General features: G+C 38.3%; 1 protein-coding gene across 1 annotated transcript; it reads right to left on the bottom strand.

Moving 5' to 3' along the window:
- Positions 1-8,919: 8,919 nt before the first annotated feature.
- LOC149077189 (uncharacterized) lies at positions 8,920-35,905 on the bottom strand. Its single transcript, XM_089244933.1, has 2 exons — positions 35,603-35,905; positions 8,920-12,038 (listed from the first exon to the last, which is right to left on the bottom strand). The coding sequence occupies exon 2, from the start codon at positions 12,028-12,030 to the stop codon at positions 9,433-9,435; it is 2,598 nt and encodes an 865-aa protein (XP_089101059.1). The 5' UTR covers positions 12,031-12,038; positions 35,603-35,905; the 3' UTR covers positions 8,920-9,432.
- Positions 35,906-54,277: the final 18,372 nt, after the last annotated feature.

Below are 54,277 nucleotides of genomic sequence, written 5' to 3' on the forward strand. Positions count from 1 at the left end.
CTTTTTGTCCCTCGTTCACCAGATCATTCTTTTGGTAACTTACATAATTGCACACTCTCTAGGTTAGTCATCAAACTAGTATAGATTTTTTTAATATGACACCATCTGGTTAAAATAAAAATAAAAAACAAAGAATAACAGTATAGTTTCGAGTATCAGTAACAAGGAAGTTTTCTTCTTTGAAAGCTCTCCGGGTTCCGGCATTTTTAAAGGTTCCGTGGCGTTTGATCATACGGAAAAAGCTGTCACGGAACACCAGTTGGGAACCCGTGACTTAGAGGTCATGGCCTCCACATCCTGAAACGGGTTCCCCTAAGCCAGATTTTTGACAGTCCCTTCCGTAGTGAAAGTACTGTGTGAAAAATAGTAAAATGATAAGAAGGGGGGTGGGGGCACACTAGAGGTCTTGGAGGATTTATTTTTTAACAATGCTATCGAAGATTTTTTTTAAGCTTCATATACAAACTTATCGTACGAATTACAAACTAAAAATTCAAAATATTTAATTTTATCTGATCAAAAACTCATATAAAGTTTCAACCATGTAACCAGCTGAACGTGAATAGTGTTTTAATGAGTGGGGGCCAACGGGGGCGTGGATCAAATAGGAACCCCCAAATTATTGAGCTTTTATTAATTTCGAAATTGTTATTTCTTTTATTATATAATCCGGTTTTTTAAATTCTGAGAAATAATCTCTCTCATCACCAATGAATTTTGATTAATTCTGAAATTATTAATTTCATAAATTTTAAGCTTTTATTAATTTCATAAATTTTAAGTTTTTATTAATTTCATAAATTTTAAGTTTTTATTAATTATGCATCTAATCAATTCAGAAATTATTTTTCCTATCAAATTTGAATTTCATCAATTCTGAAATTATTTTTACACCTAAATTTCATAAATTTTTTCTGAAATTATCTTTATTCATTAAATCTGAATTTCGTTATTCTCAAGTTATTTTTTCAGTGCAGCGATCCTGAAATGATCTTTTTCCCCACTACTGAATTTTCAACTATTTTGAAATTCCCTTTTCATCGCTGCTAAATTTTCATCAATGTTCTAAAATTACTTTATTAATTATTTTTCATCCCTACTAAATTTTCACAAATGCTGAAATTATTTTATTCGTAAATTCTAAATTTTCGTTAATTCTGGAATCATTTTTCCATCAATTCTGAGATTATTTCTTTCATTAAAATTATCATAGTAGTAGTTTAATTTTAATCAAGTTATTTCTCATAAATTTCTGAATTTCATTAATTCTGAAATTGTTCCTTTCATTATTTCTAAAATTTATTAATTTTTGTTCAGTCGTTCATTTTTCGATTTTGGTATTTTTCAAAATTTCTGTAAATCTTGTAATAATAAGTGCAAGTCTTTTTTGATGCTCACTCCCCACGTCCATGTTCTTTTTTCAAATTGGGGGCTCCCAAAGTGCCCCCAAACTCGTCGATTGGGCTGCCCTGTTGAACACGTACTGCATACAAGACGGGGGGACGGGGAGACTATTATATTTTTTGTATTGAATAGATCCTATCCTTTTCCTGTGGATATAAGAAAACCTAGGCCTCGCCCATTGAAGAGCCTAGCTGACCTATTTTTTAACCCACTGCGAATGATGTACAGTACGTAAAAAAAAAAAAGCAAGGTGATATTCCCCGTTTTTTGCTGTATCTTCCAAGAGATCTCCATTATCCTATTATTCCCGTTACCCATTCAAAAAGAAAAAACCCTGATCGTAAAGAGAAATAAAGAAAAATGGAAGGAAAAATCGCATAAATCTAAAATTTATCTTGTATCGTTTAGATTTGGTTTAGATTTTTTTACTGACTCTTATTACTTCCCCTGCTATAATAGTGGATTTACACACCCTTATAGCAGTAATAGTACACACTTGCATAACGGGTGTGATAATAAAGCCTCCCGTTTTCCTGGTTTTTAAGACTTCCGGGTTCCGGTAATAAAAGCGAAACAACATTGAAAAGAATTTTGATGAAATGTTTTAATTTTAGATGAAATAAAATCCATGTGTATAAGACTATGCTTTTTATACCTCTGTACTTCAGTTATCACGGCTAGGTCGTTGAACCAAGTCTTATAACTCCCCTCCTAATTTCATGGTTTTCAAATATTGGGGCATTTTACGGGGTTTTTTTCTGTAGGAACCCCACATATTATCAAAGAGTCGTTTTATTCCTGATTTTTAACCGTTCAAATTTAACTGTTAGAGGTACAATATATTGTAGGCTGGGAATTTATGATTCGGGAAAAAATACTGATCTCACATACACAAAATTTTCTATGGAAGTATTTATGAAATAATATTTTTTTTTTTGAAAGTCTTTTCGTTGAATTTCTACACTGTAAATCTGCCATGAGTTGTGTTATCTTCCAAACCGAGCGCAACTGCGATTTGTCGCTGTGGGCAATTTGCTACCGCATGTGTTGCGCCGGAAGTGTACATGCGTACCTAACATTTTCACTGAGTATCTAGTGTTGTTCTTGAATTTTAGTGCTGTCATATATTTTTCAAACTATGAGTGAATTGTAATGATTGATTAATACCTAAAGCTGTGCAGATTTGGATTTGAATTCCGAAAAAAAATTCTAAAGTGCAATCAGGGTTGACTATAACGCATGGCCGAGAGGTTCCAGACGTATTTGCACGCCCAAAACTGAGGAGATAAACACTATGATTCTTGGAAGTACTGAATGTAAATTTGTATGAGAGCACAGGGGCGTAGCCAGAAATTTCGTTCGGGGGGGGGACCACTTTCATTTCGGGGGGGGGGGACCAAAGTGACAGAACAATAGATTTGGCCATCTTTTTCCCTTTTTTCGGTCATTTTCTCACATTTCGGGGGGGGGGGGACCAGACCCCCAAGTCCCCCCCCCCCCGGCTACGCCCTTGATGAGAACACTTCATGATGCTACTGTAATGGCTCTGATGGTAGCAGTTTGTCTTTACCTTCTGTCCGAGCTTCACTGATATAAATTGATATACATATAGCTAGAGGGTGGGGAGCTAGTGGGAAAAGGCTGAATTTAAAAGTATATGTTTAATTTTTATCAAATAATTCTTTCACATCTGAATGATAACAATCAAGCAGCAGTCATTAATTTCAAAAAAGTGAACCATTCCTGATTATTAAAAAAAAGAAAGGTAAAAAAACAGTTTTTTCACACCCTAAAAAGTAAGTTTGGTGTTTATTTTGTTTGAATGATTTTGAATTATTATTTTTGCATTGGTGAAGATACTGCTAATTTATATATACTTCACGCGTATTTCAAATAAATCTCAGTGAAGTCTTCTTGCTATAAACATGTGTACTGTATAGATTTCAAAAATATAAACTTTCATCCTGTGGGAACTAACGGGACATTTCTGATTTATTTGATGCGTTATTTTTCAGATTTTCAACAAGTTAGGCTGTACAATGGAAAAATATACTCTCAACTGGGATGTGTTTAATTGTATAATTAATTGAAATAACTCTTATATAGAAAAATGACGTAGATAAAACTCAAAATAGTTATGTCTGTGTAATTAAATTGAACTGTAAGAAAATCAAAATTTGAAATGCTGCCCTATTGCAATACCGCATAATTATAAACCTATTCGAAAGAAATTTTGTTTTAAAACAAAAAGTTGCATTCAGTATAGTTTATTATGCTTATGTGAGACCAAAGACAGTAATTTTTCATAGTTTATATCCGGTTTATTGTGGATTTGCCTTTCTTGTCCCCGGAAGTTGTTTGCGGTCTAAAGAGTATTTGTATAAAATTGTTCATCACTAAAAGCTACTAAAATTATTTGTTTTGAATATTTTATCATATAACATAAATGTGCTTGTCAATAAAACAAACAAACAAAAAAAAAAGAAATTTAAATTTGTTTATTTCACTATGAAATAATCAAAACTAAATTTTTCCCACTTGCCCCCCACCTTTCTCCTATAAAGATAAATCACCCGTTCCTAAATTTTAATATGCATTGGAGTCTCTGCAACCCATGGTACTGCATTAGCCAGAAGTAGAACGATAAGAAACGGGAGAACAACTCTTACTTTTTCTATAAACACAACTTTTTAACCGATCTTTTTGCTCACAATTTTGAAGGCATTCCTGTTTTGTGAAAATCTGAAGCAGGCCTCAGTCATTGTTGCCCGAAATGTCAAGGTACCTGACTCATTATAGCCTCGCTCTTTGGCCATACACAATGCATTCGATTTTTTACTCTCATTTTAAAACCTAATTTTTCGTCCGATGGGGGATATAGACGTATAAATAAAAGAAATTATGAGGGAACACCCCTCCCCCCCCCCCAAATCAGTGAAATTTATTATTCATTCTTGAATAACTTTATTTTTTAAATTTATTACTTCAATACATAGGCGGAGATTGACTTGGAAGTCTGGGGGGCAAGGTCATTATTGCTAGTGGGGGGCGGGCACGATGATGATGTCAGCTCATATATACATTAGATCAGTCGACTCCACCTTTGACGCTGCCCCCCCCCCCCCCCGTATCTCCGCCCATGCTTCAATATTCCAATTGATGTTGCTATCTGTGATTTTTGTTTTGGTGTTTTACTACTAAAGACATGTTTTGCAGAAGTTTGATAGGTGGGTATCTTATATATTTTTAATTTTTGCATTATAATTTTAAAAGAAAATCGATATAATAAGCCTGCCAAAACTCCAGCCCTAGGGGTGGTCCGCGGTCAAAGATTTTTGCTATACTTCTGAAGAGTATAAATACGTGAAGGAGCTTCACACAAGGAAGAGCTTTAGGAAGCAAAGATTAAAAAAAAAAAACTCAAGACACGTACAATAAAGAAAAGGATTTATGGCAAGGAAGGGCCCCAATACCCGGAAGAAATATAAAGGAAAAATCGGGATAGCGGAAAGTTTGGAGTAAATCACCATCGAAACGGGGGGGGGGGAAGGGGAATGAATACACTTAATGCAGCGTAACTACGCATTTGCCTGAAAATTCTCATAACCCCGTTAAAACTCTTGAAAAAACACCTCGTATATCCGATGCATTTCCTTACCCTATTTGCTCTGTTTAGGGTGAATTCGAGTCGAGAGAGAGGAAACTGTCATATAAAAACCTTTTTTTTTTCAATATAGATGGGGGTCCTAGGATGATTTTTTTATTGGACGGGGCACTCAAAAGGTAAATGCGGTAAGGACTTCAGGGACCTCCTCTCTCCCATAAAAATTGGAAGAGGTGGGATGGTTTCGAATGATATACGCGTATCTTCTCAGTTTTTGTGTCTAGTTTTGAAGGAGTTGACTTTTTTTATGCAGCTGTATCCTCTCTTGAAGAGTCCACCTGCTGTGACAGACTTCTCAACGGATATAAAGATACCTATTGGATGTGTACTGATCAAACCCAGCTGTATTCAGGGTATTGATTCTTTCGTAATTCTTAGTATTATCTAGTCATAATACTAGAAGATGACTTTGAATGAAAGCCACATGATATGATGACATTCAGCTGCCGAAATTCAGATGACCGAACTTCCGGTTTAAACCAACTCGTGTATCATGTACATGGGTTCATGTCTCGGTAAATGTCATTCACCTTTTGTAATGGATTCGGCGGTTTCTTGCATCATATCATTTCTCGCGAATAACACCTCCCCGGAATGGAAAAAAGTGACCCTTTCAACATCCCGAAACGATACATTGGATACGATTCGAGTTAGATAACGAAAATCTCTCTATATATATATATAGGCTCCATTATCTAGTTCTAGATACTATACATCGAAGAAAAACCATAAAATTTCTATTCGCTTTAGTCACGGAATAAGGGTCATTATTGAAAAGTCGTCTAGAAATTTTTGAGCATTTTTTATATGCTCATGTTTTGGTCGCTGACGTGTATTTTTATCACATCAAAATATAATTTAGCGGCAAACACGGGGAAGTTGTAAAAAAGCTGGAGATTTTTTCTAGTCTTTCTTCAAACGTAATCGGCGGATTTTGAATATTTTATTCACGTCATTATGGCTGAATTAAAGTTGCATTTTAAGTGTTTTTTTTTAAAGAGGCATGTATAAGTAGACGCTCGTTATAATGACCATGTGTTATTGTAACTATTACATTACGATCGGCACGATAAAATTGCAAAATTTTTTTCCCATTCATCCCGTATAATTTTTCCTCTAAATAAAATGAACTACAAATACCATCCAATACAACGTCCTTCAAGCTGTCTCGTCTTTTTTTGCAATGAAATGCATAAAATCCTTCGTTTCAGTTTGCGAAATGTCTGTTTGACTTGGACCATTAAAATTGAAGGAGTCGGTTTAGATTAGATTTTGGTTTTATTGGCGCAAGGACCAATTAGGTCATACTGCGCTGAAACAAATGATCGTATAAGATAGGACTTGTTCCTGTCAAAAAAGTAAAAACAATGTTACATTACACGTAAAACAATGTCGCAGGTTGTAAAAAATCACTTGTATCATGGAAATCAATGGCTTTGATGAATTTAAAGATGCGAGATGCATCGCAATGGGTCAGATAAAATGTCACGAAGTGAAAGCTGACTAACCAAAAGCGGTCGTAAAATGACGATGTGTACAATTGAAAATATGAGGTATGACTGTGTGAGGCGATTGTGTCCTATGTGCGAGCAGGACTTTGGTCCTGCACCTCAAATGCCAATGGTCGACTGTGAGCTTAATGGCATGTAGTTTATTATTTGGTTATTACAATGATCTTGCCAGCGGGGAGGCATCACTTCTCGGAGGATTGAAAAGGGGTCACTGGCAGGGACCAAAAGGCTTTTGTCAATGTCAGATGCCGTTCGAGCTGCGGTGTCCGCTTTCTCATTGCCCGGGGTATTCCGACATGACCTGGTACCCAGTAAAACTTTACTGTGGTACCGTGATGGAGCCGGTGCAAAGGCGCGTGTAGGTAAATTTAAATTACAATTTTATGTGTGATGCCTTTTTCACTGAAATTGCTTACATTATATAACAAAATGAATAATTTTTCCATTTCGTTGTAAACATGGAATTCTCTCAAGCTATTTTTTCTCAAAATTTCGACACAACGACCGCTATTTTTTAGTTTACTGTATTTGTTACTATACTCATCTATATAACGCTTTTTGTCCATCAAAAACAAGTTCCATGAGGTAGGTTGGAATGTTTCATCACATACACCAAAGGCGGCAAACTTCTCTCTATTAGAGGGCCAACATAGGCAGACACAGCGTCACACTAGGGACAAAAACAAAACTCATGTATACAAGCCCCATATACAAAGGTAGAGAACTCCGACGTATAAGCCGTACCCAGTACGATTACTTGCTATGGCAATGCCACCCAAGAACATTTTGACGGGTTTACTCTTCATTTAATTATACTAATTACGAATACTAATTAAATTGTTGAGAAAACTTGAGTGGAGAATGCCTACTTCATAAAACGTGCGTTTAAGGTTTATCAAACGAAAAAAATTTGATATTTTGAAATTTGTTACTATGAAAAAAAAATGCTTTTTTTTCCTTCTAAATACATGACTGAATATTTTTACCAGCAGACGGCAGCACATTGGTTTTTTTTTTAATTGAAAAACTTGGAAGCCCGTGTTTTAAAGGTGCGTTTGTGTTAAATGCCAATTGTTTTTATCAAATAAGAAATATATATTTGTTTACATTAACCACAATTTCAACAATCGAAACTAATACAAAAGTATAATAGTTTTACATCTTGTCGCGGGTCAGCTGGCCAACCGATATACACCATTCAGTGATACCTCAGCTAACGAACATTTTCGTGATTTTTCTGCCTCAGCTAACTAATATTTCCGTTGATACGGATGTGCGCGATATGAAAAAGCCGCGTCGTGAGCTGAATATTCTCTCGCACCAAGAATTACTATCACCTGAACCCGATCAACTCGCATCCATCTCGGAATTTTTTTCACATGTACCTACACATTTCTGAATTTTTTTTTGAATCATTTCATGTAAAATGAAAGATTTCGCCAATAGAAAATGCATTGAAAAAACTGTTTTCAGAGCACACGTTCTTTCAATGCAAGACTGAATATCAAATTGAACAATTCGGACATTCTAGGAGCTTATCTGTTCTATCTGCAAATATCAGACACAGAAATGAACTCTACTGGGTTGCGCAAATTAGTGCAAAATAAAAAGATCGATATCTCTCACCTTCCTGTAGATTCTCATTTATTCAATTTTGAAGCTCGTTTTAGCCTCAAGTCATTTTCTCTTTTTTATAACGTTCCTCGGCGTTTAAAAAAACTTATTTTCGAGTTTTGGACAGTACCTGGAACGAATCAAATTATTTTCCAGAGAAACCTATTGGAAATCACGTTTCGGCTAACGAACGTGATTCCGGAACGATCCATCTTCGTTAGCCGAGGTATCACTATTTATCAATAATCATTCCATCAAACTTTCATTTGTTTAGCTTTCCTCAGAGTTCTTTGAGGAAAAAATGCTGTATCATAAAATGCTATCATAAGTTACTTGGATAACTTTTTCTTCTGCCTCAATAGACCAGTCGAATTTTACTTGAACGGAATTTTCAAAATATGTGCGGAAAAGTAGCGTAAAGTTTGGAGGGGTGAAATTTCTGAATGCTTTTCTCCAAGATTATTGAGCGAAATTTTTTTTTAAGACTTTCAACATAGCATTTTCCCCCTCCAAACTTTACGCTACTTTTCCGGACATATTTTGAAAATTCCGTGCAAGTAAAATTCGACTGGTCTATTGAGGCAGAAGAAAATGTTATGTTGAAAGTCTTAAAATCTTTTTTCGCTCAATAATCTTAGAGAAAAGCATTCAGAAATTTTGTTCGACTCAGTAGTTATATTGTATTGATATAAGCTGACACGGCTGAAGCATGTTCAGACCACGAATAGATGCTTGAAAATTTTAATTCTTTCTTGGTGACAATACAAAACTGACAATGAAGAAAACATTTAATGCATAGTAAAAGCAATTTTCTTTTATTTCCATGAACTAGCAAAATCTGTATAAATGACTCTAAAGCACACATACATATACATGACTAATATGCAAAATTATCAAGCATTTACACATACATATTCACAAATATACAACAACGGACATCAAAGGAATAAAAAAAATTCAGATCGTTTAATACAATTTGGTAAATGCATTTTATGTAAATGTAGTCAGTTAAGTAGGCAGTACGCAGGGGTATACAATCAATTATACAAAATATATACACATACCACATAAAAATCAAGTATCACTAAAGAGGAACGTTATATACGAACGGATTTTGCACTGAGAAAACTTGGAGTTACGAGCAGTTAAATGATCGCAAATGGCGTAACCGAGCCTTATAAAATAAACTACCCTAAAATTCAAGGAGGAATAGGGCATGTCATGAGAAGAAAAAAAAAATCAGTGATATGCGTTGCTTCCATTTCGAGAGAAATTCGAAGCGCAAGAGTTAGTCGGTGAAGCGGAGTTCTTGGACATCAATAGCCTGGTGGAGTTCTTCGACGAAGACATGACACTTGCGAGAGCAGTGGTACTGTTCGTCTGAGAACCTGCGTGAGACGTCGAATGTATAGCCGAGGATCTGAAGTCTGAATCTTTCGTAAACCTGAACACTTTACTCCTCACGTAACCGAGAACTTTGGCTGTGCAGGAGAAAGCCACAAAGATGAACAAACCTTGGAGCGTGTTCAGTACCACAAACACGTACCATAGGAATTCTACGTCGGCGTATCCAGCTATTACCCCAACTGTCCAAGTGAGGCCCATTAGGATAAAGAGTCGGAGATACAGAGTGAAATTTCTCTTCTGGGTCGACGTTTGTTGCTTGGCCGTGGTCTTGGTTGTCATAATGATCATCTTCGCACTGGAGGCGAACAGTATCATGTTCGTAATTATAACCGTGAACAGTGGGACAGCGAAAAGTACCAAAAGGGACCGACGGTGTTTGAACCAGCACCTCGGCTGACCGAAACGTGGTCTGTACTCTTCCGGAAACATATCCGTGTACTCCGCCAGGACGGCGAGACACACGACTAGCATGGGAACCACCCACGAGTACACGGAATACAGGAAGAACCTCTTCGTTTGCTTACCGCTGGTCACGCGGAGCTCCGTGGTGGCCATCCTGAGAGTTCGCCAAACATCGAAGGCCATCGCGTTCATCCAGAAAAATGAGGATTGGAAGAAGTAAAATGTGAGGAATGCGACGACGACGCACGAAGTCGAATTCGAAAGTGTCACGCCAGCGATGTAGAATGAATATGCGCAGAAGAGTGAGACGCATTGGGACATGAGGTTCTTACCCGAAAGATTTTGGAGATCAGGTACTAGGAAAAATAGCACGGTATGCATCAAGAGACACATCATCGATATGCCCAGGCCTACGACTGTAACGTAACCCAGCACAGGAGAGAATTTAGCCTGAAGTTCCGTTTCTAAATGGGAACACACCAGCAAAGAATCTTCATGCGTGAAGTACGAATTTGGTTCATACAGCTTGTCATATCTGGGGACGTAAACTGTTTTATTTTCGAACATGATATATTCTTCTTCTTCAAGGGGTATGAGTAAATTTTTGGAGCAGTTCATAAAGCTCCCAACATTGCTCTCGACGGTGGACTTCGTGGAATTAACTTTCGGATCAATGAACGGATGTTCGGACACATTGACATTCGCAGAAACTTCATCTGTCAGATTGAAGTTTTGTTCGGAAACCACGATGTACGAAGCGTTTCGCTCACTGCTATCATTTTCCAAGACATTTGTGTCGTTACGGAGAGAGATAATAGGGTCCTGATAGATAACAGTGGACGTTTCCGAATCGTCGTCTTTCAAAGGAGTTGTCAGAGTTTCAACGGGAAAACACTCGCCATTCCTCATCAAAAATCCAGGTAGACACCTTAAGCTGCGGCACCTTTTAAAGAAGGGATCGAATACTTTCCCGCGTTCGCACCTCTCGACAAATCCGACGCTGCCACCTTTCCGTTCACTGATATCGAGTAGCAAAGAAAATGCATTATGTTCAAAAGTTCTGAATTCGAGATCAGTTGCATATTCCCTGAACCTGGCAGATTGACACGTCAATAAAGACACGTTCACTCTGTTGCAGAGAGCACAGTGAACGTTCCGAAAGCTGTCACTGTGGAAGTACCTCAGACCAGTGTAAGCTCTGCATTTGTCCCTCACTTCGTCATTGTCCCAGTCGGAAGGACAACTTGCCACCGATTGAGTTCGACATAGCCTAATCTTGCTCTCCAGAAGCGGCGGAATTACCGGATCAATCACGCAGTCGTGAAAGATCGGTTGCCCGTTGTCGTCATCCAAATAGACTCCCCAACTGGTGTTTTCGTATACTAAGTGATTGAAGACGTATTCGTGAGTCAGATTCATCCTGGATCTGTTGTAAAAACTCAAAGTGGCACATTCCAATCTGGGAGTCCACAGCGAGAGACTATCACTTTTGCCATTGCACAAACCACAGTAATAATTTTTGTAAGTGAAACCCGTGAGCGAATCGGTCACCGGCATCGAAGCCAACGGATCAGAAAAATCATCTTTGGGACGATGGCAAAAACTTTCGATGTCTTGACTCACTTGTGGGAGATCACAAGTGTCCTTGATGTAAATGCTGCCAAACTGACGAAGCTCACGGCACTTCCATCCGGAATCGAGTGGATCATCTTCGGAATTGCCGAAGTTCGGAGCATCTATGCAGCAATCTCCGTATTCTTCACAGAGGTAGTCGCAGGCGCAGTTTCTGTCGGACAAGCTGTCCAGCTCCCTGTTTCCCGAGCGCCGCTTGTAAGTGCAGCTGTCTCGTTCAGGACAGCTGTTACCGAACTGCTGAACTTCGGAATAGTTCATAGTGTATCGATTGATTGCTGAGACAGCGGTAAGACTAAGGCAGAGAAGTAACACGAAACACAGCAACTTATCCATGATTCGCGAGAGTCTTTTGCTCAGGAGAGTCGCGTGTGAGGGATCTTTTTTCCTGTCCATCCCAGTACCTAAAAAAAGAGGAAACAAAGTATTTCAATTAGCTCAACAAATTTCACAAAAATGTTTTCATACAATTTCAACGCACGATATGAAAAAAAACCGAATTCGACCGAAACAGCCACAAAAAGGTGCTTTAATACAACCCCTTGCAACAGGAATGACGTGTCCGAGTTCATGCTATTTGGATAATTTTTCTATAACTGGAAGGATTAAAAGTTTACCAATAAAATGCCTTGCGTGCTGTTGCCTATGCACCCTGTATATGATATGAAGAAATAAGTAGCAACAGGAACGATAGTAGATAGAAAAAAAATATCTGCATTTAGCGACTTATGCAAGATGAAAAATGATTACATTGCACAATGTCAAATAGATAATTTAAATTTTCTTGAGTTAACAACCCCGATTTTAAATTCACGTACATCTAGTAAAAAAAAGATGTACATGAAGATTGTTCAATTAAAATAACTGAGGAAGTTAATATTTTGAGAGCTACGTAAAGGAAAAATTTTTGGAAACTAGTTTTATTTGGCCTTGGTATCTGCACAGTATTCCAGATTTATGTACTGAGAGATGGCTACTTCTTTTATAAAACATTTTTAAACATACTAATGTTGTACAGGGACTATGATTAATTTAAAAGGGGAAATGCATGTGCGAGTCTATTTTTTACTCATATATATATATAATTCAGCGTTTCTCAACACGTGGTCCGTGCCGATGGCATAGGTGGTCCGCAGACAGACTTGATAAAATTATTCACCCTTTGTAATTGATATTCGTGTAATATCCATATGGGTTCAAATAAAGTTATACCTTCATACCGAGGTTCACCTCACATGATGGAGGAGAATGCAGGAAAATTGCCACCTACCTTAAATACAGGATATCGCAAAAAAAATCTGCCAAAAAACTGGAATTTAATGCTTTAAATGCAATTTGCTAATTACTGCTAAAATTTTTGAAGAGTTTGGAAATGAGGAATAGAACTGCAAATCATAGTTAACAAAAATGTACAGTATTTCTAGAAAAGAAAAAAATTCAAATCTGACTGATGACCATAATCTATTGAGAAAAATACGGTAATATCTTGGATCTTAAATAATAACCCGTAAAATATGGGACATCACCAATTGTCATCAAAAACCATTGACAAAAGTAGGCACAATCACCGATCATAATTAAAATTGCGGAAAAAAACGTTAAACCTGACAAATACGTGAGATGAATATTTATAATTTTTGCCATATATATAATTATCATTATGAAAACGCTGTGTGTATATTTTGACTTTGGTAATTGTTACAAATTCCAATAAGTATCGTTGAAAAAGCGGGCGGGACAGATTTATAAAAGAAAAAAATCAGAACGGAAATTACAAGTATGCCCCGCAATACGGAAAACGAAGTGGTCCTACAAATTGTTTCGGATATTTTACTGGCCCTTGTTTTCAGAGAGGTTGAGAAAACACTGGCGTAATTCAATCTTGATTCTATTAACGTAAAATAGTTTTGAAATGGATTGGAAACATTTTTTTTATTCCCCTCCTAAAATAAAATTACCTCTAATGTGATTTAATTCTACTCTCAAATAGTATGTATTTTATGTGTTTTACAAGATCATCATTCTTTGGTGTCCCACGTGGAGAAAAGCTTGGCAAATTTTGACCATTACTCCAACACCAAGTAGTGTATAACATGAGTGGTGGATGATGTAAATATGAAGATAGTTTTACATTAAAAAATCCCCAAATAATTAAATGCGTCTTATGTGTTAATGACATTATTATTAACGTTTAATTATTAAGATAATAATAATGTTAATAACATTAAAAAAAACATTTTTTCCTTCATATTTATGCATTAGGCTGCTTAATGTTAAAAAGGGTACCATCTTGAAATCGGATGATTCTTTCTGAATCACCCTATCAATGAGCTTGGTGGCAATATTGGTAAAACTTCCGTTTCTAAGATGTATCAGATATAAGCACATGGTTGAGGTCGAACAGGACACTAGTAATTATTGTTATCGGGGGGGGGGGGGTATATACGTTTTCTACACGCAATGAAACCCCGTTAAAACAAACTAAGAGATCGGTGGCTCGTTATAAACCAAGTTCAACTGCATGAGTAAAAGTCCGTTGCAAGGACGGTTCACAATCATGAGGAAGATTATTGTCAAAAGCGAATTTTCATTTTTTGCTTTCTCAGGTTATAAAATCGTAGAAAATTGCTCTTTCATCTGTAATTAAACTTTTCAATATTAAGGCTATCTGTTACTGAATGCTTACATTTTTTTGAATTGCTCATATTTTTGCGATATAGCCAAATCCCGGAAAACGTTAATTCTTAGTTATAGCGAATGCTGGTTAATTTCCAACACGCTGTAACCGAATATTTTTGTTGTTTTCAACATTAGCTATTTAAAAGTCACTCGTTATAGCGAGGTTCCCGTTATAAGCCGAACTCGTTATATCGGACGTGCACTATATTTACTTTCACGGTGGGTAAAATTTTGACGTGAATGCACTGTATAATATTCATGAAGCTGCGAATGTTCTCTCGGGAACGGGATAACAAACGCTTTTTAAAAAGGCAACGCACATGATTCAAGTGCGCATCAAGTTCAAGTCGAAGGCAATAGCGAAAACTTAGACTATGCAAATAACGTATAAAAAAAAAAAATAGAGGAAGGTTATCGACCTACATCGCATATAGAAGCACAAGAATCGGAGAGGAGAATCTTATATACGTATTATGTATACGTACTACTATAATATATTCCGTGCTTTCTTCCTGTGAGAACAGGCAGTAAAGAGGTCAACTGTGTGTACGGAAGAGAACTTTGACAGAGAAAACAGTTTTTTTATCATCTTTCCATAAAAAAAGGGGTTTTCTTACAAATGGCGGAAGACAAGTATTCTGCGGAAACACGTAAAAAAATATGGGGTACGAAGGACAAAAAGCAACCCTACCCAGACTCATCGATTCTTCTTTTTTTTTTTTTTACACCTGGTATCCTAGATATTGACTTTCCAAATCGGTTTCTGGGTTTTTTTAGCACATATAGATATGTTTTATTTCAAAACAGTCTGTTGTAACGGCATTCAAGAGACCGCTGAAAAATGTGGTTGTAGCGAAGTTTGAGGTTTTTCACACGCTGGCTTAAAATATTATTTTAGATGCCACCACGAAGTTATGGTGACGCGTGTGCTGGTGGATGTCTCGTTGTTTTAGAAATGTATAGATATGGAGGAGAAATTTTTTGGTTACAAGTCGATCGAAGCCAGGCTGAACTCCGATGTAAGGAGATGCTAGATAATGCCTAGCTGTTGGGTGGAATAAAAAAACAAAATATGAAAACTGCATGAGACAAGTAGCATGGGTGGAAATACTGGGGGGGGGGGGGATGGGGGGGCCTAGCGTCAAAGGCGGAGCCGATAGATCTAATGTATATGCGTGTACATGAACTGACATCGTGCCCCCCCCCCCCCCAATTGACTTTCAAGTCTATCTCAGCCTATGACAAGCAGTGTCACAAAGTGTGATTATTTCATCCTCAAATAATGAAGTAACCCAGTGTTTCCCATAGTGGGCAATAGCACCCTCTGGAGTAGGGGTTCTCAAACTTTTCGTACCCGGTAAGGTTTAGGAACCTTTCCCCCAATCGACGCTTATTCGCGGCTCTTCAGAGCAGTTTAACTAGAATTTCTTCGAAAAACCTTTGTCGAGGCCGCTACTCCACTTCGTTCCTTACAAAGGTTCGCAGCCCACCAGGGCACCGTGGCGTACAGCGTATATTCTCCTATTCTGGGGGATGCGGTAGAAACTTTTGTTTAGTATGCGATCCAGTCGTTGGTTTGAGTTGAGTCTCGGCGAGAAAAACAAATTTTTTTTAAAGAAGGGAGACGATGGAACAATAAGTTTGAGAAAGTATGAAGTAACCATACATGCTCGAGCTACGGGTCAAATATGTTCCTGATGTGGCCCATAATCTCAAACAATTTCATAAAAATTAACCCAGTGGCACATTTCTAGATAACTTACGTGGCACACGTAATATTTACAGATCGCTTGAGTGACCCGCGGCGCAGTCCTAGAGCACTTAAGCCTCCCGTGGCGCATTTACAGATTATTTTATCAGCCCGTCGAACATTTACAGATCATTTGAGGGACCTGCATCACATTCCACGATCATCTGAGTGAACTGTGTCACAGTTCCAGATCACGCAGGGTGAATTGCGGCACATTTACAGATCAATTAAGTAAGTAGTGGCACTATTTCACATGATTTATGCGGCCAGCAACAGATTTTCAAACCAATGAAATGGCCTGCACTCTCATAAAGGTTGAGCACCTTTGAAGTAACCAGGATTCTTCTCATACAGAGATGTTGAACACACCATGGAATTGTCTGGACTGATAAATATTAAGTAAGAGTTTTCAATGCTGATGTACTGCTTGAATTATAATCTAAGTAAAGGGTCTTCAACCTTTCAGACACAGCGGTCCCCACTGAAATTGCCCAAGAAGCCCGCGGGCCACCAACTCATACTGAAGTATTTATAATTGTAAGAAAAATCCTGATTTTACAAGGGCTTACTTATGTAATTTATACTGGCAGCTTAAGAGAAGGGACCAGTGGAGACCGAAGTCGTATTGGGGCTAAAATAATTAAGATTTTTTTAATTCCGAAATTATTTTTATAAATTATTAATTTTGATTAGTTCTGAAATCAATTTTTTCACTAATTCTGGAAAAATTACTGATTAAATTTATGATAATTAATTTTAGTATACAATCCACTTCAAATGATTCTTCAATCACTTATTTCATTAATTTTGAAATTATTTCCTTCTCCATGTATACAAGATTCATTGAAAGACTGGTTATTTGTGGAGATGATGATTACAAGGAAGAAAATTCATCTCTGCCTCCACGGGGACTCGAACCCATGCCTCTCGTTTGCCGGACGAGTGCTCTACCATCTAAGCCAGTGTTTCTCGAAGTGGGCGATGGAATGGTCCGGGGGGGGGGGGCGACAGAAGCTACGGATATAGCATAGGATTCTATGGGTTTGCTTGAGTTGGAGGCGATGAGGGAAAAAAATTTCCGAAGGAGGGGGCGATGGAACAAAAACTTTGGGAAACTGATCTAAGCTATGGAAGCAGAATATTTCAACCTTGGAGTGAATAATACGACGCTCAAAGGTTGAAATATTCTATCTGCTTCTATAGCTTAGACGGTAGAGCACTCGTCCAGCAAGCGAGACCGGGGTTCGAGCCCCGTAGTGGGGGGGGGGGGCAGAGATGAATTTTCTTCCTTGTAATCTTCACACACACACACATCTCCACAAATAACCAGTCTTTCAATGAATCTTGTATTAACAAGTGGAGAGGACATTTCTATGTATTCTCAAAATATCTTAAAATATTTTTTTTCCGAATAACTGAAAGGTTCGGACGAATTAAGGTCGAATTATGTTTGTGAAATCGGATTTTGACTGAATAATGTTACATATGGCTTCCGTTACAGGTTTTTTAAGTTAGTTTCTGCAGAAACCCACGTATTTCGTTGCTATGCCACACCTGAAATCGTGAGTTCTATAATTGAAACAACGGTGTATGTTTTACTGCGTCTCAGTTACCTTCCCAAATGGAAAATGTTTGTATACATACTAGCAGAAAAAATTTCCCTTCAGCGATAACTTTAATCGCGTCTCCTGTGCAAAGTTTGAAAAACGACATAGACCGTTATTTGTCCAAACCAGATTTCATTGAGTAGTGAAAATAATTCTTCACATTTTTTTTAATAGTGTTTTCTCACTGATTAAAAGAAAGCGCCCTTAAAATTTTGAAGAGTGAAATTACTCAACAAAAATATATTTTCGGAAAACACTAGTCCGAACCCTTCATTTATGCAATTGTCCATTCATATTTTCTGGAATTGTTTGTTCTATTAATTCTAAAATTATTTGTTCTATTAATTCTAGAATTATTTGTTCTATTAATTCTAGAATTATTTGTTCTATTAATTCTAGAATTATTTGTTCTATTAATTCTAGAATTATTTGTTCTATTAATTCTAGAATTATTTGTTCTATTAATTCTAGAATTATTTGTTTCGTTAATTCCAAAACTATTTCGTTACTTCTAGAATTAACCTCTCTCTCTCTCTCTCTGTTTTCTACCACTTCTCCGAGGGCAAAATGTGGCTCGCGAGCCATCCGTTCAACACCCGTGAACTAAGTAGTCTGGATTGAATTGAAATCCAAAAAACTCACTTCAAATAAAAGACGGCAAATTTTCTGAGATGACGAATGCATGGATTAAATCATACATGTCTCAACTCATGACCTGCGGGACAAATGCGGCTGTGGCCTACGATCTCAAACCTGATTTTGTAAAAATGCACTGGACGATTATTCATACTGGCGCATTGGTCTTTTTTCATGTAATGGTGATTAAACAGTGGTTATCCAACACAGGCTTTTTTCACTGCAGCTTCCACTATGGCCCCCACATCCTGGAGCAGGGCCCCTAGGCTGGGACCTATATCGGGCACCCAGATCAGATTTTCACTGGCCCCTTTATATTGAATTTATGGCGTGAAGAAATAAATGATGAGAATCGTCGCGGGCCCCAGGGCTGGAGCCCCGTGAACCCCACCCTTGTGGGGGCCATGGACTCGTGGTTAAAATTGCACCAACATCCAGCGTAGATTCCATGTGCAGGGACGTACGCAGGATTGTCCTTTGGAGGGGGCACAAAGAATGTTATCCCAACAAATTTCAGTCACTAACCTTCGAAAATTTTTGATATTTTCATTTTTTAAATAAAGATATTTAAAAATATTTTTGATTGTCTAGCAAGACGTGGCGAGGGGCGGAACTGTCGGAAAAATTGAATTTCGCCTAATTACTCGCAAGGTGCTTTTCAGTTAACGCTATGGTGGCAGGGCCGTCTTAAGAGCATCGTGGGCCCCGGGCCAAGTGGTTTTCTATGAGGCCTTACCTGGTAAATTCTAGAAGATTTCAACCGGATCTCATTTTTGTGAGGCCTCCGGGCCCATGCGTTAAGACGGCAATGTATGTTGGGCATCTTTTTATTCACAAATGATAATGGCAACTCCATTGAAAAAAATTAAAAAAGTCTTTTTTAAAATTAATAAAATAAAAGAATGAAATTTAAAACACGAATAGGAAAATCTGCAATTTCGTGAGAAAATAAAACGATAGGGAAAAAACACCACTCAACTTCGACAAAAGTAAATTTCACTATGAGTGATATTTCATAACTCATTGCGACCAATCACGAAATTTTAATTTGCGCAAAGTTCCTTATTATTTATCTAATGTAAGATTAGTTTATACGCATCCGAATGTATTCTAGATGGAGTGGGGGCGATGTCATAACGGGCCTATCTGACGAGATCGAGAATTTATAGCAAATATAAAATTAAATAGCAAATATGCGAGCTATTGACATATTACGGTACCATCATTTCAAAATGTGGAAGCAGATGGTAACACCAGCATAAACGCGAAACACAAGTACAACTCTGACTAGTTAGAAATTCCACCGAGGAATGTTGTGATTGAGGTGCACGTCTGGTTAAGTAGTTTTTTGGTACAGAAAAAAATTACTTTTTGTCGATAGAGGGCCAGGGAAACCAGTGAGAAAGGAGTGATGAGTGAACGTGTCCGAAACGTTCGTAAAGCTTCAGCCGGCGATTCGTGTGGCTGAGGTAAAACAACTTCACCATTACTGCTTTATTCACCGATATCAACATCACAACGAAAACCTTACGTAAGCGCCAGTAACAAGAAAATTCAGAAATGAGTACACCCTGCGTTTTATAGGAGACTGATATGCATATTTCCAGCGATTTGCTCTCGTGCATGCAGCACATTCTATCGACAAAAAATTGAACTAAATTCTTTTCTGTACCAGAAAAAAGCCATTTGTGAGAATAACTTTCGCAAACCACACTCAAATGCACCAATTCTTTCAATTTTAAAGAATTTTCAAACTATTTACGTCCTGTAAATTTGAATCCATTAAAAAAAGCTATTAATCCTGACAGGTTTTATAAGAGATTTCTACCATTAAATCTCTGGAATTACCGTGATGATCAATCTTACATGGATGTTCCGTTCTAATAATTTCGTATGCAGGCTGAGGCAATCCAAAATAGTTCTTGTCAAAAGGTGTGCCAGTCTATAAATGGATCTTTAATTCGAACGTATAATTCTTATAATAAGAAGCACAAACATTTTCCTAGTCCTAAATACTTCAATATACCTTTCCCCATCGACGTCCATTTAACAGACAGTTTATAGACAAAAGAAAAATAGACAATGAAAAAAGAAAAATAGACACTAAAGACTTTCTTCTCGCTTTCAGTCATGCGGATAGTATCACATATAAATAATATAAGAACACAGAGATTCTGGAAATTCCACTCTTGTTATGCTTCCACACAACCCTTATTTCTCCCCATATACATAAGGCTGGCACATTTGTGGGTCAGTGACGTCGAATCCAAAATGGAATCAAAACATCCGGGAGGTGGAGAAAAGCAACGATGCTGTTCCATTTTAGTTTTCGATCTTAAAGGTTTCTTATGGAAGAAGAGTTTGGTTTTTCGGCCATTAGCTTCGCTAGAGTTCATAGAAGGAAAAGAAGAAAAAAACCCACCTTCGAGGAACTTTCTTATGGTCTTACGTGTAAAGTGACCTTATTTTCGTTCGTTTTTGAGGTTTTCTTGGCTCTCATTTCTACGGGGGTAGAAAGGATCTACAGGTTTTTTTTTTTAAATAAGCCAACCAACGCCATGTGTATATTTCGGGAATGTATGTAACACATTAATTGGTTTCTCATGTCCGGTTCGAAAGCGGACATGCCCCGAGTCGTCTATTTTCACTTTTCTTCTCCCACCACCTCCTTTCATTTTGTTTTCACTGATTCACCTTTAATGATCTATCTGTTTTGGAGAAATATTACGTGGAAAATGCTTCCTAGCAATTCATGCAACGTCCCAAAAATGACATCAACTTAGTACTTACCCGCTTGCTCTCTTCATAAAATACAGGGTGTCCCATAAATTCGTAAATAGTTTGAAAATTCATAAAAAAACTGAAAGAATTGGTATGTTTGAATGAGTTTGCAAAAGAAACTTATTCCCACAAAGGGATTTTTTTTGGAACAGGACAAAAAGCATAGTTAAAATTTTTGTCGATAGAGGGCGATGCACGAAAGAAAATCACCGAATTCTGGACCTGAAATTTTCTTTAACCTTTCTTGTGCCCGAAACGTTTATAAAGCTTCGGTCGGAGATATGACCAGCTACAGCACTGTGAGGTAAAAGAACTCCAACAATAGCACTTTATCCACCTATGCCAACGTCAATGAAATACTTCTGTAAGTGCCACACAGGGCCGGACGAACATTTTGTGGCCCACTGTGAAAACGGTTTGGCGGCCCTCTAAAATATCTACATTGTGAGAGCTGTAGTGCACAGGTAAAGAGTTAATTTTTTTATTCTTCATTTTCGTTATACCTCTACCAAAAATTATTTTCTGAGGGCTCATCAGAACTTCGAAGCCCGTGAAAAGAATTCTTCTACAGCAGTGGTTCTCAACCTTTGGAAGCCCGCGGCCCGGTTGATTTCTTTTATGCGAGTGGAAGGCCTGGTCAACAAACACGACTGATGGGAAATAAATGGGTAAAAATGAAACGGTGAACCACTCACGGCCCGATTTGACTGATGTCAAGGCTCGGTTACCGGGCCGCGGACCGGGGGTTGAGAAACACTATTCCAGAGGATTTCGTGCATGTATGTCCGTTTAAACGCATGGGCATGTACCATATTTTACAAATTTGTGCCGTCATTTCGGGAATAAAAACTAAAGCAATGGTATTTATTTTCCGGAATGGTATTTGTAGGAATATTTTCCTCCCAAAAATAGGGACTTTTACAATCACGGTAGGTATTCTGGAGATCATTTTTCGGGAGTTCCAGGAGATAGAGTAGAAATTCGGGAGCCTCCGGGAGACTTGGCAGCTATGAAAAGGGTTTCGCGTCATTAACGAGACAAAGACTTGGCGTCATTAGTATCCAACCAAAATTTAGCCGTATTCGAATTGGACAGGGCCGGATTTTCAATCCTGCGAACTACGCGGCCGCAGAAGGCGCCAACTGAAGGGGAGAGGCGACGTTTTAGCACTAAAATATCATTCGCTTACACTTGATGAATGTCCAGAATCGCGGCTTTGTGTTTGAATATTCAAATATTCATTCCTCAAATATTTATGATTGAATTTCAGTCACTACCCATACCCGGGAATTGGTCACTCACTTTGACAGAATGGCTCACAGATTACCATCCGTTACATTAATCAACAATCTTCCATCCAATATATACCACTACATAGTACTTTCAATCTAATATGCCACTCTCCTGTCACATATGCTCCGAGATATCTCGCATAAGGGCGACTATACACATACACTATGGAGATGTATAGGTCTTTTAAAAAAAACACTTTCTACTTTTTGTTTATCAAATAGCTCCAGCGAAAACAGGGCCTTGTTATGAAATCATGTCCCGAATAGAGAGGAATGACAGGGATCATGACCACCCCCCCCCCCGTCAGAATCCAATACCGTTTTCTTCTTCCTTTTCTCATTGCGAAAGGGAGGCCCCCCCTCGGTGTGGGGGCGAGAAAAAGTTGGCCCCCTGAGGGCAGTTATCATTTGGAACCAGGGAAGAATTTTCTCTTTTCTTGCCTTTCATCCATTCATTCATTCCTCATCTGAAAGAAAAATTCTCTTTTTACTTACCTATCGATATACAACGTTGAAAGTATGCCAAGGACGAGGGGTCCCGAATGGGTTTAAAATAGACCATCCCATTATACCCTGATGACCTCCCGTTTTCTCTCAAGTGGGGAGTCCCCACTTTTACCGCTTTTAATGATTATATCAAGAATGTTTTATACGCGCAGGGGATAGAGGACCTGAATATAACATGCGTCGGCAAGGAACCCTTAATTAGTGAATTTTTTTACGAATATCAAACACTAGTCTTTACCAGTGTTTTTCAATTAGCACTTGTCAGCGTTTAGCGCATGTATGCTCAACTCATGGCCCGCGGGCCAAATGCGGCAATCGGAGTCATCTGATATGGCCAACGACGTCAAACCTTATTTTGTGAAAATGAACCAAGCGGCACATTAGAGTGAACCGCAGCGCAGGTACACATCACTTGATTGTCCGTCACATATTCTCAGAATATGACTTGAGTGACCCGCGGTGCATAACCTATATTTTTCCTGTTCTCTTCTATGCTGCCGAAATTTGGGACCCCTACACTGCTAGCAATATCGAGAAACTGGAATCAATACAAAATACATCCTCCCACTTTATCCACAACTGTTGGTCCTCTCGTCTGCGACGCATTGAAAGACGTTATACAAATGTCAATACAGTAAAACCCACCCTAATGGACACAGCTTCAGATGCGGTCATCTTTTTTTTGAGGCCAAACAATAATTTCCTCTTGTCTAATAAAAGTATGCATTTCAAACCCCTCATTACCAGTCAACCGTCTTTTACAGGGGAAATTTTTTGCCCAACTGGTGTCTGTAAAGAGGGGGTTTTAATGTACAGTAAAACCTCTCTTTAGCGGCGGACACCAGTGGGCCAAAAAAAATTCGTCCCATAAAAGAGGGGGGTAACTGCCTGGGCGGCAATTTTAGATGGGAACAAAGAACACCATTACAAAAAATTATCGAATTTTAAAGTCGTGGGGGCGGCAAAAATCCTAGTTACGGCCCCGATTAAGAGGGATTTCACAGTAGTAGCTATTTCAATTTATGGCCCAAAAATTCAGTGGTACACCCTTCATACTTGCCCACCGAGGTTAGAGATGCCAACTTTGAATAAAAAAAATTTATTATACATATATCTTCCAGAGACTATGGTCACAAAGGTACCGACATCCATTTTATAAAATATACCAAAAGAGTAAATGATCATTTATGTCCTCTCTTTCGTGGAATGGAAATCATCCCAACCACAGGATCCAGTCACCCATCCCTTTGTTCCTTTTCTAGGAAACGCACGGGAAGTGGAAGGGGGCTACCATAAATAAGAATCCAATCTAATAGTAGTAATCCTAGTAATGTATATAGAGTGTATTTCTCGGAGGGTTGACGAAGGTGATGAATGCCGTCCATGTCCGTAGGCGGCGTCACTGCAGGGTCGTGATAATGAGCATTTCCCCTCGCATGCAATAAAACCGGAAGACTGAAGATAAAAAGGCTGCTGGACGACCAATCAGATAAAAACATTTTCCAAGAACCAAAATGTTTAGTTCTAAAACTAATCATCATCTCATCAGTGGGAGGAAGTGATATCTACCGGAATTATCAGCATTTTAGAAAGATTGCACGCCATGTAAAAGTTACCAGCTGGTTTCACTCTAGAAGAGTCAGTCATCGGTCATTATTTACACGAGACGGATAGTCATTGGCTTCGGAAAACAATCTGAAACAGAAGGAAGACGATATACAGGCTGCCCCCCACACTGTCATTGTTTGCACAGCAGATATCTTTACAACCGTTGACTTCGGAACCTTACTTTAAATTACAAAAAATTTTTAAACATTAAACACAAAATAATTCATTCTAAAAACTTCAAAAATATAACCATTCCTGTAATCAACTTAAAAATGCACGTGAATACATGATTGTAAGTGAATTCTGTGTGTCAACTGGCCAATTACATATGTTTATATTTAAATATATGTTTTCTTTGTTCACTTTAAAAAAAATATCTAAATATATGCATGGCTTTATAAAATATTAACTCTCTAATTTATATTGACCCGCTGGAAGCACTTTCAGTCCCTTGGGGTCACAGTGTCTACTAGATGTCATTGTAATGTTATTCTTTGTGGAGTTTTATTTTTTTTGCGTTTTTCTCAGTTGTCTTGATTGTATGTTTTATTTATGACATGTATTAACAAGTGGAGAGCGACATTCAAGATATACAAAAGACTGGATGTTGTGAAGATATTTATTATTTGAGATGTTAATTTTTTAAGGAAGGAAAAAACTCATCTCTGCCTCTACCGGGAGTCGAATCCGGGTCCCTCGATTGCCGGACGAGTGCTCTGACCACTAAGCTACAGAGGAGATAGAGATTTTCCTTCGCTAGAGCGATTATACGCTGCAATCAGAGCACTCGTCCGGCAATCGAGGGACCCGGGTTCGACTCCCGGTAGAGGCAGAGACGAGTTTTTTTCCTTCCTTAAAAAATTAACATCTCAAATAATAAATATCTTCACAACATCCAGTCTTCTGTATATCTTGTATGTTTTATTGTTGTATTCAGTCAAAAAAAACCCAACATGCCCCCCCCCCCAAAGGTAGGGCTTACAAGCAGTAGCGGATTAAAGTCGGTCGAGGCACCGGGCGCAAAAGAAAATATTGGGCCCCTTAAATTAGGAAAAAAAGTGAAGTTTGTGTTTTCGGGGCCCTTTAGAAGTCGGGGCGCCCAGTCAGCTCCGTCATTTTCTATTTTTTGACGATATAAATTTGCCATAGTGGGGCCCCGTGAAAAGTCGGATGCTTTGGAAACCTTCAAAACATCCCAGCCATGGTTTTCACATGACGTGCAGTTTCTTAAGATCTCGAAAATTTATTTAAGGGGTCGCGCGCACAAAAAAAATTAAAACTTTTTCACGTAGTCCCATCGTGCCGAAATTTCAAACAATTGAAATGTAGATCCCGCTCCGAAAATTCATTTGCGAAAAAAATATTTTTTAATGCAATATTCATCGATATTTATAAATAATCACCGTTTCGGCAATTCATATCACTGTGTTAGGAAGTTTTCATTGGCTAAATATTCCCATTTTGGGGGAACTATACACAAAATAGAATGAACTCAAAGACTTATATATTTTTTTTTTTACTCACAGTAAATAGCAATTACATTTTTTGACAATTGCAAAACTTTTACAACTTTGAATTTAATTTATACGTTTCGCAATTTGTGAACCACAACCCCTTAATCGTTCGCGAAAAATGCTGAAAACGTTAAAGTATAATATCTCCGTTAATACTGCATTTAAAAATATGCAATTTTTTCGTAAATGGCTTCTCAGAGCCGCATTTATATTTCACTAACTGGGAGTTTTAGCACACAGGGAATACACAAAATACACATTGATATTTATAATTTTTTACGTGTACGAAACCTTGGAAAATTTAAGACATTTTGAGTAACCACACGTCATTTGAAAACTTTTTGTAATTTTAAGTATGTTAAGTCAACGGTTTCAGAAAACATCTGTTGCGCAAACAATTTGGGACAGCCCATAAACAACCTATTTTATCTTGTAAACGTTTTCAAGACATTTGGGGGGGGGGGGGTGGAGACCATTTTCTGTGGAATTCCAGAAAAATACTTTGCCAAAGATGCTATTAATAGCGTGAGAAACAGAGCTTAAAGCACCGATGCCCAGTGTCTGTAACATCCTATACATGTTTCTCCTCCCTCCCCTCTGTAATCCGCTTAGTCAGTCATAGCAGTCTTCCGTCGATGACTGATCACAGTGACTATCACTTGACAAGTACGTATACATACAATGGCTTTTTTTTTCTAACGCTGGGATTGCACTAATTTCTTCGGTGTTCACGATGACAATTGTACCATGACGGTCCCCTCCTCATAACATTGTATCTTTCACTTCGACAATAGTATAATCCGATTATTATTCATACGATGCTCATGGTTGCTTATACTGTGAAAAACTTGATCCTGGGTGTGCGGATGTGGTTTCAATAAAAGAGTTGCCCACAGGAAGTGGTGTGGAAAGATCTTATCACTGTGGGATGAGCATAATTTCAGATCCTGTTTCAAAATAAAGGATACAATAATCCATATTTATACCGTTCTGTGTATGAAAAATCTGCAAGCTGTTGTAAAAAGCTGGCGCGGAAGGGCTTTAAGAAATTTTCTACCCTGTGAGTGTAGACAATTTTTTATTCCCCCACATACTGCAGCAGGGCCCCTACGCCGAGATCTTTGCTGGGCTCCAGGTCACTTGCCACTGGCCCTATTATGGCAGGGGTTAACAAATCGCAATCGGATCTAGGCTTCAGAACAATTTTTAGGCGCTAAACTTTTTTTTCCCGATTTTTCAGGTGCAAAGCGTGTGGTAGTCGAGCGGTCATAGTAACGGATTCGCGTCGCGAGGTCTCGGGTTCGAATTCCACCGTCGCCACAGTGGTGGTCAGCTGAAGTTGGTTTTCTGTGGTTCCCAACTTCAGGGCGCGAATGCGAGCCGATCTCCCCCTTTAAAAAGCCTAGCCACAGAGAGGAACAAACCTACAAACAGTACAAATGTAATTCAATCATAACACATCACTCACTTTACTTCTGAAATATGGATGGCGGCGGCACTGAAAAATCAAACACTACATACACACTCAGACTGTTAGGTACACAGTTACACTTCCGGCACAACTCATTGGGTAGTAAATCGCCCACAGATGGTGATAGACCTGAGTTGTTGTTTCGGTTTGAAAGAAAGGGACAAAGTGTGACCACCTTCAGTATCGATAGATACGCTGATATGAGTTCTAAAAAATTTGTATAGACCTTCGGATTAAAATTTAGTAACTACACATTTGTAACTGTAAAAAATTGTAATTTGTAAAAAAGAAGATAATCTTCCTGGACTTGGAGCCTTTCTCCCCCCCCCCCCCCCTTGTCAGGGCCATGAAAAGTGCTCTGGTAGAAATATGTTATTTCGATCGCGTTTTACGGCCACTCCCCAGGAAATTTAAGTGTTGCTGAATGATGGCCAGGTGTAGAAACCAACCTTTCTTCCTGTGGTTCTCGGTAATGTGTGTGCTTGTTAATGAGGCCAAACTCATTATCACCAAGGCTGGACAAATTGAAAAAAATCTTAGGCGCAAAAGAAATTTTTATCCAAAGAAAAAGGGTCCACAGTAATGCTCATTTGATCATTTTTGTCGTACCACGGTCATTTTCTGCGAGGGCTAATTAGACCGGGACCTACAATTTATTGCCCATTCCGAATGGCAGGCTTGTTTCACAGTAATGCTTCTTTTGACTTTTCAGGGAGTGACTTTTCACACGTTGGCAGATATGCTGCTACAAATTTCAAACAGTTTGTGCTGCAATTTACTAACTACACAAAGAAAACTTTAAACGCCAATACTAATTTTTTAGTCGTCCAGCCCCGATTTTATGACTATTATTTCTAGTGTAATTTGATAGAAGATAGAATTTGAGGTTAGGACTTTGCTAAGCAGTTATAGTTAAAATGAAATACGTGCCAATATATTGGAATTCTTGTTTTACCGCTTATCGTTTTACGGCTCAAAGTAGCAGCACCGACTTGCTGAAGTCCGGCAGTGGTTACTGGCATGTTCTTAAATGTGATTACATGTTCGTGGACCTAGATTAGATGGCTTTAACTGTCAACGTCAGCGATTGCAAAACGGTGCCACGAGATGTTTAGGTGAAAAAAACATTATATTGATTACAGTTCAAGGCTCGACAAATCCCAGGTGCCCAGCCATTATGGCTTCTAAAAATTCGTATACGTGTCTGAAATTTTCTATGTGTGGTTACTAAATTGTCGTCAGAGCAGCAGAAAATTTTTGGAATTCCTATCCAGTGTAGTCTTAACGCATGGCCCGGGGACCTCACAAAAACGAGGATTTGGTTGAAATTTTCGAGAATTTGCCAGGTTGGGCCGTCAGGAGAATCATTTGGCCGGTTGCTTACGTTGACGTAAGTTGTTACGACCCACGTTGCTCTTAAGACGGCCTTGTTCTTAGTGTATTTACCAATGAAAGAGGGTCACCATGTCTTGGAAAAGTCCAAAACAACATTATTTTAAATCTGTTTCCGGAAAAATTCGCCGCTCCAAAAAATTTGTTCTCGCTTCCAGATTACTATTACGGTTTTGCGATTAATCAAGCTCTGCAGTACAGTAACATGGGATTTTACTCGAATCACTGTGCAAACGTGATTTTGAATGCCATCGAAGTGCGTCGAGATATGAATTATTCTTAAATGCGTCACGAGTTAAAAAATTCTGTACACAAAATTAATATAGATCAGTACTGGATAAATAGCAGGCCAGATTTTTTAGTCGCCATGGAGATTAGAAAATCGGTATTGGCCCCGAAAAATTTCTAAATGTGGTTGCTAAACCGGCATCAAGTTCTAAATTGAGTCTACGGGGGACACAAAATTTTTTTGATTTCATTATGCTACTCCTTTTAACATGAAAAGGAAAATAAAATTATTGAGGACCGTTTTTCTTTAGCAAAATATCATGCTTTTCTCCTAAAAAATTGGGCCTGCACTTAAATATTTTTTCGGTTTGTCAAGTCCTGATATAGACCAATGTAAAAATAATTTTGAAAAATTAAGCTCTACACCAATCTGCAATAATTTAACATTTGAATTTCGAGTGAAGCAGCCACAGAATTTTCGATGTTTATTTTGTTTTCTTTGAATTACGATACTCAAAATGTTTGAGTACATTACATTGTTTTGTTGTATTACATTGCACGTTGTTATTGTTTTGAGTTTTGTTATTTTACAAAACGTTTGTCATATAAAGATGACTAACTATACAACTTAACCGTACATGCACCTCGTACACATTCTTCGGAATTTCTAAGGAACCAGTACATGCCGGAATGTGTTTGTTCTAAGTATGTGGGGCCCCTAACGTATTCATGTTGTCAGTTGTGCTTGTTACGTGTTCTTTGGTGATATCTGCCTTCCTTATTTCGAAGTGAAGATAGTAAACGCTGTAGATCTGCCTGCTCTCTTGAGAGAGAGAGACTTTTTCAAATGGGAGAGCGTTCGCTCCTCTAAGTTGGAAAACCGCAAGAAAGATGATTAACTGGAAAATACGGTGGCCGATGGTTGTTGAACTTCTCTAATACATACTCGGATTCTTAAAATGATATAACTAGAAACGAAATGTAATGTTCCTTTCTGGAGAACAAACAAACACTTGGTAAGAACGGTCGTAATCTTGAAAAGGCGTCGTATTTGAACACCAACGACCACTTGAGAAGTGCTCTCGAGTGCATCGAATCGAGGCCCCGAGAGATAACAGAAAGATAACCCTTTGCGTGAACAGTCTGAACTTGAGAGGCTATCTCACCATAATCCATCATCTTCTACAAAAGACGAGCCACCGCGGTATGTAAACATGCCTTTCAAATATTTGCATGACCATTGCTTGCTTGCTCTGATTATTGCCATTTATCAGCTAGTTTCGAACGAACCGCGCCTTCTCCTGAAAGACATTTCTCTTCCTACAATCATTTCCAAGGTAAAAATGAACAGATAAAAACCGAACGGCTGCCTGTAACGTCCAGTCAGCAACACTGACAATTTGAATTTCTATATCATTGATCTATAGTGCGGGAATTATATTGCATGATATTCTATTGGGCTATAATCAGGCCAGTTTTTAGGGTCTCTTTTGCCCCCGTGACAAAGGTCGGTTCTGAAGATATTCGGGACCAAAGAGTTAGTTCAAAATATTTGGATTATATATTGAATTTTGATTTTATCTGCTCAACAAAGCAATGGATTGGAATCCTATTAATTTATGTACCTGACAGATGGAAAAATGTCTCGGGCCTTATTAACAGACGCTAAAAGACAGGAACCCATGGCCATAGGCAGATACGAGAGGAAGCGATCACCTCCATCGCCCCTCCCCCGTTAAGTGGAAAAAAAATTGTATTGGCATCGCGGGAGGGCGGAGGAGGGCATTTGCCCCACCCGCATCAGCTATTTCCACATGGCTGCCACATCCTTCAGTAGGGTACTTAAACCAGAGAGTTTGGTACGCCTCATATCAACCCCCAGCTTAATCTTTTCGTTGAGACAAAGCAGCGCGCAATGTTTTGGTTCGGAGGAAGTAGTCCTCTTAAGACTTAGCGGGATTTGTCAAACGCTGTGGTTAGGGCCACAAACAACACGTTCCTGCATTCACAATTTGTCAGAAGTTCCTCAGAGGAATGTCTACGTGGTGCGTGTGCGGTTAAGTTGTTATTACACAGAGAGGGGAAAAAAAAAATTCTAGACTCCATACTTAGCTGGAGACTCAGTCTCTCCCCCTTGGGAGGGGGGGGGGGAACGGAGCCACAACAAAGGGGGAGCAGGCAGATATGGTGCCCCGGGCGTCGGACCAGAGGAAGCTCAAATTTCAACTGCTTTCGCACAAAGCCGCAAAATAATTAAGTCTGGCTCTGCTTGTGTAGGCAGTCAAATATTACATTCCCTATCCACCGGGTCAGTGAAGTGTTCAGCAAGCCAAATCCAGTTCGCACGACCATTACACTTCTCGTGAAACCAACACACAGGAAGTTTTTTTAGTGGTATAATGACATTTTCTCCAAAAATTAGTCGAGATGAGATAGAAAATTGTTTCTATTTTATGCTAAGGTCCGACTGGGTACGGACCGTGCTATCAAGTTCTAATGTTATTGAACTGGGAGCACGTAAAATGTGCGACCGTCCCTTTCAAGAGCTAGGGGTGTTGTGTGTTGTTTAGAGACTTTCTGAATATTGGAAAATGGAAAATAAGGTGAATTTGGGAAGACAAGTTTGTTGCCCCCACCGAGAGAATCGAATGTAGGACCTTTCGCAAACTGGGCAAGAAAGGAAGTCTCTTGATTTGATGTATCGTGGGCTGAAAAAAAAAACACCTATATCTACTGCCGCCGCCTAGAGGCCAATCGCTGAAATGAAGCAGCTACAATATTTCTGCTCAGCAAGTGTTTACTTGCTGAGCAGAAACATAAGGGGGACCTAAAATAAACATTGCCCTACATTTTAAGGGGAGAGGGAGAAAGGTGGACATGCCTCTGTTTGGTATATTTGTCAGCGAACTACCCCAGTTTACAAGATGTCAAAGGTTCGATTCCCGGTGGAATACTTAAAACGGCCCGGCGAATAAGATTCGTCAAAAAAAAAAAAAAAAATATTTATATATATATATCCAAAAACACGCCCTAATAAATATGTATAAAAATTATTAAAATCTATTATTTATTTTCGCGGTGGTAAAGGACAAACCATTCTCTCATTCATAATGAAACCGTGGCAGTCTTCAGAGAATGTAGCATATTCTGCCACTCTCACTTCTAAGCATAAGATTCCAATTATGAATGAATGTACGAATATGTCCGGCCCGCTAAGAAAAAAGTTTGCCCATCACTGGTGAATTTTCTATAGAAGAAATTTCTTTTATAGAGTCCAGTGAGAAAGGTAGAGTCGCCCTTAGGGATGTGCGACAGGTGCGGTCACACCGAACCCCGCGGTTTTTATTTTTTTTTGGGGGGGGGGGGGGGTCCACCCCGCATTTACGGTAATGATAGTTTCTTTCCTAAATTTCGAATTTTCGCGAATTCTGAATTTTGATCAATTCTGGAATTTCGAATTTTCGCGAATTCTGAATTTTGATCAATTCTGGAATTTCGAATTTTCGCGAATTCTGAATTTTGATCAATTCTGGAATTTCGAATTTTCGCGAATTCTGAATTTTGATCAATTCTGGAATTCCGAAATTTCATCAATTGTGGGAGTATCTCTTTCATTTATTCTGTTTCTTCTAAATTTTTTTAAATTCCAAAATTTTGAATTTTCATCAATTCTAGAAGTATTTGTTTCATTCATTCTGCTTACTCTGAATTTCTATCAGGTCTGGTTTTTGTTCAGATTCATCGATTCTGAATTTACATTAGTTTTCACACAATTTCTTTCATTAGGTCTCAATTTTAAATTGATTTTGAAAAAAATTATTTCTTTAATTTTTTTTTAAATTTCATTAAAAAACTTTTGTGTAAGAAATTTTCATTAAATTTTGTTTGTCCAAATTTGTCTTTTTTTGTATGGAAATTTTTCAGCATTCCTGTAGTTAGTTATAATGTATGCGTTTTTGGATGTGCCGATTTCTCCCTTCCCTACAGATTATACAAAATCTGGGACAAGGGGCCTCGAAATCATTAAGAAGCCTCTGGCCCCTCGTCTGGTAAGGGTGGTAATGGGGAAAGACGGAAAAAAAAACCAACGATTGTAACTCGAAATACGAAAATAAGACCCAAACACAGCTGTTCCGAGACACGGTTCGAGGTTTGAAGAAGGGCTAAAATAGCCTCGAAACAGCTGTTAGGTGTATTGTTTTCGTATTTTGAGTCATAATCGTTGGTTTTCATTTTTCTCGCAATTTCAAGCAACAAAATCTACGATTTCGCAAACTCCCCTCCATTTTGGTTGCAAATTCAAAAATGATAGACAAGAAAAATGGACAATGAAAAACATGTAACCGATTGAATTGCTTTCGTCCATATGTCCAATAGACCGGAAAATGACATTACAATAGTACACTACTAACCTATTGACAAGATCAAGAACACAGATTCCGTTCAATTTATTCCATACCAATTCCTACACGTGTGGATTACGGTAAGAACAAAACAAATTTCGCCCTAATTTAATGATTTTAAAAACCAAATTGCGAATGGGTTACGGTGCCAAACTGATACTACGCATTGTCATGATGGAATAGAGGAGATATTTAATATAGATATATATTATTCAAATATTTAACATTCATACATGCTTATCCCCCCCCTTCCCCCTCAAACACAGGGCAGTCTGAAGAGCATCATAGATTCTCCCCCTCCCCCAGGTGCAAAGTGAATTTTCTCAGGCACCCCCCCCCCCCCCCGCCAGATATGCCTGTCCACCAGTTAAGAACACCTAGTGAGGTCCTCTGTATTTGAAACAAGAGGACCACGCCATATGCGCGGATCCAGGGGGGGAGCGATTGCCCCTCCCAACGGTCAAATAATGTTGGGAAAATTTATCTGTCCCGTGATCCAATGCACCTACACAATAATATCTCTTCTCCGGCACATCGCCCTCGATCGTAACCCTCGAAAACTGAGAAACTCAGTTTTTGAGGGTTACGCCGAGATACGCTCGGCTTCATTCGCAGCTGAAGATTGTCTGCCTCGGCTGCGACCATTTGAGCCCACCCCCAACAATAATTTTTGAATATGCAAGGCAACTTCTCTCACCTGCGTACGCAGTCGTACTCGAGTCCCGTACATACGGGACGACCAGCAGCTTCCCCGGAACCGCATGTTTTCATGTCAGCGCCTCTGCTTAGACATAGCTTTATATAGCATACACGCCTTATTACAAAACAGTAAACATCACAGGCGGCAGTTTGGTCATTTTGCTGTCTTAAGAGGCTCGTATTTTTTTTTATATGACAATGAACTTACACCATTAAGCCAAAAACACAACATACCAAAGTTTTAGCTCTTTCTTGTCAAAGTATATTAGAGAGAGCAAAAAATTCAATATTTCAGTTGTTTCAAGGCTTTTTAAACCCCCTTTTCAGAAAGCCTTATGTATTTAGATATTTTAGAGGGCCACAAAATGAATTAAAATACTTTCAATATTGCATTTTGACTATGACAGTTAATAATTCCCCAATTCTATTAAAAAATTAGCCTAGTTTCACTCATTAACAAACACGCCCGCTCCCATCTAACCTCTCCAACATTACAAGAGGGGTGCCAAAATGCGCACTTGCCCCGGGTGACCAAGCATCTAGTTGCGGCCCTGCGTCTTGTCATAACTTTGCCGGGCTCCCAAATTGATATTCTCACAAATTTATAGAGCAAAAAATTTAATATAACCGGTTATCCTTCCCCCTAATGCAGGGGTTCTCAAGCGACGGCCCCGACAAAGGTTTAAAGGTTTTTCGAAGACTCTTTGTTGAACTGCACTGGGGGCCACTTCTACCGCCCCTTCTGGACATTTCCATTGTACCCCCCACAGGACCACTTTGGGAAATAAAGCTGTAATGTGGCCCTTTTAAATACAGTGGGATTCCCCTACTGTATTTAAAAGGGCCGCAAAACTGTTTTCAATGATTGAAGCCATAGCCTTAAACTTGTACCCGGTCCTGAGCCACGAGATATCCCCCAAATATTTGCCACAATTTCAAAACTAATTGGCCACAAACAGGACCTACACAAACTACAGTCGTTCCCGCTTGGAACATCTTTCCCGCATAGTGAGACTTATTATCGTGGTCCCAACTCATTAAGATTTCTAGTTAAAGTGTTTTCCCGCTTACAACGTTTTTTTTTCAACTCTTTCACGGCGAATATTCGAAAAACGTTATAAGCGGGATCCACTGTATATGATTTTTGATGCGACTCCCCCTTCCCAATTAATTTACCCATATAATTGAACTCTGCGTATTTTAGACTAAAATTTTTAACATACAACATAGCAAGAAATTTATGCAATTCGAAACGGGGGGGGGGGGCAGTAATTTTTTCCGCACATAGCCCGCGCTTCTGGTAAGCACGGGTCTCATTGAGCTGACATAATATTGTTAAGAATACCAAAGAAAAAAAAAAAATTGACCAATATTTACGAACATCGGAGGGGAAAATCTTACCAGAACGTAGTGAATTGACGTGTAATATCCGAATGCTAAATTTAGTTCTGAAAAAAACACTAAACGCAAAACTTATTCATAGATTCATCCGTTATCACGATAAAACTTAGTTGGCATCGTTTTGTTTTAAAAATCCAGTTGCAAATGAGAATTGCGTGTTTGAACTTGAAACACGTGCACACATATACACACACACACAAAACAGTTGATTTGAGAGAGAAGGATCAACAACCAACCGTCCAGCTCCGAGTCTGATTCACAACTGGTTGCAAAATGCACTTTCCGTGAGTCATTGCGTCCCGAAGTGGGGTAAAACGAGTTGCTGTTTTATAACAACAAAAGGGAAAAGAACGAGACCCCATCTTTCAAAAAGAAGAACGGGGTGCAAGAAATGACGTGGCTGCATTTCGCCGAATCTTGGCGAAATCTTCCAAGACGCCAAAAAATGCTTCTTTTTTTTTTTTTTTTTTTTTTGCAAACAGATACAATCGAATCCCATTTTAACGAATGCCGTTATAGCGAAAATCTCGTTTCATAGGAACACTTTTCTAATCCCCCAAATAAGTTTAGTAGGAGAAATGCAAAATACCTCGAATTCCTTTATAACGAAATTTTGTTATAACGAAGTGATTTTTCCGGTCTCTTGGTGTTCGTTATAACGGGATTCGACTGTATACATAATACATACAGTCGAATCCCGTTTAAATGAATACCGTTATAGCGAAATTTTCGTTTTGACGAAAACTTTTTAATCCTCCAAAGAAGTTTACATAGGAAAAATGCTAGAGACCTGGAATTCCTTTATAACGAAATTTCATTATAACGAAGTGATTTCTCCGGTCTCTTGGAGTTCGTTATAACGGGATTCGACTGTATATACAAAAATATAACACACACACACACGCACACACAAAATATTTAACGAAAATTAACTTGACCAGTTTTTTTTAAATGAAAATATTGCCCATGGCCCCCCACAACGGTGGGGTTGACAGAAGATTCGGATTCAGGGAAATGTGTTGAGAGGGGGCGATTTATTGTGTAGGTTCGTTGGAACGTCCCGTATTTTACGGCACAAGCCAATTTTTTCCCATATTTTTCGGCATTTAGGAGGGGTGATCGCCTCCCTCACACCGGTTTAATATGAAAATATCACTGCCCCCTACAAGAGTGGGGCTGACCAGGATCGTCTTAGGAGCATTAGGGGCCCTTGGACCAAGTGGTTTTTCCTGAGGCCATATACCTGATAAATTATAGAAACTTTTAACCACATCTCTTTTTTGTGACGCCCCCTCTTCTCTTCAGACTCCCCGGGTAGCACCATGGCCCCCACAAGGGGTGGGCTGACAAGGCTCCAGCCCTGGGGCCCAGGAGGATTTTAATCATTTTTTTGTTTTTTCACGCTATAAATTCATCATAAAGGGGCCTCATAAAAGTCTGTCGGGGGGGGGGGGAGCCCGTAAAAGATCCCAGCCTAGGGGCCCTGCTTCAGGATGTGGGGGCCATGGGTAGCACCCAGGGAGGCCCACGCGTTAAGACGACACTGTTGCGATCTCAAACCTAATTTTGTAAAAATGAACAAAGCGGCAAATTTACAGATTATTCAACTGACCCCGTGGCAAAGTTCAAGAGCACTAAAACGGCCCGTGGCAAATTTACAGATCACTTAAATGACTCGTGGCTCACTTACACAGCACTTAAACGGCCAGTGGCACATTTACAGATCACTCAAGTGACCCGTAACAAATTTGCAGAACACTTGAGCGGCTTGTAGTACATGACCCAAATCACCCGCGGCACACTTCTAAATCACCTGAGAGTGACCGTCGACACATTTAAAATTTCCTTGAGCGCGACCCGAGGCACAATTTCAGAGCACTTAAGCGGACTGTGACACAATTTCAGAGCACTTAAGCGGACTGTGACACATTTCCAGATCACTAAAGTGCTCCGCGGCACATTTCCAGATCACTAAAGTGCTCCGCGGCACATTTACAAATCACTTACGTGACACGTGGCACATTTACAGATCGATGAAGTAAACCATGTGGTATAGTTACACATGACTCAAGTAGCCCACGGCTCATTGACCGATCATATTTCAACGAGATATCATATTTCAATCAGATATATTTCAACGAGAAAAATGCAGAAAATGATTCTAAATACGGGATGTGCGCGGCTAATTGTCACCAAAAAAAAAAATTCGACAATATTTGCAAATTATTGCTAAAATTGCCAAAGGGCAGGTAAACAAAGGGTTCCTTAAAATCACAATAAAAAAAAATGCACTTGACGAAAATTCTCGTACTGTGTACCTCTTCACTCCACTATAACGGCAGCATAAGGTTACTCACGTGCTTCTAAACTCTGTAGGTCACTCGTGCTGTCACTGCGTATTAACAGTTATTGCCTGTGGGTTATTGTAGAAATTTTGCCACCCTTCTCCCGTTCTACTCTAATTTCCTTGATCCATCCCCCTTCCTCAAATCTGCCACCCCCCCTGAGCTATAGCCCACTAACCCCCCCCCCTTCCTGTAAATACACCTTTGCTCGAATATGAAGAGAAAGACAAAACTTCCGAACTACTGAACTGAAGTGGGAATGTGCCACTAGACACTGTAGTAATCTGTAAATGTACCGTAGGCCACTCAAGTCATCTGGGAATGTGGCGGGGGGGGGGGGGGAGTCACTAAAGAGATCTGTAAATTTGCCGCGGGCCATTTAATTGATCTAGGAATGGGCCGCGGGTCACAAAAGTAACTTGTAAACGTGCCGTGGGCAACTTAGGTGATCTGGGAATGTGTCGCTTCAGGGGTAGCCAGAAATTTCGTTCGGGGGGTGGGAATCAAAGTGACAGAAAAATGGATTCGGCCATCTTTTTCCCCTTTTTTCGGTCATTTTCTCACATTTCGGGGGGGGGGGGAACCAGACCCCAAGTCACCCCCCCCCCCCCCCCCGGTACGCCCTTGTGTGTCGCTTATTTCATTTTTAAAAAATTGGCAAAGGTTTGAGATCGCGGGCCACATTAGATGACTCCGAGGGCCAAGGGCTGTGCATGCATGAGGTAAACGAAAGTTTATTTCTCGCTAAAATGCATATTTTTATTATTATAGGGGGGAAAAGAGGCCACTTCGCTTTTTTATGGATCTTCACCAAAAAAAGTGGGTCAGAAAACGGTATTTTCTTATTCCTAGCGCGAAATATGCGTGCGACCTTCTTGAAACAAGGCTCGGGGGCCCCCAGAAAACTGTCACTGTATATGCATCACGAAATAACTCTATTATACAGCATATAAAGACAAGAACTCAAGGACATCAAGCGCTGCGACACCGAGAGACATTTTTGAAGGATGGCATCGAGACATTTAATGCCATGCGGTGAAAGTCTTCATTCACTATTGTCGGAGTCTTTGTTTCGATCCCATAGTCCCCTTTTTTTTCTCCAATGGCCCCATTTGGCCCATATTTTCTTTCCGACCTGTGGTACGCATTCTCATGATCATAGGTTCCTTGGGCAAAGTGGTGTTCAGAGCCCCTTACTTAGATGAAAGCAATAACTGATGTATTAATGCAGTGATTCTCATTCTTTTTATTTATCCCATGGCCCTTATGTGACAAACCCATCAGGTTGCTCATTCTATCATTAACTCACCAGGTCGCTTTTACTCTGTAACTCGTTCACTCGCTATTTTGCTCACTCACCAACACAAACCACTCTGTCAGTCACTCACTAACTACTGTATCATTTACTGACTCACTCACTCGGCCATTCCTACCTCACTGACTCATGCAGAACTGTTGTTGGTCGGTGAATTTTCCTAGCGGTGAATTACATGGTAGTGAAATTGCTGTCGGTGAATTTCCCGTATACCATCATTATCGTGGGGACCCCAATGCATTTGAGGACCCCATGCGTTTAAAAGACGGTTTACGGAAGCTTTGTCCTCCCCCCGACAATTCTCCTCTGACATTTCGTCCACGGTATCGCGTTTCGTACTCGATGTACAGTAAAACCTCGTTAAGTCGTCAACCTAATAAGTCGTCACTCCGATTAAGTCGTCGTTTTTCTTCAGGCCTATCCAGCTTTCATGGGCAACAATGTTATTAAAGTCACTAATTTCGGTCAACTCGTCACCATGAAAAAGTTTGAGATAGAGGAACAGATAATTTCTATGCTTCTTTTTAAAAAAATAGCTTGTGTAAACAACATTGGCATATGCGTAAAAGTCACCATAAAAGCCTTATGTTACAAAACGGAACAGTTTGAGTAACAAAAATTACGCTGGGGAAGTTCATTTGCCAACTAAAGTTTTCGAAACATTTGAACCTGATTTTTGCATGGGCTTCACTAATTTAGGGCTTCAAATTTTGAACAAACTATATGTGCTGAAAAACCAGACATTTTTTCCAAAGTTGAGGTCTTCTAATGTGTGCTGTTTCCCTATCCCGGGCCATCCACAAGTCCCTCCTTCGAGGGACCCTATGTTCGAGGTTACCTTGTAGTTAGCATGTGAAAGATTACATTGATAAATTTTACCAAGATTACATTGTAATTTTTTCATGAACTGATAAAAAATTAAAACACTAAACTTAAACTTCATGTATATGTAAAATTGATGTGCAGTAGTTCTGTTGTGAAGAAAAGCTAACTAATCTAACAGTTGCTCTGATTAGTCTAAATTAAAAATTACAAGTATAAATCAAAGTGTACCAGTATAATTTTAACTCAATAAGTTAAGTATTAAGAGCTCTAAAAAATTAAAAAACTTCGATTTTTTTCTTTTGCTATCTATAAATTTTATTAATATTGCAATTTTAATTAATATTTTAATAAATGTTATATTACTTTAAATTTATACGATTTTTTTCACAATATTACGCATTGAAACTGACGGCACTTCGCTTAAGCCGCTATAATTTTTCGTTAACATGAGGTGACGACTTATCGAGGTTTTACTGTATTTTGCTCCGGACATTTCGCCTGCCCTGACCAGCGACCAAATTAGCGACCGTTTTGCAGGGGAGCAGCTAGGGGAGGGGGAGGGGAGCAGGTGGATCTGGTGTCCTACGCGCTGGACTATATGGTCACTAACTTGGTCATTGATACAGTCACTTACTTGGTCATTCATATGGTCACTAACTTGGTCATTGATACAGTCACTTACTTGGTCATTCATATGGTCACTTACATTGGCCATTCATATGGTAACTCACTCATTCATCACGACGAAACATACCGGGGTGAAGTGCCGGAGGCGAAATTTCGATTCCCGTTAAGACGGGGCTCTGATCTGAAATTTGTAATATTTCACGGCTGTCGAAGTGAATAGTGACAGTGAAAATAATAATTTCATCGAATTGAGATACCGTGACGAGTTGACGCCACTGCGTGTCAAGGTGTCATTATCAGCAGACCGTTATATGATTCAACTATAAAAGAATCCGTATCAAGTACGTGGTATTGTGAGAAACCGTAAAAGAGGAATGTTTCGAAATTATTTCTTTTAAAGAAACAGCAAAGCACCATCCGCAACATGAATGGTTATACATGAGTGAAAAATGAATATAGAAAATACAGTGGCGTAGCGAAATATTTTGAGAATTTTCTTTTATGATGATTTCGACCTTCAGAAAATGGCTGAATGTCATTGAATTTTGATGTAAAAGAATTCCTACTCCGAGTTGTGACGTATGTCACCAATCCAACTTACAAGGATGGTCACGATGCCTTTAAGACAAACATGCTCAACCCCCCCCCCCCGGCCAAATGCGTCACCCTTGGAGTCATCTGATGCGGCCCGCGACCTCAAACACAATTTTTTAAAAATGAACTAAGTCACACATTCCCAGATCACTTAAGTGACCTGCGGCACAATACCAGAGCACATAAGTCGCAAGCGGTACAGTCCCAGAACATTTAAGCCATTTTAATAATATTTAAGCTTTTAGGCTTGTAGACACATTGCCTTTTATTTCACCTACACAAACACGTTCCTATGCGCACAGAATTTCGATATCTGTGTGGAACGACAAAATAACATGCTACGTTTATATGATATGGGGAATTTTTTCCTTACAGCAAAAAAGCTATGTGTACGGCAGCACATTCTCAGTCATTCTCAGACTCTAAAAAGTTCATATTTTTGTAAACTTATTCACGATGAAAAAAATAAAACCTTTTTTAGTTAATTTTGTCCATAACCGATAAAAGAGTAAAAATAAAATTTTATCCAAAAGTATGCCTTCTAGAATATATTGAAAATAATTATACAAGTGGAGTATTATATTACAGGTTAAGAAACACATCGTCAAACTATCATCACTGCTGCCACCTGTCAACTAAAACTGTTATAGTTTTTTGATTGAAATTGGTGAGAGGTTTTCCTATTGATGTAACGCATAAAAAACACAATACTACATGATGTTACTAAAAATTTTATAATCAGTAATACTTATGAAATTATTATGTTTGGTTCAAAATTTTAACACTTGCTGTTTTAGGTGAGGTAAAATATACTAGTAAAAATCTGATCAAATACTATTTATTAGCAATTAGTAAGAGCAAAGGAGAACGTGGATTTTGCAAATTGTTACTAGTAGTGTTTTACATCACTAAAAATAGCAACTGTTGTCTTTCGGAGCAGACATGATAATTCAACAAACATTATAACCTAGTGTCATATTATATATTTTTTCCATGCGTCAGATTAATCAAAAACCGGTCACCAATTTCAACCGACGAGCTATAACAGTTTCATTTGATAGGTGGCAGCAGTGATTCCAGTTAGATGATATATTTCTTACATACAATACTGTACTGTATAGCTAATTTCAATATATTCTAGAAAGCATATAAACACTGATAAAATTTTATTTCTACCCTTTTATCGGTTACGGAGCAGTGTAACAAAAAAAAAACCAGCATAATTTTTCATGGTGAATAACTTTACAAAATATGAATGTTTGGTGTCTGAGAATGTGTTTCCGCTCACATAGAGCTTTTTTGCTGCGCAAAAAAAAATTCCCCATATTGTATAAGGCGGCGTAATGTTTTGTCATTCCGCACAGATATGGAAATTCTGTGCTCAGAGAAAAAGGTCTGCGCAGGTGGAATAAAAGACAATATGCCCCATCTGGAAAAAAAAGTATCCCCTTTTACCATGGAAATAAAAAATGTTATTTAACTCAACGGGATTTTTTTGAGCAGGCTTTGTGCAGTTTAGTATTTTTCAGATAAGTGGCAATGGGTGTATTGTACGAAGTAACGATATTATTGATTATTTAGGTACTCTTAGGTAATTTTTTTTTCTGGCCTCAGTAGAGACAGGGAAACAATTTTCTAATCGGAAGTTAGAGGACGGGGCAACCATGTAAAAATGTAGATTTTTCATTTTGTGACACACCGTATTTTCACTCTTGAAACTGATACAGAGTGATTCTTGAATACTCATATGATCAGTCTTGTCTCACCACGGTCATTTTCTGCGCACGAGGGTTAATTAGACCGGGACCTACAATTTATTGCTGATTCCGAACGGCAGGCTTATTTTTATACTCATCGAGAGGTTGGTGTGCTAATCCCTCGATGGCGGACTCCCTGCGGTTGCAATTTTTTCTGCGGTCATGTCACCGCTTCTGTTGTACCCCTGTGTCAGGAAAGTTTTCTGACAAGGACGAACCGGGTATCGAGCTCACGACACCTCTAAACATCCTTTGTTACTTTGGGTGAGTATCTTATCGACCTGGGCGGCTACCGCGCCCTGATTCTTGAATACATTTTGACCATTTTTTAAATTAAAATTATATCTCTACGACGAACGGTTGATGCGTAAAGGCAGAATTAGGACTTACAGGACACCCTGTATACAAAAATATAGAATACAATAAGATGTAATTCATTTGCAAAAATTTGAAATTGACTGAAAGAACAATTTCAGGGTGAATTAAAATTCAAGACTTGAACATTTGATGTACTGGACACACACACCCCGCTTCCCATACCACCGATTCCCATCTCTTAAAATTCAAGACTGATAGAATAAGTTGAAATTTGTTAAAAGCAATGATTAAAAATTAAAGGAAAAATAATAATTCCATGATTGAGGAAATTCGAATATTGATATTGGATTTTCATTGATTCTAGAATTATTTCTCTAATACAATTTTGAATTTTTATCAATTATGGAATTATTTTCTCATTAATATCCGATTTTCATCAGTTTTGGAATTATTTTTCATGGTCTCTGCCGTTGCGCTCTCGGGCAACGGGTTGTGGACCGAGTCCACGCAATATGAAGAATCGTATATGAAAATAATTTTTTTTCAAATATTTAACTAAATCAAAGCGTAGTCAACGAGCCGAAATCTACAAGCGTGCACGTGTGATACGCTGGAAAGGGTTACGTTTAAATTTATTAGCGTATAACGACGCTAACGAAATTATGACACGCTCTACTTCATTTTCGGTTGTGTTTATTCAATTTTCATTTGCTTCTAAGTCGCAAGTCGACCGCAATACCTTCACGTGATAGTCCGTGAGTCACGTTGTAGGCCGTGCGGGGCTTCTTTTTTGGACCTTGGTCCTCGCACTCGACACCAGAATATCGGCTGGTTCACTCAAAGGGTGACGAAATTATTTACTTTCGTGGTAACTCCGACGAGATCGGGCCCATCCTAAAGCAAGGCCATACCCGGGCACGGACTGTGGCTAGTGACGCATGAGTCAACCCGGGAGAGACGCGAGGGCCTCACGGTGATATGATTTGCTAATGATTTTTGATAGTAAGACTGCAATTGGTTCTCGCGGTCCAGAAACTTGCATATAAAGAGTGACCATATGACCCGCATTTTACGGGATATTCCCGTAATTTGACCATCCCAACTTTTTTATAAAAAAATTTCTGTTTTTTTTCTCTATTTTCAACAAAACTTGAATTCTTGAAATCAAGACTTGAGAATATTTTCATGGCTGAATTAAATTATTATTCATTATATTTCATAAATTTCTTTGTAATAATTACGACTAATTATTATAATCAGTTTGTTAAATTACTCTCACAAATTCCTCAGATTCCTGTCAAATTATTCCTCTCACATATTTGTCAAACATGTACTTTTTGTGGTGAATTAAATTTTGACTTGCACCCATTATTTTTCAAATTGGCAATTTTTCAGTAATTTCAGCGATAGGTGAAACGATAAACTTTACTGGGCTGCAGCTGGCAACTTCATTTGCCTTGATAACTTTTTTGGCGATATCCCATTGAAAGAAATTTGATTAGTCCGGGTATTCGTGTTGTGTGTATTGATACTTTCCTACTACCATCCAGATCAGAACAAGGTCCCCACTCTGTCCCACTAGGGGACTTGAGCAGTTGGATAGACCGTCAAACCGAAAGATACCCAGGCCATATCGCCATATGGCAATATCGGTTCATTGTCCTCACGCACTGGATTTACCTCTGGCAATTTATTCATAAAAAAGCATACATTACAAAATATACATTACAATCATAACAACTGAAAATATAATCTAAGTATAAAATCAGTTGCGAGATCACAATCTACGTATACAATCGGAAATCGGTATACAAATTGGAAATAGATCATGCTGGGAGAACTTATCTCAGCATTAGTTCGGCCAGGAATTCACGCAGGCATCTGCATCACGACTGAAGGAACTAAATTGAGCTGAAAAAAAAAGAAAACAACAACAAACTTAAAAACACACAGATGCAAAATTCAAAGGCATGGTACAGAACATTGATAAGAGGGTGCTCTCTATTAACAACAATGCAGTGGGAATCTACAGAACATCACTGATGCTTTCCTACCGGAAAAACTTTGTGGGCCAGATGGTACCCCTTAGCGAGCCGCAGGTTGTGCACCCCTGGCTAGAGACCATTATATGATTCTGGCGTCACTGCTCGTTGGCTTAAAAGTCATGGACGGGGGGGGGGGGGGGGGGTTCACCTTCAATGAGGTCTTGTTCTTTTATTTTCCTGAGTGAACATTTCAAGCCAGGTAAGGTGGACCCCAGAACATCCATTTGCACAGAGACCCATGATGATCTCCAAGACGGCTCTGGACGAAATTCGTAGGTAACCCTATCTAATTGTAAATGCCATGTCTAGAGCCCAGAAGTTTCGAGGTAAAATGCCATAAATTTCTTAAAATACAAAATCTTGTATTTTAAGAAATTTAGAGCATATGACATTACAATTTCAACAACTTTTCTTCGACAAATTTTTTTAATTACCAGTATCCAAAAGAGAAGAAATTTCATTCTTTTGAAATTTTTCTGGAATTCGGTTAATGGTAATATCGATTGCTCTTTTCTGTTATCAAAAATAGGATTCTTGGTCACATGGTACAACACAAGGTCAAATAAATTATTTTATGTAGCTCATTTTAGGACATTGATTGGTCTGTCTTGTGCTATAAACAGATTTTGTATATTGTATAATAGTTTACCTGATGAATTTGATATATTTGCGACACCTATTGGTAAATTCAAAGAGCTTCTTCTCTCCGATTTATCAGCGATTTTTTTTAATTATTTAAATGGTGATTTCTTGTATTTGACTGTTAAATATTTCGTTTTTCTTTGTATTCATTCATTTTTCATTTTATTTTTAATCGTCTTGTGTGTTTTTATTTATTTTCATTTTTTAATTGATCTGGTGATTTTATACTGGCCTTTATTTTACTTATTTGGTATTGACTTGTGTTTGCTTCTATTTTATGTATTTTATATCTGTGTATTGTTCTATTCTGTTTGATTTTATTATATTTACAATGTTTAGATCATACCTTGCTGCAATTGGATGGTTTTCTGTAGCTTGGTACTAAATAAATAAATAAATAAATAAATGCCTGTTTGCCTATTTTCAAACTTTTTTTTTTGTAAAAATGCCCTTTTTCGAATTTTTCCTGCCGTAAAAATGCCTATTTCGATATTATTTTAAGTTTTTTCTTGAATTTTAGAGACCTTATTCTGTGTAACTTGGATATTTTTAGCATTGAGAACTTCAAAATAATTTCTATCTTTAAAATCTTCAACCCATAGTATGAATCGGTGCTCGGTCAATTGCCATTAAAAAAAGAATTTGCCATCAAAAGAATTTGAATTTGATTTGGTCGTTTTCCCCCAGTCTGATTTTTGTCATTGTTGGGGGAGGGGGATTCCGAAACTTCTCAAATGTTTTGCAAGTAATCAAATACAAGGCCACAACAGTCAAAATGCACAAAGAAATTCGAAAAGCGATCAAAAAAATGTGTTGATGCACATGCCAGAGAAGAAATGTTTTATTAGCACCCTCTGCTGTTGACATAAAACATTAATTTCTGTATGATGCATATTAGTATAGGAATACCTTTATCCCTTTTCTGTGGAGAAATTTATGTTGTAAGTCATTTTAATAAAATTTATTGTAGTTGAGCTGAACCGTAGAGAAATATGATGCATTCAAATATCGATTAATAATTTTTATTTTATTTTGATGGAAATATTAAGTTTCGATTTTGTGCGTGTCAAAACAAATTAGTTACGTTTTTTGGCGACATCTATCTTTGACTTTAAATATCAAATACCATTCCTAATTTTACAGCTATAAATTTTTTTTGGCCATATTTTTGCACTTTTAATTTCCGTTTCTTTAATCCAAGACCCCAATTTCGTAATAATTCACAAAATAATTGATTACTTCAGTATGTTGGGACCACGTATAAAATAATCGGATAGTGAAGTATCGGCTATGTTTTTTCTGCCTTAAATGAGCCAGAATAATTAAAAAAACATTAAAAAATGGATGCTCATTGTCTCTTGGGCTAACGTTTTTTATTTTAATTTTATTTTTTACATTCTATATAAATGCATTGCAAACAACCACGCCAATTTATTTTAGATATGCGGAAATCATCTCCTCAGAATTTGAGAGATCTCTTTCATCAAATCGATGAAAACCAAAAATACAAAGCTTAAAATGTTTAAAGCATTTTTCAGAAACATATTATTTCGTTAGTATGAAAATGTTTTTTTTAACTCTGCAACTAATTTAGCCGCTCACATTCAAAAATTTCAATCAGGTTTCATTTTTATGAGGCCTATGAAATCGCTGCCATAGCCCCCATATCCTGGAGAAGGGTCCCTAGGCTAGGACCTTCCTGAGTCTCAGGGCTAGAGCCCTATCAGCCCCTACCCTTGTGTGTGTGGGGGGGGGGCGTGATCGCGGCCCTCGGATGGGAGCATGCGTTTTGTTATGGCTCTGTCCCATCTTAAAATTTCTTAGGGATGGGAGTTCTTAAATAGCTCCCGAGTGTCCAGGTTCTACCATAAAAAATACTCTTGCACACCCTCAGGGAATAGAATCACTACATAAGCAAGAAGCCCGTTCCCAAGGCATTCTTAATACATGGATTCAGTCGGGCATGGCCCAGGCAGGGCCGTCTTAAGAGCATCATGGAGCCCCGGGCCAAGGTGGGGGTCCATGGGCCCTGTCTGGTCGCATCCTTCGATTTTTCTAAGGCCCTACCTCTCAAATTCTGGAAAAATTCAACTACTTCTCATTTATCTGAGGCAGTGTCCGAGTGGGCCGATGCGTTAAGACGGCACTGGGCCCAGGAGATTCACGTAGTTTAGTGATGTGGTACTTTGATTTTAGCGAGGAAGAATGAAATTGGTGAATAAATACTTCCAGCTTTATATATCTAGGGAACTTCTGAATTTATTAGGCTCTCTGTTCGGCATGAATGAATAATTTACATTTCAAGGAACTGTGAGAGTTCACAACAGATGGCGCCATTTTTCTTCCAAAAAAAGGAAACCCACCAGAATAGTTTTTCCCAATTAAAATAGAACCGCTATATTTATACAACAGAAATTCGATAAATCCAAATAAATCTATTATACATAATTACCAAACATTTTTTTAAGTTTAATGAAAATTTTTCACATTTACCGGTGATTATGTATAATCCCCAGCTCGTATTGGTAAATATGATAAATCGTCAACAAATTATTTAAATTTACCGGAAATTTTGTTCAAATTTCGATCTAGGGCGATGGATTCGATCAGTGATGTTATGCTTAAAAACGTTGAGAAATGGGAAGAAAGTTACATTAAAATGCTGATAACTTAAAATGTTTCAGAGTTAAAAATAAAAATTACTCTAAAAAAAACGAAAATGATTTCGGAAACCTAAACAGGAGGACAAAAGAACGAATTTTCTAAAACATAGGAGTACGTTTGAAATGACACCGAACGGTGTCTGTCTTAGGACGGATGGTAATCCTACCCTAAGAGAGGCCAGATGGTAACTCTACTTTTTTTGGAAGAAAAGTGACGCCATCTGTTGCGAAAATTGGGAAAAATGACATCGTCAGGGATGCACGGGCAGACGTTCTTTCTCAGTTTTCGAACCTCGTAACCGTAGATATCACTCTACTCCTACCATGGAAACATGGGCGGAGATACGGGAGATACCACCTTTGACGCTGCCCCCCCCAGCGTCAAAGGTGGAGTCGACTGATCTAATGTATATATGCATACATGAATTGTCATCATCATCATCTTGCCCCCCCCCCCCCCCCCCAGCAATAATGACCGTGTTCCCCCAGACTTCCAAGTCTATCTCCGCCTAGGCATGGAAACCTCATAATAGACAATACCTCATACCTAGACAATGCCTCCATGATTCGAATACTGAGAAAGGAGGATGTCTTTGCAGGCACCCTTAATCACGTCATTTATCATAATTTTTACAATAGATGGCGTCACTACTCGGACCAATAAAACAACCACAACAATAATTTTTCTCAACACAAAAACAGAACCGCTAAAAAAAAAGTAGAAACAGAAATTTTTTTTCGGAATTTCGATAACTGTTGGTGAATGCGCATGGGGGGGGGGGGGGACCACAAAAACACTAATATCAATGAAAAAATGCATGTTTCAAAGTGAAGAATTTTTTTTCCCTGAAAAAAAGAAAAATAATTCTGGAAACTTGAAAAGGAGGACAAAAGGACATATTTTCCGAAACGTAGGTGGACGTTTGAAATGACATCAAAAGGCCTGGGTCATACTGGAAAATTTATATGTATGTAGTATGAATTATATAATCAACAGTTTCTGTTTTCTGGTTGTTATAGTGCTGCCATCTGCGATCAATTTTTCTAACTATGAATAAAGTAATGACTTTTTTTATTTTCATTTCACGGTATGAAATGAAAGTGCTCAATTGTGTCATTGGTAGACGAGTTACCACATTCGAAAACTTAGAAAGGAGGATACCTGCGGGCTTCCGTATTTTCATACTAAAACACAACCACTAAAAAAAAAACATCAATGCTGCTTTCAATGAAATTTTGGCTGGTACTTTGTTAATGTTTGGTATTTTGTAATAGCAAAAAACTGAATAACGAGTGTAGAAAAATTAAAAGAAACTCTCTCGAGATGTGTTACTTATTGAAATAGATATTGCTTCATGTTTTTTTTTTGAAGGGTGATAAAAATTACAAATGCTGAAAATATCGGGGGGTAAAAGTTGAAAAATTTAGCGATGAAGTAAATAAAATGCTTCTTCAGAAGGCGTTTTGTGAATCAGTGGTAGCGAGTGTATAGGGTGTCCTGTAAGTGCTATCATGGCTTTTATCTCATCGACCGTCCGTCGTAGTGGTACGATTCCTATTGAAAAAATGCTCAAAAGTCGTTCAAAAATTAACGAGTACCAGTTTTGAGAGTGAAAATACAGTATGTAACAAAATAAAAAAATCCAACTTTTTACACTGTCCCCTTGTCCTCTAACTTCCAATTAGAAAGTTTTTGCCCGGTATCTCATGAGACCAACAAAAAAAAAAAAAAAAAAACCAAAAAAAAAAAAACCTCAAGTTTTTAAGTGTAATATTCACTGGGATATACTAATTCAAAAATCGGAGAAAAGTTGGGAAAGGAGCGTTGTCCGTTAGTTTTTTTGCTGTTCTTTCATAACTTTCCTCTAATTTATGAATTCAAATATCTCAGTGAATGTTGCACTTAGAAACTTGGATTTTTTTGTTGGTCCCAAGACATACAGGGCAAAAACTTTCTAATTGGAAGTTAGTGGACAAGAAAACCATATAAAAACTTATATTTTTTATTTTGTCACATACCGTATTCTCACTCTCAAAACTGGTACAAGGTAATTTTTAAACGCCTTTTGATAATTTTTTGAATACAATCCATACGTTTAAGACGGACGGTTGATGAGATAAAGACCGTATTAGCACTTACAGGACACCCTGTATATTCTTAAATATATTCGAGGAACGAGAACTGTTTAAAGATAGAGCGCACAACTGGCTTTTAAAAATAATTAAAGTGCATTTGTAGAAGTAAAGCTGACGTAAGGAAATATCCCAAGGCTATGAAAAGTTGCCTTATCATAAGCTTAAAATTTCGAAAGAAAATACCTTTATATGTAGGATATAGTCAATTTCTGTTAATTTCAATGTTATTTGAAAGGCAAGAACTCAAAATTTCTCTTTAAGAAGTTCATTGCGACCCACCCTTTAATCCATATATGGTAAATACTTGACCCGCGGACCAAATGTGGCCCTGAAGGTTATGTGATGTGGTTTGCCCCCTCAAACCCAATTTTGTATAAATGAACTAAGCGGCACATTTACAGATCGCTTAAATGACCCATGGCACAATTCCAGAGCATTTAAGTGGTCTGTGGCACATTTTCAGATCACTGAAGTAGGCCCGTGGCACATTCGAAGATCACTTAAGTAACCCGCGACACAGTTCCATAACACTTAAACGATCCGTGGCGCATTTAGAAATCCTTTGAGTGACATGTGGCACAGTTTTAGAGCACTGAAGCCCAGTGCGGTTCTACATCACTCAAGTTACCCGCGGAACATTCCCAGATTACTTAAGTGATCCCCGGCATAACTACGGATCACTTGAGTGATGCGTTGCACAGTTCCAGAGCATTTAAGCGGCCCGGAAACATTTCCAGAGCACTTGAAGGATGAGTGAAACATTTAGAGATCACTTAAGTGTCTCTGTAGGGGACTTATCGATATTGAGAATGTTAGTTCCAGTGGCGGATCATGATTTTGGGAGGCCCCAGGCGCAATCTGATCTGGAGACCCCCCTATCAGGGGTGGATTAAAGGTAGGGACTGTCAACCCCCCCCCCCCCCCCCCCCGAGAGCAGAAAAATTAAATGGAAAAAAAAGTTTTCTACGTTTTTGACTGAATAACAAACCAAGAAAATAAATTTGCTTAAAAAAGGGGGAAAATTCAGAATTTTTTCCAAAAAAAATCAGAACCGTCCTGAAAAATTGAACACATGGTCACAACCACCGCCCCCACCCACAAATTTGCGTTTATCCACCACTGCACCCTTTTGGCCCTAATAAGAACGAGATGGTTCACTAAAATTAACAATATTATGAAAATCATAACTTTTTTTTTATTTTTGCATCACCAAAACCATAAACACAAAAATAAGATAAGGAAATATAATGATATTCTCTGGTACTAGATGAAAAATAATCACACTCCCATTAAAAAAAAAAAATCACAGTAAAATTCTGCATCATATTTTTAGTAATCTAAGATGTCCGTCCTGGTGCCTTCCTTCAGCCACACGGCAAAAATGGAGATCCGTCATAGTTTTAGTAATTTAATATTACTGATTAATAAAGATTTGATAATATCTCAAATATAATATATTTGATTTGATATAAAGATACTGATAATATTTAATAGAAAAACATTTCTTCAATAGAGGGAATAGAGGGAAGAAATTATATCAGAGTAAATATAAGAATTATATTTTTAATGGAAGAAATTAGTTCAGAATGAATTAAATTTAATGAAAGAAATTATTTCGGAATGAATTAAAATTATTGTCAATGAAAGAAATTATTTTAAAGATTTTTTTTAGAAATTATTTTAAAGATTTTTTTTAGAAATTATTTTAAAGATTTTTTTTAGAAATTATTATTTTTTATTTTTTTATTCTATTTTATTTTTACTATTATTATATTAATTATTATTACTTTCAGCCACCTCGTTGGGCACTCTGCCTGTTGTGGCCTTTGCCTTTGTATTATTTGTATTCAGAGTGAATAAAAATCTTCTATATTATACCCCCTCCCCCACCGTTTCGTTTAATAACGAAAAATGCCACAGTATAACATTGTGGCCCGCGTACTTTATAAAATGTTTCAATATGGCCTGCTATGCCTCAAAGGTTCCTGCAGTAGACTCTCGCTAATCCGGTACGTATTAGACCACGGTGTGCCAGATTTTACCGAAATTGCTGGATTAACTTTGAAGAAACCCATTGAAATAATATATGAAATTTCGTGCAAAGACATAGTCAGGACTTGATCAGCAATTAAGAAATATTAGAACGTGTTAAGGGGTTAGGGCATCAGGAGAAAAGTGACACCACACCACCTAAATATCCTGGACTACTGGACGTGCTGGATTAGAGCACGACCGAATTCTCGAGAGACTACTGTAGTTGAATTGAAATGCTCAAATAAAAATTTATCAGATAATTTATATATTTTTAGTTTTGCTTACCGTTATTTTTGGAGATTCTGCAATCTAAATCCTAAAGGAAATCTTGAGGATCGGCATGAAAATTTTTTTCATTACAATAACACACATTACAATTACATTAACAATAAACACTTTTCGGTCTGACACAAAGATGTTGTCTAACCAAGCCTCCTTGACCAATCCAAAAATGTAGCTCTTTTTTTTAGAAAGAAGGAAAAGAAACCCCCTTGATTTTTTTCAGCCGGGGAGGGAGTGTTAAAAGAGAAACAGAAAAATCACGTGATTCAGAATGCATGTCATTCAGCATTCATTTCAAACCCCACTTTTTTTTTGTCATATGGTCGTATGGTTCCAGTCATAGATTGCAAATGTATATGTTGTTTGAACCAGCTTATAGTATTTCATTCAAACAAGTGGGAGACAAAATCACAATAAGAGCTCTACTACATTCATTTTAATTAGTACGAGTGTCTCTTCCTGTCGATGTCGCCGCTTGCCGATAGCCATCTTGCCATCCATTATACTGTATACAAAAGCTTACACCAAAGCTGTCGTATTATCGGCGCCCATAAAAGCATTTAATACTGTGGAATGAGACCATGGCCCCCACATCCTGGACTAGGGCCCCTAGGCAGGAATCTTTTGCGGGGCCCCCCCGACCAGACTTTCGCGGGCCCTTTTATGATGGATTTATAGCGTTAAAAAACAAAAATAATGAAAATCGTCCCGGGGCTCCAGGGCTGGAGCCTCGCCAGCCCACCCCTCGTGGGGGCTATGAATGAGACATCTGTTTATGCCTTCACTCCAATTTTCATTTCGGACAGACATTAGGACCTGCTGTTCTCACCCCACCTCCTGCTTGTGCCCTTAGGGAAATACTGTTTGAAAATGACCCTCCCTGAATGATCGCTTTACAATGTCTCTTCTTTCTTTGTAGGGGAAGAACTGGCCCTTGAGAGCTGCGTCTTGTAAATTGTTATTTTCTTTCAGTTCCCGTTTTTCATCCATAATCTTATACGTACAGTGTACATTAAAAAAAAAAAATTGCGGTTAAAAAAAAAAAAGGGGAGAGCAGATACTGTACTTAGTTCAAGAGATTTGTTGATGCGC

The sequence above is a fragment of the Pholcus phalangioides genome, unplaced genomic scaffold (genome assembly GCF_987345545.1).
Source record: "Pholcus phalangioides strain wild (caught in Gottingen) unplaced genomic scaffold, Ppha-v1.0 ptg000015l_1, whole genome shotgun sequence".
NCBI lineage: Eukaryota > Metazoa > Arthropoda > Arachnida > Araneae > Pholcidae > Pholcus > Pholcus phalangioides.

Excerpts from the sequence above, each read along its gene's own strand:
- LOC149077189 (XM_089244933.1), bottom strand. The coding sequence starts at position 12,030 with ATGGACAGGAAAAAAGATCCCTCACACGCGACTCTCCTGAGCAAAAGA.